The sequence below is a fragment of the Panicum virgatum genome, chromosome 6K (genome assembly GCF_016808335.1).
Source record: "Panicum virgatum strain AP13 chromosome 6K, P.virgatum_v5, whole genome shotgun sequence".
In the NCBI taxonomy this organism is placed as follows: Eukaryota; Viridiplantae; Streptophyta; class Magnoliopsida; order Poales; family Poaceae; genus Panicum; species Panicum virgatum.
Genome location: NC_053141.1, coordinates 31,354,091 through 31,415,038, shown reverse-complemented (window position 1 = coordinate 31,415,038; position 60,948 = coordinate 31,354,091). Strand labels below are relative to the sequence as shown.

The 60,948-nt window shown below is 45.5% G+C and overlaps 5 protein-coding genes and 2 pseudogenes across 7 annotated transcripts; 4 read left to right on the top strand and 3 right to left on the bottom strand.

Annotated features, from left to right (window-relative positions):
* Window positions 1-1,890: 1,890 nt before the first annotated feature.
* On the bottom strand, window positions 1,891-5,079 carry LOC120713391 (putative pentatricopeptide repeat-containing protein At3g25970). The gene is made up of 2 exons (XM_039999369.1): window positions 5,074-5,079; window positions 1,891-4,456 (listed from the first exon to the last, which is right to left on the bottom strand). The coding sequence occupies exons 1-2, from the start codon at window positions 5,077-5,079 to the stop codon at window positions 2,249-2,251; spliced, it is 2,214 nt and encodes a 737-aa protein (XP_039855303.1). The 3' UTR covers window positions 1,891-2,248.
* A 2,534-nt stretch (window positions 5,080-7,613) lies between these two features.
* On the bottom strand, window positions 7,614-9,234 carry LOC120713629. The gene has a single exon (XM_039999556.1). It carries the CDS (start codon window positions 9,092-9,094, stop codon window positions 7,850-7,852), a length of 1,245 nt encoding a protein of 414 aa, XP_039855490.1. The 5' UTR covers window positions 9,095-9,234; the 3' UTR covers window positions 7,614-7,849.
* Window positions 9,235-11,186: 1,952 nt separating this feature from the next.
* LOC120713628 lies at window positions 11,187-16,418 on the top strand (annotated as a pseudogene).
* A 1,447-nt stretch (window positions 16,419-17,865) lies between these two features.
* LOC120713627 lies at window positions 17,866-22,560 on the top strand. 2 transcript variants are annotated; one of them, XM_039999554.1, is made up of 3 exons: window positions 17,866-19,098; window positions 20,157-20,264; window positions 22,234-22,560. In XM_039999554.1, exons 1-3 carry the CDS (start codon window positions 17,958-17,960, stop codon window positions 22,239-22,241), a joined length of 1,257 nt encoding a protein of 418 aa, XP_039855488.1. In that variant the 5' UTR covers window positions 17,866-17,957; the 3' UTR covers window positions 22,242-22,560. The 2 variants fall into 2 exon arrangements, with proteins under 2 accessions (XP_039855488.1, XP_039855489.1); XM_039999555.1 differs by lacking the exon at window positions 20,157-20,264 and having other exon boundaries at window positions 17,871-19,098.
* Window positions 22,561-24,170: 1,610 nt separating this feature from the next.
* Window positions 24,171-27,641, top strand: LOC120713626 (annotated as a pseudogene). The gene is made up of 2 exons (XR_005691223.1): window positions 24,171-25,371; window positions 27,178-27,641. The product of XR_005691223.1 is annotated as an uncharacterized LOC120713626 (transcript).
* Window positions 27,642-36,710: 9,069 nt separating this feature from the next.
* On the bottom strand, window positions 36,711-39,335 carry LOC120713390 (zinc finger CCCH domain-containing protein 33-like). Its single transcript, XM_039999368.1, has 3 exons — window positions 39,151-39,335; window positions 37,659-37,914; window positions 36,711-36,890 (listed from the first exon to the last, which is right to left on the bottom strand). Exons 1-3 carry the CDS (start codon window positions 39,333-39,335, stop codon window positions 36,711-36,713), a joined length of 621 nt encoding a protein of 206 aa, XP_039855302.1.
* A 4,681-nt stretch (window positions 39,336-44,016) lies between these two features.
* LOC120713625 (UDP-glucose 4-epimerase 2) lies at window positions 44,017-51,354 on the top strand. Its single transcript, XM_039999553.1, has 9 exons — window positions 44,017-44,470; window positions 47,438-47,487; window positions 47,618-47,753; window positions 48,520-48,621; window positions 48,710-48,937; window positions 49,958-50,039; window positions 50,417-50,499; window positions 50,606-50,697; window positions 50,788-51,354. Exons 1-9 carry the CDS (start codon window positions 44,243-44,245, stop codon window positions 51,068-51,070), a joined length of 1,284 nt encoding a protein of 427 aa, XP_039855487.1. The 5' UTR covers window positions 44,017-44,242; the 3' UTR covers window positions 51,071-51,354.
* The last annotated feature ends 9,594 nt before the right edge of the window (window positions 51,355-60,948 follow it).

Below are 60,948 nucleotides of genomic sequence, written 5' to 3'. Positions count from 1 at the left end.
TCATGCACATCTTGATCTGATTGTATGACCTATTTTCTTTATTGGATCCGGTTTTTGACTTTGCAATATATGCGGTACAAGTATGCGTCCTCTTCATTCCCAACCCTAAGCTCCACAAAAAGCCTTATTAGAAATAGGAAAGACAGAGGCGATCTAATGCTTTGGTAAGGAATTATACACATTGAGCGATCTGAGAGAGTCATTTGAGGAGCAAAGTTTTATTCTGATTTTAATTTTTTTCAAAAAAAAACCCAAGTTATTTAGCAGAAGAAGTAAAGTTGGTTTGACTCTTCACATTGGCTTAAATTGTTATACATATCATGGAGAGGATTATCGGCTATAAAAGAGCAACATCAGAAAAGCCGAAGTCTCCTATCCATGAAATGATTGAGCAGATTGAGGCACTGGATTTATAGAGTTTCGAAGCATGAGCCATTCCTACTTCGAAACTGGCGGGCCTGTGTTGACACCGGATTTTGACAAATCCGATGTATAATGAATTATGAAACAATTAGCTCTTTGGGTCAATGTGTAAGTTGACAGTCAACAGCAGTTGCCGATGAAGTCGTGACGACGATCGGAGGGAAAGGCTAATAGGAGCTCGCATGCGAGAGTGTTGAGGTCACGTGGGAAGAAAAAAGAAAGCAAACGTGGCCGGATTGTTTTATTAATGATAGAAGACATGGAGGCCGGTGAGTCTGTAGAATAAAGAAGTTACATGATGGATCAGCATGTGCGTGCAAAGAAGTTGAAGTAAACGGAGATACATGGGTACTGCATATGTCATGGAGATTATGTGCATGCGTGCATACATTGGAGAATTATTAGCGTGCCAGCAAGCCTGACGTCATGAAGAAGACCCCTATGTGGAAAGGAGGAGTCCAGCATTAATCGTGCATGCGGATTAATCGTTCCGTGAACGTGGCGGAGGAAGCTTAATTAGCAAGGATTCTACGTAATAGAAGTTAGAGTCCATTTATCTTAGGATTTCCTTTTAATTTAGATTTTGCTTGTCAGGCAAGTTAGTTCATGTTATAAATATGTACCCCATCCATTGTAAAAGATTTATCACACGATCAACAAACAAATTCTACTTTTTACCTGCAATTTACTTTTCGGCGACTTCGCCACTTTTCTTTTCTTTTCTTTTCGGCGAGTTCTTTCGAGTTGATCAAGGACGCATCACATTCGAGCGACTTGATCTGCTGGTAAGTTTTCGTTTACCGAATAAATCTGAGCTTTAGCTTCCGGGCGCATCGCTGTGACTTCGTTCAGATCTATTCAAAAGTTATCGAGTTTATCTAGGCTTTGACTTCCGGGCGTATCGCTGTCGTCTCGTCTAGATTTATTCACCAATTATCGATATCGGCTAGATTTGTAGGTTTTTCTACGCTTTTTGGCCATTATCACACCTAAAAACATATTAGATCAGCTTTAGGTTTTGCAGTAACACTTTTGTTATCTCAAGAGCCGGTTTAGATCTGTTTTTAGTTTATATCATCTGAGTTACACATTCGTAGCTTAGATTTTGTTACACACATAATCGGCTACTTAAAGCCGGTTTTGTCGTCTAGTGCATCGGCTGATCCTGCCGACGCACTCGTTTATTACACGCTTGCATTTAAATATTCTTTTGTCGTGTATTGTATCGACAAAGCTTTGCCGATACGCCTATCTGAGGGATAATCGGAACTCCAGCCGATACACCTTCGAATTTAATGTTTACTCTGTCTCCGTGTCAATCAACAGGTCAGATTGACTGGCACGCTTGGTCTACTTTCCGTGCTTGGTGAACACTTGCCCTTGGATTCCAGTGTGTTGATTTTTTGCGTCAACATATAGTTTTAGTAGCTTTGCTACCCAGTATCAAGAGCCAAGAGAAACAATGGATAATGAAACGTACACAACTAAAATTAGACTCAGGGTTCAAAACCTGTTAATGGAGGCGGATAATCCTTCCATCGTCAAGCTGATGGGAACACAAGATGGCGCTCGGTTTGTCATATCGAGCATTTAGCATGATGTTCAAGGGCTTTGTGGGAGTTTTATTTCTGTCTTTTGCTCATGTAAATAGGGAGCACAATTTGGCAGCACATGTTTGTACCAAACTAGCCTCTTCTGATGACGTTTATGCTGCTCGGATGAGCTACGTTCCTCTTTGATTGGCAGACGTGATCATCAACAATTGTACTCCAACTTCTGAGTAATATAAGCTCTTGTTATTGCCCTCGGAGAAAAAAGTTGTTGATCATGTATCACTGGGTACTGTCACGAGAATCTCATCATCTTCAGAAGAACAAAGCCTCTGTGCCACTCGAAACAACATTCTTAACATCTCATATATTTCATCCATCCTTGGGTGTGACCTATCCTCTGCATTGAAAGAATGCACCTCATTTTTCACCTCAATCCAGCTCCATCCAGGAACTTTGCTTAATCCCCTATTCTTCATTACCTTCTGAACTGTTGCCCTGTCACTCCACATACCAAGACCAGAAAACATGCTGGAGAGAAGAACAAAGGTGGAGTGCTGTCGAGGTTCTTCCACAAGTAAATAGCTTGCCACATCGCTTGCTAGTTCCATATTCCCATGGATCTTGCAAGCACCTAAAAGGGTCATCCAAACCATGGCATCTGGTCGAAATGGCATAGAATCAATAAGCTCTTTTGCTTTGTCAAGCTGCCCAGCCCTCCCATAGAGGTCAACACCACATGCATAGTGCTCCATTCGAAGAGGAATTCCATACCTAGTTTCCATCGTATTGAGAATTTTTGACCCTTCATCGACAAGACCGGCATGGCTGTAGGCGGTAATCAGGCCAACAAAGGTAACATGATCCAGAGGAACCCGAAGTTCCAGCATTTCAATGAAGAGGTTGGTCACAATCTGTGCCTGTCCATGTTGTGCATAACCAAACATGATAGAATTCCAGGGAACTGAGATACTCTTATCTGCCTCTTCAAAAGACTTTCTTGCATCACCAAGCATTCCACTCTTAGCATACATGAAGATCAGTGAGCTTGAAACAAAGTCATTGGAAGAAAAACCAGATTGAATGACTAAACTGTGTATTTGTCTACCTAGCTGAAGTACAGCAAGGTCTGAGCAGGACCGCAGAGCAGCAGAGAATGCAAACTCGTCTGTTCTAATATTCTCTGACTGCATGCATCTGAAGAATCTCAAAGCATCAGCACTCAAACCATGCTGTGAATATCCAGTTAACATAGAGTTCCAGGAGACTGCGTCCTTAAGCACCAGTGAATTAAAGCACTTAAATGCATCTTCCATCATACAGTTCTCAGTGAACCTAGTGTACATGGAAATCAGAGCATTGCAAACATGTGTGACTCCTTCCAACCCAATCTTCATTACCAAACTATGTATTCCCCTCCCTCGGTGATCGCCACGCCAATGCTCTGAACAAACACTTATGATACTTGTGAAGCTATACATGTCAGGCCGGATTCCACTCTCTTGCATCATCCTGACAAAGAATCTCATTGCCTCTTCATTCATCCCATGGTAAGCATAGGCTCCAAGCATAGAATTCCATGATATCAAATCCTTACTCTCAATTCCATCAAAGACCCTTCTAGAGTCTGCAAGGGCCCCACACTGCGAGTACGCAGTGATTGCTGCATTCGACACAACCAAACCCAACGCTGATCCATACTTCACAATCTTCCCGTGCAACTCTTGCATCAAGAAACACCAGCTCGGACCTTCAACTGCAACAAGCAAAGCGGCGAATGTTGCTTCATCTGGGGCCAGCCCCTCCCTCTCCATCTCAAGAAACAGATCCACCGCTTGTACCAGATCCCCAGACTCCGCGTACCCCGCAATGAGCGCGTTCCAAGAAACGTTATTCCGCGCCGGCATTACGTCGAACACGCGGCGAGCATCACGCAAGCGGCCACATTTCGCGTATACATCGACCAACGCGCTAGCGGGGATGACGTTGTCGGCGAGGCCAGACTTGACCGCGAAAGACTGCAGCTGGGCGCCGAGCGCGGGGCAGCGCGCGGCGGCGGCGGAGCGGAGCGCGGAGCCGAGGGCGAAGGTGCTGGCAGCAAGGCCCCGGGCGTGCATGGCCCGGAGCAGGCGCCATGCGTCCGGGTGCGCGCCGGCGGTGACGTGCGCGGCGAGGAGGGAGTTCCAGGAGACCGCGTCGGGGCGCGGGATCTCGTCGAACACCCGGCGCGCGGCGGCGAGGACGGAGCTGTAGCCGGACCCGGGAGGGGAGGCGGCGGAGTAGGCGATGAGGAGCTGGTTCCAGGGCGTCGGGGAGGAGACGCCGGACTTGAGGAGGGCGGCGTGGGACCTGGCGGCGGCGAGGGCGAGGTTTTGGTGGTGGCGGCGGCGCATGCGCAGCGGCGGCGGTAACTGCGACGCGTGCGCGGGCAATTGCAGAGCGCCGCCGAGTCCTGGGGGGAGAGGTTGAACTCCATAATTTGTCTTGAACGATTAACTCCATAATTTGTCTTTGGCACATTGCCAAGCTACTAAAAAAATTTGAAAGTGCGAAATCCATGTCGTGTAAACTGGCCAGAAATGGAGAAACTGTATTTCTCCTGACCTTGGCGTCGTTAGTTTCGCAAATCTCGGGTACAAGCGGATGCTGCTGCAAAATTTGCAGGGTCCGAAATTCCGTTATTTGCAGATGCTGTTGGAATACTTGCGCAGCGTGAAGTAGATGAATCGGTTATGGCGCAGCAAACACATGTTGCACAGTTCTGGGGAAAAGCATCAAGCCTTGTTACAGCAATGGCAAAGCCAAAGAAATACCCAATCAGGCGCCGAGAGATGAGCCTCTACATAGCATTCTTGAACCTTACATTCATTCTTACTGCATCAATCACGCTGACTCAAGTGATGATACAAGAAATTCAACAGAGCGCTCGCAACAGAACGGCACTGGAATCACACTAACTATACAGCACCTTGTGACTCCATCGGCTTGCGATCACCCAACAATTCGACACGTTTTACGGTTGGAGATGGAATCCACTTCCGTTATATGAAGCCGAACGACTGGCAAACGCACCTCCAGAAAGTTGGCGCCAAAAACGGACCAGCATGCCAGGCTCAAAAGATGTGCCGTCACTGAAAGAACTCCATAATCATAATGGATCAAATCTCTGCAGACGATCACAAACTTGCTTTACGAACATGTAAACCAGGCCAGATCATCGCCAGCAAAGGAGGAACAGCCAGCCAAACTAAAACTACACACATCATACCAGTTTGTTGGTTGGCTTTCCTTATCAAATACTACGGCCCTCTTTGGGAGACCTCCGGCTCTGGCTTCTTCACCACCGTGGAGGGCAAAGAGGAAAGCGATGCGGAGGAGCTACTGGGAGGTGGGGGTGCGAGGTAGGGCCAGCGATGGGAGGACGACGACTGGCGGTGAGGAGCGCGAGGTGATCGGCGGCTGCGGGAGCACGGCAGGACATTGCCGGCTGCAGTGGAGTCTGAGGTGGGGGTGGGGGCAGAGGCGGCCGATGGCAGAAGCTTGCTGCAGGCTGGAGGTGGCCGGGACTCGAGCAAGAGGCAAGTAGGCGCACGGGAGGATGAAAGAAGCGAGAAGAAGCGATAAGGAGGAAAGAGATGGAAGGAAAGAAAAATAAAAGGAGAAGGAAAAAGAGAAAATATAAAAGTAGGATATTATGGTTATTTGACTTTTTTATGTATATTAAACTAGAAGAAGTTGTTTTGTCCAATGTTTTTCAAAATAACTTCAGCTTCATCAGAGAAGCTGCTCCAGAGCCAAAGCTAGAGCTACTTTTGGAGGAGACGCAACCTTTGCCACACGGGCTCTACATCTGCAAGAGAAACACAAAATCTAAATGTGATTTCTTTGCATGGTTACTTCTCAGCAAAATTCTGCAAATAAACTAAAAATTAACTGGGAGTGCAATCTGAATTGTAACCTCTATTATGCAGAACTTGAAGCACCCAACTTTTTCATGGAACACAATTTCTGAAGAGCCTGAGAACGTTTGGAAAAATGTGACAATCCACAAACATGCCAGAAGGGGTCTCTGACAAGGTTAAAAAAAATGCAGCAGTTCACAAACATGCCAGAACCTTTCTTGGAGAAGGTTTGAAAAATGGAACAACTCACAAACATGCCAGAAGCTGTCTTCAAGAAGGTTCAAAAGAATATAACAATTCACAAACATGCCATGCCAAAACACCCCATCATCATGTCTCAACAATTGGTTTGATTAGTGTATCAGGCTGACAAACAATAGTTCAGGGAAAAGGTTGCTATGGCAATGGAAAGAAACAGAAGAGGTTTTCAAATGCAAGAGCTGCCTCACCTTCAAGTCACTCAACTTAGCACAGTACATTTTGACCCTTTCAGGAAATAAAAATAAAAAAAATGACTCCTTGCGAAAACAATATAGTTTGGATCCCTCTAGTCAGTGCCAGCTTCATGGGCACCGAATATGAACATGTCGATGCCAAAGTAACAATATATACACCAATGGATCCAATACCATAGTTTCTTTTGGAGAAAAGACATAATGGGTAATCATAATAGTGTTCGGCTGATCTAGTAAATAGTGTTCGGCTGGCAGAATGAATAGTATTATGTGAGAGGAGATAAGCCAAGACAAGCCGAGACAAGCCGAAATTGGACAAGCCGAACAGCCCCAATTGTCATATGCCAAAAAGTAGGGGGGGGGGGCATATTGTGGTTGAGGTTCTAAGCTAGCGGAGGGGGCAAATAATATTACTGTGGTGAGGTGATGGGTAATGAATAGACAACGTGGGGATGGTGGAATGTGAATATATAATCCCTCGGTCCATCAGCCTATGCTGATTTCTGGTAGGCTTGCAATGAGGGATGGTGTGGACAAAATGAGTAAGGCAAAGAAGAGGAGAAAAGGGGCATAATACTCAATGGAGACAATGGCATCAGCATGTCCACAAAGATTTAGCATGCCTTCTGTCGGGGAAGGACAGTGAATCAATAGTCATCCTCATTTTACCCAACCATGATAAACAACAAAGTGACCATAAGCAGAAATTATACCTTGAGCTTATATGTATAACAGGTGGAAAGCTGGACAGGAGAAAACAACTAAATTTCCTTTAAACAAAAGAAAATCATTAATATATGAAAAATAGTAGGCATAAATCTTCAAATATGAGGTAATAAGCCTTTTCTGGCATACAAGAAAGCACAGTGAAGCACAATCATCAGGAGGCACAGCGCCAGTTCTAGGGCATGCTCCAGGTCCCCAGGATGACCAAGCCCTTGGTGTGAACTCCAAGAAGCTGAGTTCTACTTCTACCTTGGTAATCAGGCAGCTTGCAAAAGTATAGCAGCAAAAACTATTCAGCATCAATGCATGAGTACTAGATCTGTGGTTCTGGAGTTGAAACTCCAAACAGTACTGTAGCAATTGCTATTGAAATAATGCTGTTCAGTTATAAGGTATAAGATGCTGCATTGGATCTTATAACTTATTTAGCCTTTGCCGATTAACATGAGCACTTCAGTTTTTGTTCTCCATCTTTACAGGCTGCTTGATTTTGTAGCTATCTAGTTATTATTTGATAATTAATATTGATGTATTTTTTTAATATGTTACAAGTCTACTAACTCAAAGCATAATCTCTTTAGGCTTGAAATGCTTAGTCGTTTACAGAAAGAACGCACAGAAAACAAAAAACATCAAAAGGGATGCAATAAATCAATATTAAATGACAGTTAACAGAAACATAAGTAATTTGTCAACTCCAGTACTGAGCATGAAACCAAGACCAATCGAATAATTGAGGACAAGGAGAAGACAGTGTCTTTGTACCCAGGTAGAGCAAGGCAGAATCATCCTGCTAATTCACAGCACAGCTTGTCCTGGCTCCATAAGCTTCTAGTACTTGAGGTATCACTTCCTGGTATTTATTGACATACCTCTCCACAAATTTCTTCTCCGAAATAGTCAGATGGCCCATCCTTATTCCCTTCTTGAGGACGCCCTTGGACACCAGAATGTCCAGCACCTTGTACCTCGGCAGCAAGCGCTTCTCGTAGCTGAAGGAAAGAACAGTCGGGGATGATGACACGTACTCAGGGTCCCAGCCAAGCTTCTCAGAGAGGAAGCGCATGAGCTGCCTGACCTTGTCGTCGGACACTGACATGCAGTAGGGGTGCTTGGTGAATGCCCGCCTGATCTGCTCCTCAGTCCACCCCAGGCTGAGGTAATTCTCCATCCTGCGGTCCCATTTCGACTGGTAGATTTTGGCGAACACCCCAAAGGCGTAGGGGAATATGCCAGAGTCCGGGCTCACCCCAAAGTCCTTCATGGCAGCCAAGCCCTCGTCAAAGCGGGTGGACCTGTGCACGAGCGCCTTGGGGTGTGTGACAACGAGCTTGACGAGGACCTCCTCCGTGACGCCGTGGTCGCGGAGCGCCTGGAGCTTGGGGAGCAGCATGACCTCGAGGTTATCATAGATGAGCTCGATGGACTGCTTGACGGCGGCGAGCACGTTTTCGTCGGAGCCGAGGAGGTCCCTGAGGAGGCGTTGGTTGGGGCGGAGGCGGCCGTCGAGCCCCGCGGTGAGGAAGCGGTTGGGGCTGGCGAGGACGAAGCGGCGGACCTCGGCGGGCGAGAGGCCGAGCTCGTGGAGGTAGAAGTCGAACCTGGCGCCGATGGTGGTCGAGGCGAGGAGGGCGGGGAAGGCGGCGACGAGGCGCGCGATGGAGGCGGGGGGCATGCCGAGGGTGTCGCGGAGGAGCGCGAGCACGGCGTGCGCGTTCTTGGTGGAGCGGAGGCGCACGCGCTCGGCGGCCTTGGCGGCGTCGGCCTCCGCGAGGCCGCACGAGTGGCGGAGGAAGTGGACCGTGAGGGAGGCCGGGTCGCGTCCCCTTGCCCCGCGCCTCGCGGAGGTGGCGCCGCCGGCTTCCGCGAGGTCGGAGGGGGCGCGGGAGGCCGGGGCCCCGCCGCCTATGAGGCGTTCGACGAAATGCCCGAAAGGTGAGGAGACGGCGGCGGCTGCATCAGTCCGGCCCTCATGCGAGACGCGGCCGAGGAGCTGCCCGAGGAAGGCGCGGGCCTCGGGGAGGCGCCGGCGAAGCATCTGGTGGCAGCGGGTCGGAGGAGGAGGGGTGGTTTGGCCGGTCCTGTGCTCGCCTCCTCGCCCCCTCGCTCCGGCGGCGCGAAGTGGAGTCGCGTCGCGGGTGGTGGGGATTGGATCTTGGCGTGCGGCAGGGAGGCGGCGCGGTGCCTCCTATTCATCTTCTGGAAGATGTGGATGCTACGTAACAAACAGCCCACCACGGCCCATGATGGCTCCGCCCCATCGCCCCGCCAACTATTCAAAGTATGTGTTTTGAATCCTATAGCATGCATGCAGGTAGACCGTGTCCCCAGGGTTTTAAAATCCGAGCGGTGACCGGTAACCGCCGGCCTCCGGTTCCGGTATACCGGTCCGGTTTGGTCGGTTATCGGTCGGAACCGGATAAATTCAAATTTAAATTCAAACTTCCCAGTTCAACCAGTTCGTACCGGTATACCGGCCGGTTTGGCCGGTATACCGGCCTGTTTGGCTGGTAACCGGTCAAATTCAATTTTTTTCTTTTTTGGTTTAAATTCAAATGCTCGCAAAGTATACTAAATAAATATTTGTATAACATATTTTAGTCTAAACGAACCCTCCAACCCTCTTTTTTACTACTTTTACATTGTATTTGTATACTTTTGTATGCATGCTTTTTTTGTTTAACTTCAAATCCCAGCAAACTATAGTAAATGAACGATTTTTTGAGAAAATTTAACACCATTAGATTAGTCGCATCTTGAAGTATTTTTAGAAATTTTTTGAGAATTTTTCATTTTTTTGAATTCAAATTTAAATTTTGAATTTGGACCTGTTTCATACCGGACCAATCCGGAACCGGTCCGGACCGGTTTGACCGGTCAAACCGGACCGGTTACTGACGGTTTGGTGAACCCTGGTCGTAACCAGTTTGTGCGGATGAGGGCCAGGACAAAGGTAGGTAATCTATGTTAGTATTTTGTTTTCTTCTTAAAATAGTATATTCAACATTTATTTAAACTTAGTTCAACAATTCCAATAAAGTGGTTCAACATTTTATGTAAAATGCTGAAATAGTACATAGAAAATGTTGAGTTCGTATATTCAAAATGTTGTTTTTAAAAAGTAATAAAATATATTCATATTGGATCTTATTTTGTTGTATAAAATCTATATAAGTTCATGATTCAAACGGAATTCAAAACGCATTTATAGTTTGGAAGAAAAATAAGATCAAAGTTTCCGGTTCAAAAGAAATCCATCGAGCAACCCTTCAGCAACAGTCATTCATTCAGGTGGCGACACCTGTTTGCTCCTCTTCCGCAAATCAGATATGCGCTGAACTAGCTTTCCCACGAGCTTTAATCTCATCCATTAGTTCTTTCCGTACGGATCTCAAACATTAAAAAATAGATAACAAATATTCTTAGGAATCGCCGTTCCAAAAGGCATGTCCGGCGGCCTTGACGTGCTGAGAACCGGGCCCGCCAAGGGCGAAATATTTGTTGGGCTTTCGTACCAAGCCCTGTTCACTTTCCTGGCCCAGCTACGGAAAAGGCCCAAATGAACTGGCTTCTCCGTCATGCCGGTAGGTAAGTTTCCAAATCCTTATTTGCGAAATACAGCTCGAACGAGATATTTATATATATATATGCACGCACACTCATCTACGGAAAACGCAAATTCTTTTTTTGAAAATAACAGTTTAATAAATGGCTTGGTTATTCTGAAAACTTAAGAGTAGATACGAGTAAGGTGTATAATTTTGATTTGCCATTAAGTATAGTTGACCGTCAACATATGCAGCTTAAAAAGTCCCTGTTTGGTTCCCTTAACATATCATAGCACACGATTCCCGAAAAAAGAATCTCGCATACATGGAGTACTAAACGAAGTTTATTTGCAAAACTTTTTCACGGATGGATGTATCTTTCCACGACGAATCTAATGACAGTAATTAATCGATGATTGGCTACAGTGATGCTACAGAGCTATAGAGTTAGTTTTACAAATTAACTTTATTTATTTAGTACTTCTAATTATTAGTCAAAATTTTTGTACTGCTAGTACTGCTACCAGGGCCAAAATTCACAAAGCGAGGAGGAGCGGAAGATTCTCTGCAAATCCAGGGCACTCTATTCTCAGAAAAGCAGGACCTCATGTCATCCGGTCCCTTCCCTGACGAGGGACGGCGCGTGCGAGCCTGCGAGAGAGGGCGGCGAGATGCCGCGCCGCCGCCCGCGCCCTGCCGCGCCGCCGAATTTGCCGGACGATGACGACCTCCTCTCCGAGATCCTCCTCCGCCTCCCGCCGCAGCCGTCCTCGCTCCCCCGCGTCTCGCTCGTCTGCAAGCGCTGGCGCCGCCTCGTCACCGAACCCCACTTCCGCCGCCGCTTCCGCGCCCGCCACCAGAATCCCCCCCCCCCCTCATTGGGTTCTTCGAGGACTTTATATGCCACAAGTTCTTCAGATCTGTGATGGACCCGCCGGATCTCATTCCAAGCGAGCGCTTCTGTCCCCCGCTCGGCGACTGCAGGGGCGGCTGTGAGCCCAACCAATGGAGAATCTTCGGGTGCCGCCACGGCCGCGTGCTCCTCTACAACTGGGAGCAGAAGGACATCGTTCTGTGGGATCCCCCCACAGGCGACCACCACCGGGTTGCCGTTCCGCCGGAGTTCGATAACGAAGAGAAGACCATCTTGAACGGCGCGGTGCTCTGCGCTGCTGCCGGCGACCGCAGCCACGTGCATGGCGGTTTCGGCTCCTGCCCCTTCAAGGTGGCCATGGTTGGCATCGCCAGCAACCACGCGCAAGTGTTTGCATGCATTTACTCGTCGGAAACAGGAGAATGGAGCGATCTTGTCTTGGCAGCTGTTCCCTTTGAGGTTGATTGTGTTAGTCATACCGGCACCCTTGTCGGCAATGCCCTGTATTGGATGCCTCTTGGTCATGGGTATGTCATTGTTGAGTTTGATTTGGACAGGCATAGTCTAGCTGTGATCGAGTGGCCTTCCGGTGCAGAAGTTTCAGGTAATGGCTGTTCTCGAATAGTATTGACAGAAGATGGCCGTCTTGGCCTCGCCAATTTGTCAAGCCACAGCCTGCAAATGTGGGAGAGGAAGGTCTGTTCTGATGGTGTTGGCAAATGGGCGCTGCAGAAGTCTGATGAGCTATGGAAGATTCTTGGGCAGAGGTCTCGTGTGGAGTTGATATTGGGCTATACTGATGATATTAATGTGATGTTGCTATGGATTGATTTATATATCTACGTGCTTCGACTTGACTCCATGCAGTTCACAAAACTTTGGAAAAGTAATATGATCTCCCGAAATCATCCCTATGCAGGTATCTATGGTTCAGGTAACTCCTTGCTGTTTATATCTCTTTAAAATAAAACTGCAATTGCTCTCAGTATTTGGTTGCCGAAATACCTTTACCGTGCTACTGAAATGTTAGGCTAACAAATTAAACCTAGTTGTCATATTTCTTTTCTTATTTAAGTCCATGAACTATCATTGTGTCACTATTAATTTTATGGTTGAGCCATAGTTGTCTTCAGTGATAGCTAACTGTTTCGACTAATTTATTATATGTTTAGCTGCAACCATGAAAGCATGATCCTTGGCAAGTTTATTCAATGAATTTAGTAGAAAAGTTATTGCATCTTAAATATGTAAGCGAATCTATGTATGTCTAGTGTTACATATCTTTGCAGCAATTATTGGTGTAGCAGATTTATATAGGCGACCAACTTCTCCCGAGTTACACTGGTTAGACTGTTGAAGTCTAGGGGTCAATGAAACCCCCGTCACCAGTATGGGTTCAAACTTCAAAGGCTGGTACAACCTTCTTAAGGTCAAGATCAAGGGATGTCTCTCCCCATGGTCTAGTCTTTTTTTTTTCAAATTAATATGGGAGTAAACAAACTATAATTTAGGAGTATGCTATAAGTGCTGAGATATATGAGCAATTTTTTAAAAAAATATTGTGTATAAATGAATAAAAGAACTTGTCAGAATTTAGCATTGAACCTTTAAAGATGTTTTAACTTCTGCACCAGATTTCACACAGAATTCTCATAAACTGACCACTTTTCAAGTTCTCATAGGATGTACGTGGCATGGACTGTTAGCCTTTCAATTTGCAATTTTATCATTTTTGGCATAAGGATAAGGTTCACAAATGCTTCAGTGCCCACAGTACCCATAGTCCCTTAGCATGTGTCAGAAAACAAAACAGGGTAGGCTCTATACCGATCAAATAGGATTTCAGCAGTCTTTGGGCACCTCAGTTGTCTTTAGAGATGTCTATGCTGTTTTGAATTTCTGGTGTGATTGTTCTCAGAGCAGTAGAGTCATTTGGGGTGAACTCTGGTGCAAATGCACCAAATGTTGAAAATGGTGAAATTCTTTAAAGAAACGTACTTCAAAGTTTCTAAAAAATTCGGGTATGAATTGCATCAGTTAAAGAACTATGGATGTTCCAATTTTTTAAAATATTTCGAAATTTGAAAGTATGATTTTTGTGAATTTGCAGGGTTTGCAAAATCTTCTGCATGTGCACCAGATATACTCCTGAGTCATATAGGTTTATTTTCGCTACTACTTGGTTGATGGAATTACTTTCATATCATGTTCTTTCAGTGGTAGCTAACAATTTAAAACTCAAATTGTATCACTAATTACTGTTCCAGATAGGTAGATATTTTTCCTTTATTGAGTTTAGTATTATCATTCAACTGTGTGTTCCCTTCGGTTCCAGAGATAGCAAATTATTCGGATTAATTTACTTATCACTGTTAGTAAATATAAATCATGGTGCCAAGCCAACTGCCAATATCGATCGCCAATTTAGAAACAAAAAGCGGAAGTAAACTTTATTATTTTCGATCAGTTGCTACATGCATTAAAGTTTGATGGTGAGAGCAAACAAATAAATCTGACGCGGACCATCTGGAAAAATTGATTCCCTGGTTATTAAAACGACGTTTAAACGTCGTGAAAACGACGTTTTCACGAGAAAACGTTCTTGTGAAATCGACGTTTAAATGTTAAAACGTCCGTTTAAACAATAAAACGTACATCGTTTTGTTAAAATCTACCCTCTATTCGTTTCGTCGTTTTATCGTTTTAATAACCTTGATTGATTCTGTATATCGGTTGGTAATTCTGAATGCTTAAAGGTAGCTGTATGTTGCATTCTTTAATTAATATTATTTTCTTCAACATAATAATTTCATCAGGCAGCCATATTGAACATAAATACATCTTAACATTTTACTTTTTGTGAGTAGTACCACTCCCTTTGTTCTTCTACAAATGACCTCTATAAGGCATTTGGTCAAATATTTTAATATGGGCCATGGATATAATGTAAGTAGAGTAATTCATATTGACCACATGAAATCTACAAAATCAGATCTGTAAATTGTAACTGAAGATGCTTCCGTAGTGCCTTATTTTTAGCTATTTTGACTAACATGTAGAAATTAAATTTAAAATCATGTCTTAAGAGTCTGCAAAATATCAAATATATCAATTGGAATGATCTTTCATATTTGCCATAGCTTTATGACACATGGGCCTGGGAGCTAGATGTCATAGACAGATCCTGATGGCATATCTGGGATTGAGAAAATTTTCAATCGCAAATAAGGAAATGTTCTTGTAAAAAAACAGAGGGAATGTTAATTATCTTTTGTCAAGATATTAGTTCTGCCACAGATAATAAATTATTTTGCAACATAGACAAGAATAATGTGGTTTTGTGTTTTATCTTCCTCAAGGAGAACATTTTGTGGATCTATGCACTATTGCACTTCTGTTTATTTTTGTTCCTATTGTGTGTCAGTGTGTGTCATTTGGATAACGTGTTACTCTATTCCATTATGCATATCACAGGATCAGTTTCTCAGAATAATTTCGGATAACTTGTTTTCAGCTTATAATATAGGTAGTTTGAACTTGTTCATCTCAGTTGCTTGGTATTTTTATGAATTTTTCCTTGCATTTTTGGAGAAGCTATGTTTGGATCTTCCTGAGATATTTTGCCAGAAGCCAGAGTTGTGCTCAATTGCTTCTAGGATATCTGTTGACTCTGAATTTTATCTTCATCTGGAGTGTTTAGTGTTAGCTCTGCCTATGTTGCCTCAACATAGCCCGTCCCAAGAGGCTACTCAAATGGAGATGAAACCCAAGTGCCTGAACCATGAATAGTTGCACTTGTTGGGTTTCAGCTCCACCCTAGCTCAACTTGCTTGAGCTCTGTTGTTTCTTTTTCCCTTTTTTTGTGTGCGATACATACCATTTTAGCTTTTACTATTTTTGCAATATTAAAATAGTATGGCTTAAGAAACAGTGGCAGAGTATTTTTTGATACTTTTCTATGTTGGAAATTACATAATTTGGACCTGAAGTATGATTGTGTCTTGATGCTTCTCCTATGACACTTAAAACTTAGTAATAGTTGATTAACTCATAGATTTCTAAACTTGGTATTTCTAGTTTCTACTTGCTATGTGATTGTTATTCTCGTCTGTCTATGATATTCAAAGTCTTGCAGCTGACGGAGGCATTGAAGTATTAAACATTTAATCTGTACTGAAATATAGAGAGAATCTTTAGAACATGTCTTCAAAATTGTTTTTTTTCTTTTCACTTTAATTTTCTGACTTCACCTAGTAATAAGTTCTTAAATGATTCAACTTTGGATGAAGACTTTGATGTGAGGTTTGGTCGATATGCTGACTTCAAAAGGGCCTTCTGATTTTGCTACTTGCTCTGTTCCCTCATCTCTTGAATGTGCTTCTCGATAAGAGAGCTCAGGGGCATATGTCAGATGTTAAACGTGAAATGAGATGCAGTCTCTCCACTAGCCAAAACAGATTTTCATTGAATTTACTATTGCTGTTTGAATACTTATGAAAAATTGTGCATGACTTCGTGTCTCTCTGACCGTGTAAGACCAGCTTGACTGATGGACTTGTTATACCCTGCAGGTATCTAGAGTTTGCCTTTCGTTTGCTAAGGTGCAGAGATGGGTGCTTAGGTGGCTGGATTCAGGCCATTCCATTTTGTATCTGCTGGGGGTGTAGCCTATGGTATGGTTCCTGTTTAAACTGGTCATCTATGTAGCGCGTGCATGTAAGTTTGAATTGAATTTGTAGCAACTAATTGCTCGACGGGTGTTCTTTTGGTGACCTTTGAGCAATTGACGCCGTGACCTGTCTTCTGTCTTAGCATATTTGAGCCAAGGTCCCTTGTTAATTAAAGTACTAAAGTTGATGAGTTGGTGCCCTTGAGTGTACTAAGTATACTTCCATTCATTTACGTGTAATATGTAAGGCGTGTATCCTTTCCTTACTTTATTTTTCCTTTCAAACCTTTTGTATACTTCCATTCATACTTTATTTTTCCTTTCAAACCTTTTGTATACTTCCATTCATTTACGTGTATGCGTAAGGCGTGTATTCTTTCCTTACCCCCCCCCCCCCCCCCCCCCCCCCCCCCCCCTTCGAACCTTTTGTTAGTTCGATCCACTGTCCAGCGGCCCATCCCAGCCCAGCCCATGCAAAACGCCGAACGAAATGGTCTTTTGGCACAACCGCATCCGCCCATTGATCCATGTGAGTGAAATGGGGTTTGCTAAAAAGAAATGTGAGTGAAATGGGGACTGCTGCTCTTCTGAAAAAGAAAAACCCGCTACATTGCACTCCGGTAGCGCATGCAAAATTTCGAAAGCCATGTGAATGTCAAATTCAGTGGGATGCGCAAGTTGTGTGTCTAATTTTTTTTTGAAGCAAGTGACAGGTGCTTTGCCTTTCAATTAAAAAAGAATAGAAAATTTATGTAGAAAGGTTAGCCAGTCCACTCCGGATGACTAACCTATCCAAGTGTTGCGGCACAGCACAATACTGCAACGAGTCAACGTTGCTAAGCTGGTTAGCCAGCAGCTCTGACTTCTCGAAGCAAACCCCAGAAGACCTTCACCGGACGGACTGGCAAAAGGCCAAGGTCACAAAGGTCATCGTTGCCAAGCTCAAATACAACACAATGTGAAGAGCAGCTCCGACTTCCTAGCGAACCAAGGCCCCGCCCCCAGTGACCGCTAGACCACACCTACAGCAACCCCAGGGATGATGTTATCATTGCCGAGCTACATCCTCCCGACGCAGCAGCTCCGACTTCACGTCACAGGATCAGTCCCCGCACGCTAGACAGCCGCCCAGAGGCGAAGGGCGAACACCGAAGACAACAAACATTGAGGCCATGACTACATCTAGATGCGACGCCTTCAACAAGGACATGACGCCGAAAGCGTCGTCGTTGCACGGCCAAGAAAGGAATGGGTTTCACCCCTGAAGCAAGACGTGAGAGCGGGAGGCAGCAAGACGCCCCCAACGGGGAAAACGGCGCCCACGGGCACCGCCATCGTCAAGGTTTTCACCCAAAAGTTATGTGAATTGGATGTCAAATTCAGTGCGATGTGCGAATTGTGTGTCAAATATCAAAACCTCTAGTCAAATACACACGAAATTTACTTTTGTTGAAATAGGTGGGAAAGACTAGACAAAAATTATGGACTCAAAGGCTAATTTGATGAAAATTTCATGGATTCCATATCACATTATTATTAAGTCAGCCATAAACACACCAATACATTAGATATAATGTCTGCTCAAAAAATACATTAGATATAATGAAAAAAAAAACTTACCACTTACCAGTCTTCATCGCAACCACAAGCAAGCATCTGGTCCGGTGACAAAACCTAAAGCTTCCGGCGAGGCTGAAATGGTGAATTTCGCTGTCGTTGTGTCTTCTTGGAAAAAAAAAAACAATTTCGTTACATTCCACTCCACTCCCTTCCCGGACCTGTGAACGCTCGTGCGAGGGAGGGCGGCGAGATGCCGCGGGGGCACCGCCGCCGCCCGAGCCATGCTGCGGCGGCGACTTTGCCGGACGACGACGACCTCCTCTCCGAGATCCTCCTCCGCCTGCCGCCGCAGCCGTCCTCGCTCCCCCGCGCCTCCCTCGTCTGCAAGCGCTGGCGCCGCCTCGTCACCGAACCCCACTTTCGCCGCCGCTTCCGCGCCCGCCACCGGAGTCCCCCCCTCATCGGGTTCTTCGACGTGGTTGTAGGCCACAACTTCTTCAGTTCCGTAATGGATCCGCCGGATCGCATCCCAGGCGAGCGCTTCTGTCCGCCGCTTGGCGACGGCAGGGGCAGCTGTGAGCCCAAACAATGGAGAATCTTCGGCTGCAGCCACGGCCGCGTGCTCCTCTACAACCGGAAGCAGAAGGAGATCGTTCTATGGGATCCCCCCACTGGCGACCACCGCCGGGTTGCCGTTCCGCCCGAGTTTGATAACGAAGATAAGACCATCTGGAACGGCGCAGTGCTCTGCGCTGCTGCCGGCGACCGCAGCCACGTGCACGGCGGTTTCTGCTCCTGCCCATTCAAGGTGGCCATCGTTGGCGTCGCCAGCAATCACACGCAAGTCTTCGCTTGCATTTACTCATCAGAAACAGGAGAATGGAGCGATCTTGTCTTGGCAGCTGTTCCTTTTGGGGTGCTTTGTGTTATTAATCCCGGCGTCCTTGTCGGCAACACCCTGTATTGGATGCTTTTTGGTCTGGAGTTTGCCATTGTTGAGTTTGATTTGGACAGGCATAGTCTAGCTGTGATCGAGGGGCCATCCGGTGCAAAACTTTTAGGGAATTGCTGTTCTCAAGTCGTATTGACAGAAGGTGGTGGTCTTGGCCTCGCCAATTTGTCATGCCACAGCCTGCAAATGTGGGAGAGGAAGGTCTGTTCTGAAGGTGTTGCCAAATGGGTGCTGCGGAAGTCTGATAAGCTATGGAAGATTCTTGGACAGAGGTCTCGTGTGGAGTTGATATTGGGCTATACTGATGATATTAATGTGATGTTGCTATCGATTGATTCCTATATCTACGTGCTTCAACTTGACTCCCTGCAGTTCAGAAAACTTTGGAAAACTCCTAAGATCTCCCGAAATCATCCCTATGCAAGTATCTATGGTTCAGGTAACTCCTTGTTAATATCACTTTATAATAGAACAAAAGCAATTGCTCACAGTACTTGGTTGCTGAAATTCCTCTACCGTGCTACTGAAATGTTAGGCTAACAAATTAAATGTAGTTGTCATATTTCTTTTCTCATTTAAGGTCCATGAACTTACCACTGTTTCACTATTAGTGTTATGATTTAACCATAGTTGTCTTCAATGATAGCTAACTGATTTAACCATTGGCAAGTTTATTCAACGAATTTAGTAGAAAAGTTTATCTCTTTTTAAATATGTACGCGAATCTATGTATGTCCAGCTATGTTGCATATCTTTCCAGCACTTATAAGTGTAACAGATTAATATAGGCGTCCAACTTCTCCTGAATTACACTGGTTAGACCATTGAAGTCCTGGGGTCAATGAAAACCCCATCACCAGTCCAATTTCGAAGGCTGATACAACCTTCTTAAGGGAAAAATCAGGGGATGTGTCTCCCCCTGGTCTAGTCTCTCTTTTTTTCTGATTAATATAGGTGTAAACTGGCAGTAAACAAAATACAATTTAGGAATATGCTGTAAGTGCTGAGATATATGAGCAATTATAAAACATTTATTGTATACAAATGAATAAAATAACTTGTCTGAATTTAGCATTAAACTTCTAAAGATGTTTTAGCTTCTGCACCAGGTTTCACACAGAATTTGCATAAGTGGCCACTTTTGAAGTTCTCATAGGATGTACGTGGTATGAACTGTGTTTCAATTTGCAAATTTATTGTTTTGGGTATTAAGATAAGGTGCACAAATTCTTCAGTTGCCCACAGTACCCATTGTCCATTAGCGTGTGTCAGAAAACAAAACAGGGTAGTCTCTATAACGATCGAATAGGATTTTAGCAGTCTTTGGGCACCTCAGTTTTAGTCTTTAGATCTCTATGCTGTTTTGAATTTCTGGGGTGATTTTTTTCAGAGCAGTAGTCATATGGGGTCAACAAAGTGCATCAATAGAAGAACTATGGATGTTCCAAATTTTAAAATATTTCGAAATTTGAAAGTGCAATTTTTGTGAATTTGCAGGGTTTGCAAAATATGGTGCATATGCACCAGATACACTCCTGAGTCATATGGTTTTTTTTCGCTACTACTTCGTTGATGGGATTACTTTATATCATGTTCTTTTCAGTGGTACCTAACAATTTAAAATTCAAATTGTACTTAATTTCTGTTCCATATTGGTAGATATTTTTCCTTTGTTGATTTAGTATTATCATTCAACTGTGTGTTTCCTTCAGTTTCAGGGGTAGCATATTGTTTGGATTAATTTGCTTATCATTGTTAGTAAGTATAAATCATGGTGCAAATATTGGCAATTTGGAAACAAAAACAGAAGTAAACTTTATCATTTCTTATCAGTAGCTGCATGCATTAAAGTTCGATGTTGAGAGCAAACATCTGACGCGGGCCACCTGAAATAATTGATTCAGTATATTGGTTAGTAAATCTTAATGCTTAAAGGTAGTTGTATGTTGCGTTCTTTCATTTAATATTGTTTTCTTAATCATAATAATTTCATCTGGGAGCCATATTGAACATAAATAGTTAAATACATGCTAACATTTTGCATCTTGTGAATAGTATCACTCCCTCTGTTCTTCTACGAATGACATTTTATAAAGGTTTTGTTCAAATATTTGAATATGGGCCACGGATATAATATAAGTAGAGTAATTTAAATTGGTCACATGAAATCTGCAATATCTGGTCTATAAATTGTAACTGATGATGCTTCTGTAGTGCTTTATTTTTAGCTATTTTCACTAACATATAGAAATTAATTTCAAAATCTTTTCACAAGAGTCTGCAAAATATCAGTAATATAAACTGGATCGATCTTTCACATTTGCCATTGCTTGTGTCAGTGACTCATGGGCACGGGACCTAGATGTCATAGACTGATCCTGATGGCATATCTGGGATTGAGAAAGTTTTCCAATGACAAATAAGGAAATGTTCTTGTAAAAGAAACTGAGGGAATGCTAATTATCTTTTGTCAAGATATTAGTTCTGCCACAGATAATAAATTACTTTGCATCACTGACAAGAATAATGTGGTGTTGTGTTTTATCTTTCCTCAAGGAGAACATTTTGTGGATCTATGAACCTCTGTTTATTTTTGTTCCTGTTGTGTGTGCCATTTGGATAGTGTGTTACTCTATTTCATTATGCATAAAATAGGATCAGTTTCTCTGAATAATTTCAGATAACTTGTTTTCAGCTTATAATATAGGTAGTTTGTACTTGTTCATCTCAGTTGCTTGGTAAATAATTATACTGTTTTGATGAATTTTTCCTTCCATTTTTGGAGTAGCTATGTGTGGATCTTCCTGAGATCTTTTGCCAGAAGCTAGAGTTGTGCTCAATTGCTTCTAGGTTATCTGTTGACTGTGCATGTTATCTTCATCTGGAGCGTTTGGTGTTACTTCTGCCAATGTTGTCTCAACATAGCCAGTCCCAAGAGGCTACTCAAATGGAGATGAAACCCAAGTGCCTGAACCATGAATAGTTGCACTTGTTGGGTTTCAGCTCTACCCTACCTAAACTTTGCTTGAGCTCTATTGTTTCTTTTTTTGTTCTTTTCCTTTTTTCATTTTTTTTGTGTGTGATACATACCTTTTTAGCTTTTACTATTTTTGCAATATTGAAATAGTTTGGTTTAAGAAACAGTGGCAGAGTTTTTTTAATAGTGTTCTATGTTAGAAATTACATAATTTGGACCTGAAGTATGATTGTGTCTTGATGCTTCTCCTATGACTCATAACTTAAACTTAGTAATAGTTGATTAGATCATAGATTTCTAAGTTATGCATATGAACTAGAAACTTGGTATTTGTAGTTTCTGCTTGCTATGTGATTGTCATCCTGGTCTGTCTACGATATTCAAAGGCTTGCACCTGATGGAGGCATTGAAGTACCAAACACTTAATCTGTACTGAAATGTACAGAAAATCTTTAGAACATGTCAACAAAATTGTTTTTTTTTTCTTTTCAGTTTTAATTTCTTACTTCACCTAGTAATAGTAGTTCTGAAAAATTGTGAATGACTGTTTTGTGACTCTGGAAAACAAGCTCGACTGATGGATCTGTCATCCTGCAGGTATCTAGGGTTTGCCTTTGGTTTGCCAAGGTGCAGAGATGGGTGCTTAGGTGTGCAGCCTATGGCGTGGTCCGTGTTGAAACTGGCCATCTATGTAGCTCGTGGATGCATGTTTGAATTGCATTTGTAGTAACTAATGGCTCGACGATGCGAACGCCGGGTGTTCTTTTGGTGACCTTTGAGCTATCTTCTGTCTAGCATATTTGAGCCAAGCTCCCTTGTTAATTAAAGTACTTAAGTTGATGGTTGGTGCTCTTCAGGAGACTAAGTATACTTCTATTCATATACGTTTTTTTTAGATACTTCTATTCATATACGTGCTACCTATGTGTAAAGCGTGTATTCTTTTCTTTTCTTTTCTTTTCTTTTTTTTTTCCTTCTGAAACCTGCTGCAGTATTTCTAGTTTGATCCACTGTCCAGCGGCCCAGGCCATGCAAAACACCGAACGAAATGGGAAATGCCGAAATGGGTTTTGGGGCTTTTGGCACAACCTCATCCATGTGAGTGAAATGGCGAGCGCGTGCCTACCTCTTCTGAAAAACAACGAGAGAAAAACCGCTACACTCCACTCCAGAGTCCAGTCCAGTCTCTGTCAGAAAAAAAAATGCTTGACCCTGTGTTTGTTGGGCTTCGCGAGTTCGACTCTCAAAATTGACTTCGTAAAATTGATACTCTCCTCGTTAACGTCTTAATTTCTTTGACATTTTCATTAGTTTAATGTTTTTTACTTCTTTTTTCCAACTAAAAACTTAAGGAATTGACTAATTTGCCCCTAGAATATATCGGTTGCCTTGATTAGGCAATCACGCGCGGCAGTTCGGCATCTCGTCGTATGCGCCGTCGATCCCGTCCGGCAGCCGGCCAGAGCATCATCGACACCTCCGGCAGCCCGCCGATTGCTGCGTCATCGATCCCGGCTAGCAGCACGCCGTCTGTGTCGTCGTCGATCCCGTGCCGCCGGTCTGCAACTCTGCCATCCACTGCCGCGGCCGCTCGGCAACGACGTAGCCTTCGTCAGAGGCCTTCTTCGGTTATGCTAGTGTGAACTCAATTTCTGTGAGCTTTCAATAAGCTTGCATATGAACTCAATAGTCTCAATGAGAGGACGAGCTGTGCACGGCGTGCGGCAGCTCCCAAGCCATTAACTGTCTCACTGGCAGAGCGCGCGAGAGCCGCGGCCAGCTGTAGGGGCAAATTAGTCAGTTTCTAAGACTTTTTATTGGGAAAAGGAAATATAAATCATTAAAACAATAAAAATGTCAAAGATATCAAGATGTTAACGAGAATAGTAGAGGGAGACATATCTGGTGCAATCACGGAACTGGTGAAATCACCGTGCAATCCGACTAAAAAGGTATTCCAAAAATTCTGAAAAAAATCATAAATGTACATCTCGGTCTACCCCATCTACATATAAAATTTCATGGTCAAATTCAACTTACTCTAGCAGTTACAAAAAACAAATTTGGGCTGCATTTAAACGTTACTGATTGTCAGAAAATTTGTCTTTTTTGTAACTGCAAGTGTAAGGCCATGTTTAGTTCCCTTCAAAATTCCAAAACTTTACAAGATTCCCCATCACATCGAATGTTTCAACGCATGCATGAAGTATTAAATGTAGCTAAATAAAATAACTAATTACACAGTTAGATTGTAATTTGCGAGACGAATCTTTTGAGCCTAGTTAACCCATGACGGGACAATAATTATCAAATACAAACGAAAAGTGCTACAGTGTTTTATACCCAAATCTTTACGCAACTAAACAAGGCCTAAGATGAATTTGATCATGGAAATTTATATGTAGATGGGGTAGACCGAGATGTACATTCATGATTTTTTTTAGAATTTTTTGAAAATCTTTTTAATCGGATTGCACGGTGATTTCACCAGTTTCGTGATTGCACCAGATATCTCTCCATATTAGAGTGTCAAAAATCGAAATTTCTCCGCGTGAGGGGGCCGAGGGCGGCGATGAGATGACGCGGCGCCGCCGCAGCCCCCGCCCCCGCCCTGCCGCGGCGGTGGCTTTGCCGGACGACGACGACATCCTCCTCCGCCTCCCGCCGCAGCCCTCCTCGCTCCCCCGCGCCTCCCTCGTCTGCAAGCGCTGGCGCCGCCTCGTCACCGACCCCCACTTCCGCCGCAGCTTCCGCGCCCGCCACCGGAGCGCCCCCCCCCCCCCCCCCCCCCCCCCTCCTCATCGGCGTCTTCGAGGACCACAAGGGCTACCCCTTCTTCAGGTCCGTCATGGATCCGCCGGATCTCATCCCGCAAGAGCGCTTCCGTCCGCGGATCGGCGATGTCAACAGCGCCGGCTCCCGGCTCCGAGCCCGACAAATGGAACATCTACGGCTGTCGCCACGGTTGCATGCTCCTCCACAACAAGACGCGGAAGGAGATCGTTCTGTGGGATCCCCTCACAGGCGACCGCCGTGTGGCTGCCGTTCCGCCAGAGTTCGACAACGAAGAGAGGGTTATCTGGAACGGCGCGGTTGTCTGCGCTGCTGCCGGCGACCCCAGCCACGTGCACTGCGGTTTCGGCTCCTGCCCCTTCGAGGTGGCCTTGGTAGGCGTTACCAGGAACCACACACAAGTGTTCGTCTGCATTTACTCGTCGGAAATAGGAACATGGAGCGATCTTGTTGCAGCAGCTACTCCCTTTACGGTTTATTGTGTTAGTGATCCGGGCACCCTTGTCGGCAATGCTCTATTTTGGTTTCCTGTTGGTCTAGGGTATGGCATTCTTGAGTTTAATTTGGACAGGCATAGTCTAGATGTGATCGAGTGGCCTTCCAGTATAGCTCTTTCAGGCTCACGTTCCACCTTGCTGGCACAACATGGCGGTCTTGGCCTCGCCATTCTGTCATACCATAGCCTCCAAATGTGGGAGAGGAAGGTCTGCTCTGAAGGTGTTACTGAGTGGGTGCTGCAGAAGACTCATAATCTGTGCAAGATTCATGGGAGGAAGTCTGGGTCAGCGGCAGTATTAGGGTATGCTGAAGATGCTAATGTGATGTTGCTATGGACCATTTATGGTGTTTACATGCTCCAACTTGACTCCCTGCAGTCCAAAAAACTCTGGGAAACTTATATCCTCTACCGACATCACCCGTACGCAAGTATCTATGATTCAGGTAATTCCTTGTTTACATTTCCTTTGAATAATACAATCCAATTGCTTTCAGTAGTTGGTTGCTGCAATACATGTATCGTGCTACTGAAAATATTGGTTGATGACTTAAATCTAGTTGTTGTTGTTTGTTCTCTTTGTTAGATCTATGAACTTATCACTGTATCAGTGTCGCTTCTCATTTATCATTGAACCATAGTTATCTTCAGAGATAGCATACTGTTTTAGCTAATCTCTTCTATGCACAGCCGTAAACCATGAGGAACATGAATAGTGGAAATTTCATTGGATGAATATAGTAGAAAAGTTTATTACTCCCTCCGTTCCAAAATGTAGGTCGTTTTGACTTTTCTAGGTCATATGTTATATAGTTGCATAGCGAACACTATGAATCTAGAAAAACCAAAATGACCCCACATTTTGAAATGGAGGGAGTGTTTTTCAAATATGTGAACTGAAGTATTCACATACCTGTAGGTCTATTATATATCTTCCAACATTTAGGTGTGTAATAGATTAATAGGTGTAAACTGGCAGTAAATGTAATAGAAGTTTTAGACTTTGAATCATATCACATCTAAACATAATAAAAAATGTTGTTTATCTTATTTATTTTGCTATTAATAGCAAGCCTCAAAGTTGGTAGTATATATCATTCTTTATAATTAAATAGTAACTGCTTTATATTTTGTCAAGGACTATAAGTTATGAGATAAGGAAAGGATTTCGAAATATTTAACTTGTGTTTTCTAGGTTACATTTAACTTATGTTAAACGAAACAAAACAATTAAACTTAAGTTAGCATTCAACTTTAGAGAAAGGTTTTGAAACTTCTACAACAGTTTTTTACAATTTTTTTTATCAAGTAGCCACTTTTCGCAGATATGCTCTGACTATTAGTCTTAGATGTGCAAATCCAAAATTTTCTATTATCTTACATGTTATAATTCTCAATGAATCAGTACAATTTGCTTCTGTCATCTGCATGTTACATAACTTTTGGTATTAGGAAAGGCTTCACGCATCCTTCTGTTACCCATATGCTGTTGGCATGTGTCAGGAAATAGGCAGCTTCGTGGGTGTTCTAACAGGATTTCAGCAGTTCTTTGGGCACTTCAGTTTTAGATCTCTTTGATGTTTGGTATTTTTTATGTGGTTGTTTTCAAAGTAGTAGGGTCATGGCCTGCTTGCTAGGGCTATTACTTGGTAGTGAAAACTGCTTACACTGTACCTTGTTTCTAATTATTTACACTAGAATAGAAATTAGTGGTTAAACCATGTCTTAGAGATACTTCTCTCAATGAATTAGTTTGCACCACAGAGAAGAAATTATTGATTTTGGGTTTTTTCCCCTTATGGACAGCATTTTATAAATCAATGAAATTCTAGTTCACCCTTAAGGCCTCAACTACCAGGTAGATGAGCCTACTGTTTGAGGAATTTACATTGCATTTTGGCAGTAGATATTGGCCTTCCATTTGGGGAACCGAAATCTACAATTTTTGCTCACCTGAATGTGTATTTTGTGTTTATCTAGTCTATGTGACATGGTGTCGCGTTTTGTTTATGATTCCAAATTAAGATAGATTTTTTCCCCAATAAATCAACTTCTCATATATGCTGCTGGATAGGATATGGATCCCCATGCAGGTGAGAGAGCTCAGTGGCATATGTGAGATGTTTGTGAAATTGGGATGTACTAGCAGTGAAAACAGTTTCCCTTAGTTGAACTGACATGCTGCGCATGAAAAAAAATGTGAAGATTGTGGCTGTAAAACTAGGCTGACTGATGGAACTGTTGCCTTGCAGGTATCCAGGGTTAGCTGGTTGCAATGGTGTAGAGATGGTTCGCTAGTGTATCCAGTTGCGTTGTGGCTTATGATATGATATATATGGTCCCTGTGGAAATCGACCCTTTACTGTAGCACACACTTAAAAGTGAAGTGAATTTGTAGGAGTTAACTGCTTGGTTTACAAACACCCAGTGCTCTTTCGGTGACCTCCGTAGCAGTTGTTGGCAATTGATGCTCTGAATTTATGCAATGACATTTAGTGGTTAAGTTGCATATGCCTTCTGAGAACATTAAGGCCAAGCTTCATGTTGAAGTTGACAAGTTGGTGCTCTTGACAATCTCTTGATCCTGTCTCCATGAATTTGTTATAAGTGTACTAGGGTAGTATTTTTATTTTGGCTGTTTTCTGTTGAGACCTGTTCAACTTTAATGTTTAATCTGCTGGGGTCAGGCTGAATCTTCCGAGTTCTGTTGTTTCAATGCTAACCGTCTGCTGACACTTCTGGACATTCACCTCTTCTTGACGTGCATACGTAAAAAAACATATGCATTATCCACTAAAAACAGAGTGTATGAGCTCAAAAGATAGCTACCAAGTATGGTTGCTGTCTTGATCCTTCTATAAATTTTAATACTGTTCTCCAATTCATAAAAGTGTTTATAATGTATATATCGGATGTTTGTACTTGCGATGTTTTTCTGCCCATTTTCTTATGATACTTTTAAAGCTTAACTGGAGCTGCTAACGAGCTGAAGTTTTAGCTTGTTTTGTTAATGAGCTGAGCGGTGCCAATTTGTTAGCATAACGAGCCAGATCGAGCCGGGCCTGGCTCGTTATCCAGCCCAGCCTGAGGCTAGTACTTGGTTGATGAATGACTTTATGTCATGCCCTTTTCACTGTTACGTAACCTTTTAAATTCAAATTGTACCGTTTGTTTCTTTATGGTAGATTTGCTTTACTTTGATTTTTTAGTATTACTATCAACTGTATGGTTGCTTTCAGAGGTACCAAATTGTTTGGATTAATTTACTTAACGTTGGCGATTCATATTAAATATGATAACAAGAACAAAGTAAAGCTTATATTTTCCATCTCTGCCTTCATGTATAAAACTTTGATGTTGGCAGCAAACACACCAAAATTTGAAGTTGCATGCATTCATTCATTTTCTTCAACGTAATAATTCCTTCATTTTTGCAGTAGAGATGGTGTAAGGAATATGGCCCCATCTAGACCATTGTTTGTGATTTTGGTGATTGAGTGACAACATAATCAATGGGACTAATAAGTTTGTAAGATCACATTTGTAAGAATTTTTAGGTCCCATGGATATAATCCAATACATCTAATTCATCATCAAGATGCAATGTTCAATCCATCGTCGAGATGCCATGTCCAATCCACCATCAAGAAATCGAGTCCAATCTGTCGCAGAGGTGCCAAAAGATCGCCGTGACGAATTGGACGAAAAGGATGCAAAATCTGCAGCACCAGATAAACCGACGTTGCACCATCGGTGCATCTGATGGTTGTCGGAAGAACCGACGCTAAAGCATCGGTGCAAGTCTGGGCACCAAATGGAATCAAGTGAAAACAGTTCTTAGGCACCGGTTTAACCGACGGGTCATTCAGTGACATCGGTGCAATCAACGTACTATTGTCCAGAGACTGTGTCAAGTGCACAACAGCCAAGCCTTCAGCACCGGTTTAACCGATGCCCCATCAGAGCAAACGTCGGAGTAATGACATCAGCAAGGAATGATCAAGTGCAATGGCTACGAGAAGATCCTGTACCACCGGAAGAACCGACGCTCAAGCATCGGTTTAACCATTGGTCCCAGAAGTTGCTGCACCCGTGTCAGAGAAGCCAACGGCTACTTCAGAGCTCAGTGTGACCGGAAGAACCGATGCCGTAGCACCGAAAGTTCCGACGCCTATGCAGAAAAGTGCCCAACGGCTCCAAACGGCTAGTTCAAGTTTGAGGCATATATATATGTGTTCCCCCGGCCATTTTGGAGTTGCTGGAGACCAGAGAGAGCTCATACACATTGAAGAACACCTCCAAGCCAATCCAAGTGCATATTGATCAAATCCTTAGGCTTAGCACAAGCTTTGTGAGTGTTAGTGCTAGGATTAGCTCTTTAGAGAGTGTGAGAGCAAAGTGTTGTGTCTTGTGGCTGGTTCTAGAGTGAACCAACAAGTATTTCGGTGTGCCGGCCCTTTGGAGCATTTGGTGGCTTGCCGGCACGTCATCGACCCTCCGGCTTGGTGTGGAGCGGCGTCGACAACATTGTGCGGGGGACGGAGACCCCTCCTTCGCGGGCAAGCTCCCTTAGTGGATAGCGGGATCAAGATGACCGTGATTGTGTTCACAGAAGAGACTTGATTGCCGGGAAGCGATACTCTTCGTGAGTGCTTCAACAACGTGGATGTAGGGGCGTCTTTGTGGCAATCCAAACCACGGGATAAATCTTTGTGTCGAGAGTTTTCTTCCTCTCATCCCTCCTATTTAAGCTTCCGTATTTCATATTGCAACTTGTGTGTCTTTACTTTCTTAGTGTAGTATCTTGTTAGGATTGGCTATATGTTACAAAACTCTTTTTAGGATGAGGGTTGCACACTAAAAAAACCATAGTTGCACATCTAGATAGATTATTTTAGTTTAAATTTTTTGTGCAAACTAGTTGGAGCCATAGGTTAAGGTTTTAGAGAGCCTAATTCACTCCCTCTCCCTCTTAAGCTAGAGCACCCAATCACTTTCAGATGGGTTGTCCAATCCTCGGATCTTTTGCCAAAAGCAAACCTGCGGACTTATTCACCTCTTCCTGAAGGGCACCTTGCAGCATCGCTGCAAACTGAGAGCACATTTGGTGGTGTTTTAGCTCCGGGCTCCGCATGTCACTCTGGCACCGGTGAAGCTAAACGGTCATGCCGAAGGAGCCCGGCTACACTGAAGAAGCTGCTTCTGAGCATCTGCGCAGGAGCTGGCCGAGCTGCTTTGGGGCGGCATTGGCGAAGCCGCAGGGCGCAGGAAGTAGCTCCGCGCTTCCAGCTCCGGCTCCGCACGCGCGCTTCTCGGCGAAACCCTCCCAAACACCCCCTGAATCTTGAGAAATGGCCACGCCACGCTCTGCAGGTTCTCAGACGGTCAGGTCTTCGATCCCCAGGAGCGCATCGGGAGACTGGACGAATCTGTCGCATTGATGGAAACTGTCAGAACGAGTAGAATCTTGAACCACCGAATCATTCACCACCCCTTCTGAATCACGGGGTGGTGGCATGGTAACAGGCTATCAGTGTCAGGAGTCTTGGATGCTTCGCTTCATAGGATCCGTCTGTCAGGGGGGACACAAATCACTTTGCCGGCTGTGTGAAGTGAATGGCAGCAGCTGCACTGATTCCAACGACTATTTTCAGACCTTAAACCAAATGCTAAACAAGTACAGACGAAGCTGCCTAATCACAGACGAAGCTGCCTAATCGATCAACATGTGTAAACATCTCCACATGTTGGAGACATTTTTTTATTTTAATCATTTTTAATCTAATATTTTATAAATAACCCATATCGATTTAAATTTTCGAAAACTAGCTCTTTTGGTCGCGCCAAATTACATGGCGTGACTCCCTGAAAGGTCACGCCACATGCTTTGGCGTGACCAAACTGCCACATTGGCACACGCGCGATGCGGCGGATGACGTGGCAAGGCGGAGTCGCGCCACATGCTTTTGGCGCGACTGAGTCGCGCCATGCGCCGTGGCGCGACTCAACCGAATATAGGCCCACTCGCCAGCCGTCATCTTCCTCATGCCCCCTTTCTTATTTCCTCCACTCCCGCACATGAACCGACCTCCATGGCGCTGCCCCTCCCCCTCGTCCTCTAGATCCACTCCATCCTCCTCCCGATTTGAAGAGGAAACGAAGGGAAATCGATCCTTGAAGGTAACTCTTCCATTCTAACCGATTGGTTTTCCTCCATTTCGATGATTTCTTAGGGTTTGAGTTGGCTAGAGTTTATATAGAGTTTGAGTTGAAATGGGTAATTTAGTACGAATCGGGTAGGATTAGTTGTGTTGTGCCGTGCAATTGAGCGATGGTGTCACTTTTGTACCGTGAAAAAATTGTTGCATGTATCAATTTGAATGTGTTATTGGTCTCTTGTATTTGAATGTGTAGATGGATCGATTAGTTTGTTTATTCTCTGGTGGGACGGTCAATGAAAATGGAGAGTTTGCAAGGATGAGGCAACAAGTAGTCAGATTCGATATGACACCATCATTTGATGATATAATAGGTCGAGTGAATTCCTTATTCAAAGTAGAAAATGTGCGAATGGAGTTAAGACTATGTGGTAGGTTTGATGCCGGAAAGGGAAGGTGTCACTATGTGTTGATGCCAATTGGTTGCGAGAATGATTGGTTGTTTTACAAAAAGTTGGTAAGTGGTTCGCAAGTTGGTTGTGCAGAGGTAGTGGTTGATGTGGATACTCGTAGTATGGATGTGCCCAGTCAAGGTGGTGATGAGTACCCCCATTGAGCACCTAACTCAAGAAGCCATATTACCGGATAACGATTCCGATGCCCCGGAGGAAGATGAAAATAGTGGTAATGATCTTTCTCATGACTCAAATGATGATGAAAGTGATGACGAAGTTGGATATGACACATGTCGTGTAAACAATGATTTCGATGAAGGCGGCTTTGAGAATGAGGAGGTCGATGAAGATGACATTTCCCAAAACTCGGAAGAAAATGAGGATGGTGAAGGCGACAATGATATGTTATTTCCAGGAAATCAAGGGACACATCTTGGGCAAACAACACCTCATGCAACTCCATTCGTGGGACCAACACCGATGGCAGATGAAATGTTGGAAGAGGTAGTTAGAGAAGATAGATCGACCCTTTTTGGCATGCGCATACCCCAATTTACTTCAGTTGAGTTGAGGCAGTTGAAGGCTGTGCATGTGGATGTTCCAACAGTCCCTATTTTCCATTCTATTCCGAGGGAGGGCTATTGTGATTCAGGTCTACGTTTTGCTTCTGTTGAGCCCGATAGTGGGGAGCAGTTGATAGAAAAGGGAATGATATTTGATAGCCTTGAGGAACTTAATTTTTTCTTGAGGGACTACTCTGTGAGGCACCATAGACCGTATGATGTGGTGCATTCCTCGGCTAAATTAAGGTACACGGTTCAGTGCCAGCAGGGGTGTCCTTGGAAGGTTTGGTCACGTCATGTCGCTGATGATAGGGTGAAATGGAGGATCACTAATGTTAAACAACCTCACACATGTGGGACATCTGAGGTTTCTCAAGAGCGCTCTCAATGTACCGCATGCTACATCGGAAGACGGATTGCCGCAATGGTTCATGCGGACCCTGATGTATCTGTAGCGGCTATTATTGAAGCTATTCATGGTTTTACAAATTATCGGGTAAAACATGGAAAGGCTTGGAGGGCTAAGCAGGATGCTATAGCAATGTTGTGGGGCGACTGGAAGGAGGCGTATGGAAGGGTACCAAAAATATTAAATGCAATTGCACACTTCAACCCGGGGACAAAGTGGTGCATTCATAGCACAGGCAGGCAAGAGATGCACAAGGGTTCCATGAGGCCCGTAATGAAACGTGCATATTGGTGCTTCCCACAATGTGTAGAGGCATTCAAGCATTGCAAACCTGTTATAAGTGTGGATGGCACGTTTCTTACCGGGAAGTACCGCGGGGCATTGTTGATTGCAACAGGCATGGATGGTGAGGATCGTTTGATCCTGCTAGCATTTTCTTTGGTTGAGGGTGAAAACAACGACAGCTGGTCATGGTTCTTGCATTTGGTTCGTAGAGATGTTGTTGGACATGATCATAAGGTGTGCATTATCTCGGCCCGGCATCAAGGAATTCTTAATGCAGTTGAGGACCACAATGGAAGGCTACCATCCAATTGTGCATAGGTGGTGTATGAGACACTTCGCAGCTAATATATGGCAAAGGCAAAAGAGCAAGAAAGTTATAAAGCAGCTAAAGTTGTTATGCGCATCAAAGACGGAGAAGACATTTGCTATTAGACTCACAAAACTAAAAGGTATGATGAACGAAGAAGCAACCGAGTGGTTAGAGGACCAAATGGAAAACAAGAGTAAGTGGGCTCTTGCCTTTGATGATGGTTGTAGATATGGTATATGTAACACAAATATATCAGAAGTGTTGAACAAAGTTCTTAAAGGGGTACGTGCTATGCCTGTTTCAGCCATTGTGGAGTACACGTTCTGCAAGGTGAATTCATACTTTGTGCATAGATGGGAGAAAGCAAACCAGCAAATAGCTTCTAGGCCAAACCAAGATCTATGGGGAAAAGGTGCCATGAAGCTGCTAACCAAAGCAGGCAAGGCACCAGCAGGCATGTTAGCTGAGTTGTTTGATCCGACCACGTATGTGTATTCAGTTAGGACAGCAACCGCGTTGACCGTTGGAGGAGAGATGACCGGTGGCCGCATCTACAAAGTGGACCTCACGAGCACCACTTGCACATGTTGTGTTCCACAGTTGTTGCACGTACCATGCTCCCATATGATTGCTGCATGCCGCATTAGAGGCATGTCCCACCTTTCATCGGCATACATATCACCGTTATATTCTAAGAGTATTGTATTGAAGACATGGGAATCTAGGTTTGAACCGATTCTTGATCCCTCACATTGGCTTGAGTACAATGGCCCTGAGTATATTCCAGATCATAGCAAGCTGAAAGATAAGGTTGGAAGGAGGAAGAAAAAATGGCTCCGTAATTTGATGGATCAGATTAGTGGTTACGGTGATGATATTTATGGTTATGGTGACTTTAACCAAGGTAGTTCGAAGGTTCGATGTAGCATTTGCCATAAAGAGGGTCACCGAATGGAAAAGCACAAGCAGGGCCCGAAAAATTTGCCCAAGAACAAGAGAAAAAGAGTGTGTAGAAATAACATGTCATTGGTAAGGAAATCGCTATAAAAAATTTGATGTTGTGATTTGAGTCGTACCATATTATTTTATTGTTCATTGCATGCTATTCCTATATTTTCATCTAATGGGTGCATACTAATAATGGAGTATGCAGGATGTTGCGGTCACGCAAACGTAAAATTTGGTACGCACCGTATGCAGGATGTTGCAGTCACGCATTGTCCATATCGGGGAGGCCCTCCTTGACTAGCCACGCCAACGGGAGGAATCCAGCCCGTTTTAGGTATGGTGCGTACCTATCGTCCCACCGCAGAGGCTTGTGAAGGCGGGGGCGTAGAGGCTTCAAAACCTACAAAAATATCAATGAACTTTATAATAAACTAAAATCAAATTAATGACTTGACAAAAATAAAAACGAACACAAGTTCACCTGCGTACGCTCTTCTTGTATCTTGCCACGGTGTCGCTCATCGTAATGCATCTCCAGGAGAGGGTAGCGCGGGTGGTGTGCCATCTACATACAAAAAGTAATATATAATAAGCAATCCCTTTGTTTTGTCAGACTTGTACTATGAACACTGGTTCATGAATGTAGCTGCATGTTGTGATCATGGTTCATGAATGTTTCAAAGGTTCACACTCATGACTCATCCCTGGCCCTTTCAAAGTTCCAAAGCATAGCAATGGCCTAGGGATAAAATAGGTTTAGGCATAGTAGGCTAGACTCATTGAGGGAAAAATGAGCACTGGAAAATTGAGATGGAAAATTGAGAAAAATAAGGTTTAGCCATAGTAGCAACTACCAACATTCTGATAATTTATTAGCAAGTAGTAGGTATAAGCAAGCATGAGCACTGGAAATTTGAGATGGAATAACTAGAATCCTCTTACTCACCTCTGTAATCGAGGGAACCAGGGGCAGATCTGGATCCAGCGGCACGAATGGCCCTGGCGGAGGCGGCAATGGCGGCGGCCGGTGGCGGCTGGTGCTCCGCAATGGCAGTGGTAGGGGGCGGGCCATGCAGGGCCCCGGCGGCCGGTCCGTAGGGGGCGCGCGGTGTAGCGAAAATGGCCTCTCATGCCATATTTCAATATAATGTTTTGGTGATTGATATAGACAACACAACGCTTGGACTAATATAATTGTTAAGATGACCATTCTCAGGCTTTTAGGTTCAAGTGATGACAAAGAGAAGATAGGCGTAGCTAGGCTCGAAGGGCCGCCCCTACGGTGGTTCCGTTAACCGATTAGCGGACGGCGGTCGAGGGGGAGCCGCCCCTCGCGGGTCCAAAGGACAGAGAATTGAAGAGACCGTGAAGAAATCAAGTCAAAACGAACAAGATAGAGACAATTTGCTATCACCGGTTAAACCGACGTTAGGCAAATTGTACTCATCGGTGCATTGGACCCAGAAGCTGAGGCTAGGGTTTTGCGCCGGTTAAACCGATGATGCCTGAAGACAACTCGTCAGTGCAATGACTTGAAGTGAAGACAGACCTAGAGGCACCGGTTAAACCGACGATAAAGAAAAAGTGAGCGTCGGTGCAGTTGTACAGAGACTCCATTTTTCGGGGGGGGGGGGGGGTTCTGAACTTGCACGCACCGGTTAAACCGACGTTGAATTCAAGAGGGTCGGTCGATTGATCAAGTAGCCGTTGGAAGACTGTAACGGCTAGTAGAAGGGAAAGTACACTCACCGGTTAATCCGGTGTTGGCAAAACTGGAGCGTCGGTTTAACCGACGATAAGAATTTTTGTCAGCCTTTCCCAACGGCTCTTTTGGGGTGTGTGGGCTATATATACCCCCAAGGCCGGGTCATTTGAGTTTGCTGGAGTTGCTGAAGCTTACTACACTTGAAGAATATCTCCAACCACCTTAGAGATTCATTGTACGTCATATAGCCTTAAGCACACTTGTAAGAGTGCTTAGTACTTGTTTAGGCTTAGTTCTTGAGAGAACAAGCTTGAGTGAAAGTCTTGCTGCGGCAAACATCTTGTGTACTCGTCGTGTGACCCTCCGACTTGGTGTGGAGAGGCAACGACACTTTGTGCGGGGAAGGAGACCCCTCTTGGTGAGAAGCTCCGATAGTGAAGACGGTGCCGTGGGTGACACTTCGAAAGAGACGGTGGCGGTGACATTGTCTTTGTGACTTGGGGTCACTTAGCCTTTACTTGTCGGGAGCCTTGGTGGCGAACGCAAGATGGTGATCAAGCGAAGAGACTCGGCATCACACTTATTCTTGTTGGACAAGTGGCCGTGGACGTAGGGAGGGACTTAGTGTCCTAACCGAACCACGTTAAATCGTGTGTCTTGGTGTCTTCACGGGAGTTTACATATTCTCCCCCTCACCTCTTTACTTACCGTATTACGTTTCCGCATTTACTCTATCTTGCGTGCCTTTACTTTCCTAGTTAGTTTGATTAGGATTGGCTATAGGTTGCAAGTCTTTTAGGGGTAAGTAAAGAGTAGCATAGATAAACCTTAGTCATAACTAGCATGCGTAGGACGTGTTATGTTTATCTTATGCAAATAGATTGAGCCCTATGATAGAAAGCGATTAGCGACCCTATTCACCCCCCTCTAGGGTCGGACACCCTGGTGATCCTTACACGCGGGTGCAGGACGCCGGGGGCCGGTCGCCAGGCCGCGGGTGGAGGGCGGCTGCAGGGCGGGCGGCAACGCCGGCCGCGGGCAGGGGAGCTTGCTGTAGTGCTCCGGCGGCCGCAGGTGGCGAGCGGCTGGGTGGGTCGCGGTCGGCGGTCGACCGGGTCCCCGGGTGAGGCTCCTGGACACAAGATACAAGATAGGGAAGTGAGGAATTGGACTAGGGTTTCTCGGTGGGCCGAGTCAAAATCGGCTGAGTCGCGCCACGGCGCATGGCGCGACTTAGTCACGCCAAAGCATGTGGCGCGACTCCGCCTTGCCACGTCATCCACCGCATCGCGTGTGTGCCAGCGTGCAGCTTGGTCACGCCAAAGCATGTGGCGTGACCCTTCAGGGAGTCACGACACGTAACTTGGCGCGACCAAAAGGGCTAGTTTTCGAAAATTTAGATCGGTACGGTTATTTATAAAATATTAGATTAAAAAGGATTAAAATAAAAAAATTCTGTTGGAGACTGGGAGCAACATGGAGGTGGCCGGCCGGCCCTGCTCGTGACGGCGACAGGAGCATGGACGGTCAGGCGAGGTGATGAGCAGAGAATCCCCCCTACCCAAGACAAAGGCAAAATTTGCCCTGAGACACCGTTGGAATGCGAGCTTTGCCAAAAGCCACTAAACAATCGCATCTATGCTGAAAGACATCGTTCAACTGGACCCATTTGCTGAAAGACATCAACAACAATATCTTAATTGATTTAATAGCAGAGCAACAATAAATGACAATTCTACCCCCGCTGCCTTATCTTCTCTTCCTCGGTAGAACCATCCCAAGCGCTGCTCGCGAACAGCAGGGCTTCACCTTGAAGCTGTCGTCAGTCTTGAGGTTCGGGAGCGTGAGATTGGGAGGATACTACTTGCTTAGCTCCGGGGCCGGCAGCGGCGAGGCGTACTTCTTGGGCGAGGACGACGGCACACCGCGCGAGACTTGAACAGCACACAGAGCTCCCCGTCCCTCTCTCGGCAGTGGCGTTGGCGTGCGGGAGGAGGTCGCCGGCGCAGAGTCCCGAGAAGGCGAGCGCGTCCGCAGACACGCCCGCGGTGAGGAGGTGCGCCGCCGTGATAGCACCCGCAGCACCGCCCGCCGTGGTGAGGTGGAACGGCGTGGTGCCGTTTGTGGGCGAGGCGTGCGCCGCTTCCACCGGGCTCCTGTAGAGCGCGCGACCATGGCCGGTGTGTGTAGCTCAAGGTGTAGCCGGGCCCCATCGCGGAGAGGTCGAGGCGCGTGAGGAGAGCGGCCACAGGGATGAGGGCCTCGCGGTCGAGGCACACCAGCCACGGGAATCAGAGGAGCGGCTAGAGAATGTTCTGCCGGAGGAGGAAGAGGTGTGTGGGAGAGGATAAGGCAGTGGGGGCACAACAGTCATTTCATGTTGCTATGCAATTAAATTAATTAAGTTATTGCTGGTGGTGTCTCCCAGCCAATTGTGACGACCCGAAAAATTCACCAAATAAATCACGCGTTAATTTTTTTTTTCAAAACTCTTTTCCTATCGTTGAGCTCAAAATCCTCCTAAAACCCAGAACCCTAATTCCCGGAATCGTTCTCTGTCCCGAGCACCTGAATTCCAACACCTGATTTCCTTTCGACGTGTTCATCATTTCTTTTTCGCCGACCGTACCTCGCTCTCTCTCTTTTTCCTCACCGACGTCCCGTCCCGCGTCGCCCAGCGGCCTGTCGTCCACACGCGACCGCCGACCGCATTTAGCGCCGGCTGCACGCGCCTTTGGCTCCCCGGCCGCGCTCGCCTCCCCCTGGCCCGCGCACCCTCTGCCCACGACGTCCGCGTCGCGCCAAGGAGCCCGGCCCCGCCACCAACCCCTCGCCGCAATCGCCGCCGGCGCGCACTCACTCCCCTTTCCCCCTTCCTTTTTTCCCCATTTTATTTCCCTTTTCCCTATTTTTTTTCTTTTCTTTTTCTCCATTTCTTTTCCCCTTCTTTTTCCCTTTTCCATTTTTCTCCTCCCTCTTTCCTTTTTTTTCTTTTCATTCTTTTCTCTCCCCTCTCTCCCTTCCTCCCCTCCTCCTCTGCTCCGCTCCCACGCGCGCCTCCTGGCCGTGCACTCCGCCCTGCCCAGCTGCGCGCGTGCCCTGCCCCGCTCCCCCTCGCGCGCACGCGCACGCTCGGCCGCAGCCCGCTTGGCGCACCGCCCCGGCTGCGCGCGCGTGCACCAGCTCGGCGCCGCCCGCCCGCGCGCCCCGAACGCCCGCTCGCCGCCTGGCCACGCCCGCGCGCCGCCCCGGCCCCAGCTCGTTCGCCCTGCTGTGCGAGCCGCTGTGCGCGCACGCGCGCACCATGCCCCGGCACACCGAGCCGAGCGCGCGCGCCTGCCACGCCGCCTGGCCTGGCCCCTGCTCTGCGCCCGCGCCACGCCTCGGCTCACCGCCGCCGCGCGGCGCCCGGAGCACCGAGCTGACTGCGCCACGCCGCGGACGCCTGCCAGCGCCGGCCTTGCTCCTCGCCACGCTCGCGCGCACGCCGCGACTCCAGCCGTGCCAAGCCGCCGCCCACGCGCACGCCTGCACGCGCCTGCTCCCACCGCACGCTGCGCACCCACGCGGCCGCCATCACCGCCGCGCCGCTCGCCGAGCCGCGTTCCACCCTCGCCGCTCGCGCCGATGCTCTGTGCCGCATAGCACCCCTGGGGCCCTCCACGTGCACGCGCTCCTCCTGCACATCGTGCCACTGCCCGAGCCGTCTTCTCGCCCCTGCCTCGCCGCCTGCGCCGCCGCCGCGTCGCGACGCCGGGCGCCATTAAAGCGCCCCGCGCCGCTCGCCGGCCTCCTCACCGACCCGCACCGCCCCACCGCCTCGCGCGCCCTATAAAGGGGCCCCCAGCGCCGCCCCTCCGCTCCAGAACCGCCTCCGCCGTAGCGCGCCTCCTCCCGAGCCGTAGCAGTGCTGCTGCTCCACCCACCACCGCCTGCTCCCGTGGCTGGCCCGCTCCAACGCCTCCTTGCTCGTGTCCGGAGCCGAGGTAGGACCCTCTTGGCCCCCTCTTGCCCTCCTCCTTCCCCTGGCCACCCCCGAACTCCACAGCAGTGCCACCATGGCCGCCACCGCTCCCCGCCGCCCGCCCTCGCGGCTGGGCCGCCTCGGACTACCCCGGTCCAAGCCACGGCCAAGGATCAACCCTTCGATCCCCCTGCTCCGTTTTCCCCCTCCATCCGTCCGCGATTGGGGCCCAAGCTGCCGGATTGGCCGCCGCCGACGCCCTTGGGCCGCCTCCTCTGTTTCCCGTGGAGGAGGGAGGAAGGGGATGGCAACTTTGCCAAAAACCCCTCCCCCTTTCCTCTATTCTTTAAAGGGACCTTCCACCTTTTTGCCATCTTACAAAAGAAACCCTGCCCTTTATTCTATTTCAAAATAAACCCTTCCCTATATAAAAAAATAATTCTAAATAAACCCTTGACTCTTCCAGAATAGTTCAGATGTTTCCAAAAATTACAACCAGGCCCCTACCTTCTCAAGATTAATTACAACTAGGCCCCTGACCCCTTAACCGACCCCCGAACCTTTACAAAACCTATCATTTCATGTAACAAACGACCTCTGATCAACCCGAAACTTTACCATGCCTCTCATAACCAAGTCTGGGCCATGCCATTAGGAGACCACTTGAAAATATTACTCCGTACCCCATATTTTATGTGTTCCCGATTCGAGCTCAACGATAAACTTTTATTTTCTGTGTGTTGATTGTGTGCTTGTTTGTGTACGCTGTAGACCACGGAGTGAACGAAGGAGAGCCCGTCAACGAGCAGTACTGTGAGCAGGAGAACGAGGACCAGTTCTGCGACCCCGAGCCCGAAGGACAGGACTTCCCCGAAGGCTTCGAAGACGGCAAGTTCAATCCCATCCTTTGATGCATGTTTCTGTCCTAGTTTTTATAAACACAACCCAAAGGCCTGATTTATAAAAATTGCATATGTTTTGCTTGCATGAAAAACACGGTTGGATAGCCACCCCTTGATTTGTGATGACCATTCCTTGACCACCTAGATTAATGTCTGATTTTGCTTGGACGTTAATCGATATTAGAATGCTTAGGACCTTGCTCATAATACGATATATTTTTTTAAAGAAAATGTGTGTGTGTGGGAAGGGATAAAATGTGGATTTTCGAAAGATGAGTATGGACGGGATGGACGGCATTTCTGTGTGAATTGCCGATTGGTGTGCTTATGCCTGTGTGGCAGGGCAAAGAAGGGAGACATCCATCTTGTCGTATCTAAGGACCGAGTTGGTGTGTCATCTCACCTAACTCCACTATCGTGCAAACCACTCGACCGTTGAATGGGCAACGGCGTAGAATAAATCCCACTAGTTGGTGTGATAGCCATCAGTGTGACTTATACCCCGGTTATACCTCAGAGTTGGGTCGATGACCCCTTGGTGAATCCCGTGATGGTTAGTCAGACTTAGCTAAGGTGGGTAATGGCTATGTTGGGATCTACACCGACACGACGGTGTTCGAGTTGTGGTATCCTACTTGTGGGTAAAGTTGCACACCTCTGCAGAGTTAAGAATCTATTCGAATAGTCCGTGCCCACGGTATTGGGCGAGTTACGGTGTGGTCACATAACTAGTGTTTCATTGGGTGGGCTGGTGTGAGTTGTTTTGAAATTATGTCCGGCAGTTGTGCCGTGTGCTACGACGGACGGGGAGTCCGGTAGCAGTTTTAAGATTTGAACTCCGTGCTTCTACAAAAACTGATTTCAAAAGGTTTTCTGTTAAATAAACCCCTGCATAAAATATCGTTTTTCTGCAAATCAAACCGCAACCTTATCCTTGATTTACCTATGCATGTTATTCTGATATAACCCCTCCGTGGGTGAGGTTGGACTTGCTGAGTACAGTTGTACTCACCCCATTCTTACTTTTTACAGAAGAAGACCCAGACTTCGTGCCAGACGACGCTGAGTAGGGTTATCGTTCTACACCCAACCTTGCCTGTGGTACCGGCCTTGTCGAGATGCCTCCGCTGTCGCAATACTCTGAGCCCGTGCTAGACCCCATGTGGTTTGCGGTCTGGTGTTATGTTGTAGCTTGGTTAATTATTATCATTATCTGTATCGAGTATCCTCCAAGGTTTGTACGGTTTTGAACCATCTGATGTAATAAATGTGGCATCAGCCTCCTGGGACTGGTGTTTTGTATCACATTTAAGTCTTTTCTTATGAGGGGACGCTTCACCAATGCACTCGATTGAATGATGTCTTTGAGCATAGATGTGATTTTGTAGTGGTTTGTAGCAAAGTCTACATTCTAATGGTGTCCCTGGACAAATTTGGCCCAAGACAAACTACTCGTATATGGGTGGTGGGGAGGTGTGACAGGCTGCCCACTCCCGAATCCAGCTGAAGTCGCCCTCCACATGTGAGTGGTTTTACTTTTAAGTAGTAGTTTTTTAGTGCTGCTTCCAAAACCTTGAGTCCTTGACCACCTCTTGTGGGACTAGAGAAAGAAATTATTGGAAATATTCCGTGGGATATTCTACGCGCATTGTGTGTGCGTGCATATGTCAAATGGAGGCCGAATATACCAGATCAATAGAAAAGAAAACAAAGGAATGAAGGAAGAGGGTATGGGTGTCACCACTGTTCATTGGGGGACTAGATAGAGGCTCCGGTAGGGATGCAAGTGGGTACCCTTTGATATTTTTGATATTGTTATTTTAGTTCATTTTTTCTCCCAAACTAATTACATAGCATGTCATTTTAGCTCATTTTATCAAATTTTGGGTTAGACCCAATAACCCAAAAAAGTGGGACTTGCATCCCTATGCGCAGGACTCATTTGGTTTTTTAAGTAGTTCTCACATCGAATGTTCGGATGTCAATTGCAATGTTCGGATGCCAACTTAATATAAAATTAATTGCATAAATTGCAATTAGAGCTCCAGACGAATTTATTAAGTATAATTAATGCAATATTAGAGGATGGTTACTGTAGCAATTAATAGTCAAATTATGGACTAATTAGACTTAATATATTCATATCGTGATTAAGTCACGACTTATAAAATTAATTTTGTAATAAATTTATATTTAGTGCTTCTAATTGATGTCTAAACATGTGATGTGACGGGACTTAAACTAAAAAAACCAAACATGGCCTCACTGGGTCCACTGTTGTCCCCAGACCATGTGAATAGAAGCAACAAGCGTCCCTCGTGTCTGCAGGGAGCACGCAGCGCGACACCGAGTGGGAGATGCGTGTATGGCAGGGCCACCGCAGCTCACTATCTCGTGCGTGCCCATGTCAACACTCGAGCGATACGGCCCGCTCGGTGCGGCTTTGGCTCCGGCTCCGCCAACAGCTCTGCAGGAGTCTCACCAAACGCACTGCTTCATGAAGCGCTTCTGCGGAAGATTTTAGGAGAGCTAGAGCCTTTATTTTTTGTGGGTGAAGCAAAAAAAAGAAAAGAAATGTAACTCAGTCCGATCCAGCTCTGGCTTTGCCCGGGTGCCAAGCGCTATCAAATGGACTCTAAATTCTATGGTTAGTGGCACTTGTGGACTCAACCTATAGCAGTAGGATCCCAGATAATTAGGCCTCCTCCAGCGGTTGCAGTTGGCACTGGGGAAAATCGTCAGATGAGAAGCAATAGAAAAAAGAAAAATCAGGTGCATGCAGTTCTTGATTCTCAGCCTGCTCTCTCAGCTCCTCGGCAGTCGAGCCAATGACTAGCGGCGAAACAATGCACTGTTTAACGATTAAAAAATTGTTTTAGCCGGCGATGTCGCCTGCCGTTGGAAGAGGCCTTACGAGCGAGTCTGCTCCGTGGCACTGTAGGGGATCCATCTGCTAACATGCGGATTCGAGTGCAGTGGTGTCCACACGTCAGCGAGAAAGAGTCACTCTGCAATGCCGTGGAGGAACTGCTTCCGGCAATCACAGCTCCACGTCCGTTGCGTCGGTCCTCCAGCTTGGCACCGATGCCGTCGGAGCGGCACGGCACGGCACGGCACGGCACGGCAGAACGAGGTCCGGAGCCCCAGCCCCAAGCAAAGCCAAAGCCAAGGCCAGCTAGCTAGCTACGGACCGAGCTGAGCAGGAGGGAGCGCTCCAGCCTCGTCCAGCGACGCGGAGCGCGACCCGCGCGTGGTGGCCGGCCACGAACCCGCACGGCGCCACCGACAACCAACCTGTCCGCCGGCCGCAGCCCGGCGCCGCGCGGGCCCCGCCCCTCGTCCCCTCCCCCAGCTGCACGCAACGCAATAACCCACGCGTCGCCACCCTCCCTTCTTCCTTGGTCTCTTCGCTCCCAGTCCTCCCCCCCACCGTTCCGAAGCTTCCACGCCTCGCCTCGCCTCTCCAGGCTCCCCCGCGCGCGCTCCGAGGCCAGATCCGCGCCGCCGCTCTGCTCGAGGGCGGCGGAGGCCGGCGCGGGGAGGCGGCAGGCGAGGTAGCTTCCGGCCGGGTAGGCGGGCGGGCTAGCGAGCTAGCTAGCTACCTGAGCTGTGGTTGCGATGGCGGTGGAGAAGACGGCGCCGGGCGCGGCCGCGGCCGCGGGGGCGGGGAGGACCGTGCTGGTCACTGGCGGGGCGGGCTACATCGGCAGCCACGCCGTGCTGCAGCTCCTCCTCGCGGGCTTCCGCGCCGTCGTCGTCGACAACCTCAACAACTCCTCCGAGCTCGCCGTCCGCCGCGTCGCCGCGCTCGCCGGGGACCACTCCCGCAACCTATCCTTCCACAAGGTGAGTCAGGACCCACTGCCGCCGCCGCTGCTCGTCTCCCCGTTTTGGATCTCCACCCCCGTGCCGCGCAATGTGGCCCCGCCTAGATCGATCTCCGCGGCGTCCTCGAGGGGCTGAATTGCTCGTGGCACATGGGATGCACTCCTCGTATTTTTCGTTTTGGGGATTACCTCTGAGTGACAACGCTGCGGTGCTAACTTGGCAACCGTCTTTTGTGCTGGTTTTGTGTCGTGTCATTTGGGCATGCCACATTCCGATTTCCATGGCTTTTGGTATTCCAGTCTAGCTCTAGTCACTGCTGGGCTTATTTGGGGAATCGGTCGAGACGCTGTCACATTTGCCGTACATAGACAAAAATTTGGTTTCGCATGGATTACTGACGATTGGAATTTCATTTGGTGCTAGACAAAATTTGGTTTCGCATGGATTACTGACTATTGGAATTTCATTTGGTGCTACATTGTAATATTGTTTTCCCATAACGACGTTTTGGTGGCTTTGCTAGGGGACCTCGCATTTGGATCTGCATTCTCAGTTTTTTTTTCTTTTGTATTGTTGATGTGCTTTTCTTGATATATATGGTAAGGTCGTTTTCAATTTACCTTTTCTTAGAGCCCGCCAGTTATTGATGCTGGTTATTGATACTTGGTGATGTGAAAATGTTATTAATTATTGATAGAAAGCAGTTTTATTTCATGAAGTTCTTGAACTTGTCCGATTGCCTGATGTTTCAGACCAAAATCGGTGAGATTTCTGTTCAAAGGCATTTATTAGCTGCAATTGATCAGTTGAATCCGACTGTGTGTGGTGTGTTCCTGTAAACCATTGATGACCGGTTTCATTCTATTTGGGTTCTTTTAGCTCCAGCTGTCAAACTTTGCAGTTGAATTCAGCTGGGTGGTTGAAGAGCAATGATTCACCTTTGCAAATGTCCAGTTGGGCACTGCATGTTAGCTTGAATTATTTGACCAACTCATTTAATTGCTCCTTGCCTGCATTGTTAGGTTTGTACAATTGGCACTAGATTGAGGGTGGGTTGCGGTTGATTTGCCGTCCACATTGGGACGATGGTAGTGGTTGGCTAATTTAAACAAGATGACAGCTAGCCATTTACTACTTGTTTCTCTTTTCTTAAAATAAATAAACTATGTTGTTTGTTGTTTGGCTGACGTTAGTATTTGAGTAGTCCCCTATATTGATGCATTAAGTTTTTTTTCCCTGGAGCATTCATGTAATATATTTTACCAATTCACTTTTAAGAAAGAAATGTTTGACTTGATTTCTGGCAATAAGCAATAATAAGTTATTGTATTTTCTAGTTCCTGTTGCTATTCGTGTACATATATTATGATAATGCTAAATAAGTAAAATGCTAAATAAGTAAAATGTGGAAGGAGGCTGTGCTGCTGGGGTCACCAACACAATTCAGACCTAAACAACTAAAAAGAGGGGTGCACGAGAGATTTGAAGTATTCGAACTTATGACTTATTGGTGGACTTGGTTGCGTTAAGCTTCCATCATGGCTGCTGAAGATCTGGGTTAATAGAAGAACCAGAGCTTTAGCAGACAACCTAAAGTAAACTTTGTGAATATTAGTGTAAAATTAGTGATTCTATATTCTTAATAAGGAACAAGAGTAATGTGAATTCAATTCTAACTAAATGACACTAGCAGAGACTTGCTCCTTATTTCTTGTAGTGGTTTTTTACTTTAATGTCATGAACTTTCTTTTGATGCTTTGGAACACTTTCCATATTTTACTACTTTGTTCTATTCCCCATATCCTGGCAGTTGGTATTGGGTGCAATGTGAAAACTGGAACCTTGATGATTTGGTGTATTTGCTGTCCTGTAAAACTTCATCTGTTCACCAGTTTATGCTTGGAGCTTTGGAAAAAGTCTACATCACCCCCTCACCTATAGGTGGTGGACTACATAACCCCCCAAACTATGAAACGGTCTATATCACTCCCTGAACTTTCCAAAACTGGTCAAATTACCCCCTAAAGCAGTTTTAAAAAATCGTAATAAATCACAAAAAATCATAAAATGAAAAATCCAATTGTGTTAGACTCCAAATGAGTAGATCTACACAGTGAACATATAATATGGTATGCTTTAGTATATTTTTTTGCTGTAGCTTTAAATCTATGCTTTTCTTCATAACTGTAAAAAATGTACTAAAGCATACCATATTATATGTTCATAGTGTAGATCTACTCATTTGGAGTCCAACACAATTGAATTTTTCATTTTATGATTTTTCTGTGATTTACTATGATTTTTCGAAACTGCTTTAGGGGGTAATTTGATCGGTTTTGAAAAGTTCAGGAGGTGATATAGACCGTTTCATAGGTTGGGGGGTTATGTATTCTACCCCCATAGGTTGGGGGGTGATATAGATTTTTTCCATTTATTTTTTATGTACCAAGTATTTTTGTCCATCAGACTTTTAGTAATTCTATTACTGTGGTTGCATAGTGAGCATTTCATGGCGCATTTGGTGCTTTAGTGAATTTTTTGCAGCCCCGTGAATTAGTCATTAAATAGAACTCAGATTGCTTGGAGGACGAGGAACATACTTCGACTTGCTTCCAGAGCAATGTCTACTTTTATGTTTTGTTTGTTACAAGTAGGGTGTCCCTACCTATCCAGAGAAGAGTATGCTTGATTACTTGAAAAATATCACCCCTGTTGTTATCTATTAACCTAATAATGAGTAAGGGTTAGGAGTATATTTGCTTATTCACGCTTTTGCTACACCATTTTAGCTCTGATGCAGTCTAGCAACTGCATGAGTATTTAGCTGCTTTGATCAATTTTTATACAGGCAGAGCCTCCACTCTTCTGATCTAGTTTTCTTGTTGCTACAGGATGGCATTTGGTGTTTTACCGTTTTGCTACGTAAAAATTTCACTGACATGAATGCGACATTCCAACAGTTACTACCTTTTTTTGATTCTACAGATCGATCTCCGTGACAAGGGAGCACTGGAAATGGTTTTTGCTTCAACAAGGTACAATTTCCACCTTTTCAGCTGTTCGGCTGTACTGACTCTGTTCCATTTTCAAATCATTATCAATTCCTTTCTTTTTTGCAAATTTCTATCCAGCATGTTCTTTATTGTTAGACAATTTGCTCTTCAGATTTGATGCTGTCGTCCACTTCGCTGGGCTAAAAGCTGTGGGTGAAAGTGTACAGAAGCCATTGCTATATTATGACAACAATGTCATTGGGACAGTAAATCTTCTAGAAGTTATGTCTGCTCACGGTTGCAAGAAGGTATTTACCATTTTGCACATTATATTTCTGCTGGAACCACCATTTTAAATTGCTCTCTTTTTTCTGAATTTGTCTGCAGATGTATGCTAGGTTTTTACTTTGATTTAAATGTAGATTACTTATTAGGTCATTTTTATTTACTTTTATTTTAATTCTGTTGTAACCTATGCATTGAAGAGTACTACTTAAGCTTGTATGTGATTTTCACATGCTTGGGTTGGATGATTGTTTTTTAATTATCATGCCAATAAATTAGATATTCCATTATGCAGGCTTGCAGTTGCTGATGCACCTTAGTAGCTCATATTATTACTGAGGTGTGCTCTGTGCTGTGCCCAACTGTAGTTACTCTGAATATTTTTCTTTTTTGCGGGTAGTTACTCTGAATATGAGGTGGCCAGATGCCAGTGCGGGCGCTTCTTTGCACTCATTGGGCATAAGTTTCTTTATTCAAGTGAACATCACAGTTATTTCCCATTGTGCAATAAAATCTGTTGGCGTTTCTAGCATTACTACTTTTCTTGTTTGTCGCTATTCTAATCTATTCATCAAATTCATCACTGGATGTGGAATGTTATCAATTAATAATGACCTTACTTGCACCATCTTATCTATTGCAATTAATTGATTGTATTAACTGTATATTTGCACCTTTTTGTTTTAAAATCCATTTGATCATTAAGGCTTTGGACCGACAAATTGATTTTTCATCAGTCTCTGACACTGACATGCTGCATCTCCTTTCTTTTGTTTTAAAATGTTTTAGTTGGTGTTCTCATCATCAGCTGCAGTTTATGGATCACCCAAGAACTCACCCTGCACAGAAGAGTTTCCTCTGACTCCAAACAATCCATACGGCAAAACGAAGGTCTGCTGCCCTTTTTTCTTTCAATGTGAAATCCTGCTAAAGTTTGTGAGCTCTTAAGTTGACTGAAAAAAAAATCTAATAATTCCAGCTTGTTGTTGAGGATATTTGCCGTGACATCTACCGTTCAGATCCTGAATGGAAGATCATTTTACTAAGGTACTTCAATCCGGTTGGTGCACATCCTAGTGGATACCTTGGTGAAGACCCATGTGGAATTCCCAACAATCTTATGCCCTACGTTCAGCAAGTTGCTGTTGGAAGGAGGCCAGCTCTGACAGTTTTAGGAAATGACTATGCAACAAGAGATGGGACTGGGGTAATTAGATTGCATATGACATGCTCAATTACTTTTTTTTGCATGCCATTCAATTTGATTAATAAGTTGTATTTCACGATTGGTATTCTTACCTTATTTTGCTAATGCCTAGTTTTATAGATGTGCACCAGATAAACTGCCTTTATTTTTGTTTAGGGTATGTGCTGCTGCCAATGAAGCTTGAAATTTTATATTGGAGAAAGCATTGATCAGCTGTGGCAGCTGATTGCAGCTGTGTGCCTATCTTTCTAATTGTAGTTTCTAACAAAACTTTACTCAACTTTTGTCTTAACTTATTAATCTCTAATAAATTTACAACAACTAACAAAGAGTCATAAGACCTGAGGGAAGTCACACCTTCCTTACAAACTTGACTAGATCTCGGTTCATACAACTTGCTCCTAGTGGCTTGACCCACTTTTGGCTGAACTTGATCTTCAACAGACAGAATGATGATTTCTCATACCTTTTCCTTCATATATCATTGCATAGTTTTCACCTTTTTCTTTGCCTTCTTAGATACCCTGCTGTTTATATCTTTGTATATTTTTCTCTGCACTTTGTGGAATTGTTCTCCCACTTGTTTCGTATATATAATAAACTAGAGTTGGGTTTTTTTCTGCTACTGTATTTCCCTTAAAATGGAACGAAGATTCCTTCCTTTGACGTTCCCTTCTATCATCTCTACTATGTGCCATACCACTTGAATTCTGAAACAATATGTATCCTACAACTTTCACTTGAATTCCGGAATAATATATAAACTAAAAATTTTCCCTTAGAAATAGCCTGGTTAAAATTTTGGAAGATGTTCTAACAATATAACATACAATATTCATGTGCTTCTTACTTCAGTCAATCCAAATTACTTCTTTTTTCTTCTTCTTTTTTACATTTGTCTAGAGTTAATGATTTTAGAATAAGTTATTTAGGTATGTCATTGTGACAACTGTAGTTTGCATTCAATATAGAATCATCACACTAGTAATCAGACTATTGTTTCTTTTGCTTCTTTTGCAGGTCCGAGATTACATCCATGTGGTTGACCTTGCTGATGGACATATTGCTGCATTGCAGAAGCTTTTTGAGAACTCTAGCATAGGTTAACTCCCGAAATTAAATAATTGTTGAATTTCTTTCCATCATTGCTTGCATATTTATTCTTACGTGGTAACACTTTTGTCCGCTGTATTTTCTTTAAACAAACATTTTTTTGTTTCCCTAGGCTTGTCAAACACAAAGTACACTTGCACATGGCACATCAATACATACTGTTTGGATAGAGTTTTTTTTTTTACAAAACACAGGAGGAATGCCCATTTTATGTAACTTGCCTTTGTTCACTAAACCCACTTTTGGGATACATGGATGTCGACGGCTCTGTGCATAATTTCTATTTGCTTCTTGGGCACGGGGTCATTGAGTTATTTGGTTTTTTGTACCTTTGAATCTTATTTTCAAATTTGAGTCTACTTGCAGGGTGTGAAGCATACAACCTTGGAACTGGAAGAGGTACATCGGTGCTGGAGATTGTTAAAGCATTCGAGAAGGCTTCTGGGAAGGTATGCCAGATTAAACAATATAGGTGTTGTGTGATTATTGCCACCTTGCAATGGAGCTTATACTGCCTTGATAAGCTTATAAGTACATATTTTTGCTCATCTGTAGAAAATTCCTCTGATTTTTGGTGCAAGACGCCCTGGTGATGCAGAGATACTGTTTTCAGTGACTGCTAAAGCAGAAAGGGAGCTTAACTGGAAGTAAGTCAATCGACAATATATGGCGTATCATTAGGACAAAAATGGGTTTATTGTGTTTATGTGATTGACATTGTCTGTTTTTTCCTCTAGAGCGAAATACGGCATTGATGAAATGTGTCGCGACCAGTGGAACTGGGCTAGCAAGAACCCCTATGGTTATGGATCTCCTGATTCCACCAAGCAGAATGGCCACCAAAAAAATGGATCTGTTGATTCCCCCAGGCAGAATGGTCACCACACAAATGGGTCAGTTGGCTCACCCAGGCGGAACGGACACTCTGGGCATGGGTCAGCTGACTCACCCAGGCGGAACAGCCACTATGCGTATGGATCATCTGACTCCAGGCAGAATGGCAATGGCCGCCTGCAATGAGCCGAGTCAGTCTGGCCTGTGAGCCCCCTGTACATTCTGTATCGCGAACCCACCATCCGAGATTGATGTGTATCAATCGGTTGGCATACAGTATAGAGTCGATGGCAGCAGAATTCCAGTTTGTTGTGGGTAAACCTATTATTTCCTACGTTGGTATTTATTCTTTCCTTCTTTCAAACGTGTAGGAATGTGGTCATAGTGTATCGGCTGATTCTATTCGTTGCTGCTAATTGAGCTGCACTGCGCTTTATGAAGTTTGATTGCTTACTGTTTAACGGGAAAAATGCAGCTGAGACAAACAGCTGTGTAGGGTTATTCTTATTATTTTTGTATCTGTGATACGTGTGATTTTTTTTTGACGCCTCTCATTTGGGTACAGTTGTAGTATCTGGTCATACATGTACATGCACACCCACCTTACACACGCACACCTCACTCACCATTATACACTACAAAATGTCCTACAATTACACTCAGAATCGAAGACCGTGTTCTTCTCGAAATCACCGGATGACTCCGTAGGCAACGGGCACGTCGCACTCCTTTTGTGGCTCCACGCGTGAGAGGCTACAGATTTAAACAAGGGAACACTGTTCCCGGGTGCGAACCCGCGCCGAGCAGCGCTCGAACGCGGGCGGCAGGCACTCCACCGAGCAGCCTTGCCAACGCGCTATGCGAACTAGCCTTTGTCGTTGCCACAGGATGAATACCTTTTGCACCCCAAATCAGATCCTTTTTTTCTCATGTGAATGTACTTCCTCCGTCCGGAATGCAACTCTCCTGAGGAGTCAAACAATTTTAAATTTGACAGAAATTATACAAAATAGTATTAATATTTATATTATAAAATAAATATCATCAGATTAATAATGTAATATATTTTTATACTAGATCTATTAGGAGATATAAATGTTAATAATTTTTTTATAAATTTTGTTAAATTTTGTCAGAAATGAAGATTTTCTTTGCAAATTTTTCTGATTGTGAACATTAGACTCTGGGTTCATTTTGGTAAAAGTTTGAATTTTTTCGGTGAAGGCAAAACAGCCAAAACCATCCCTGATATATGAGGCTAGGCTCAATTTGGTCCCTAAACTATGAAAGCGTCCAATTTAGTCCCTGATACATGAAGCTAGCTGTCAAGGCACCTATCGGCTACTAGGTAGCCGACATCTTACGTGGATGCCTGCGTAGCAGTGTCGAGGTCAACTTGACCGTAGTCACCGGCTATAATCGGCACCGAGAGGTCCTGGCAGCTCTGCAACAGCTGGTAGGATCCATTCAGTCTAACTGGGCTGTCGGGTCATAGGAACGCCGACCCAAATAGGCCTGTTAGCTCTTAGCTAGCCGACGGGCACCTATCGGCTATCCAAAAGCCGACAGGTCTATGTCGGCTAGCTAAGAGCGGACAGGCCCCCCGGCCCCTCTACTTCTCTCCCTATATATATGCGTCACCAGCACATTGCTACTATCTTCACCATGAGAATTTGGGTCGAGCAGTAATGTCTAGAGGAGGATTATCTAGCGGAAAGAGTTTCGGCATTGGGAGAGGAAAGGAAGGGACCTCCGATAGTATGGGAGGGGTCTATTGGTCCTGAATATTTTTCGAAAGCATTGTTTGAGTTTCCATTTAAGAGCAAAAGAGATTTCACCAATGAAAAACCTCTTAGAGGATACGATAACCGCAAAGAGGAGTGGCCAAAATGCATGCATAATAAGGACTGCTTAGTGCAGATGTGCGGTAGTGGAACGGATGGAGGTCGTCGTTTGAAGTCGTCGTTTCTTCAAATGCCCTCGAGCATGGATAATTAGTATGAATACTGGTCTGTTCAATACGTTTGTCTTGCTTTCTGTCGTAACTTACATGATATTTCTATTTTAGTCTTCCGATGTCTTCCGATGCTTCCGAGAACTGTTAGGTGGGTTGATCCGCCTCGAATTGATCCGCATCAGGAGTACATTGAATACTTGCAGACGCGTATCTTTGGTCTTGAAAGGGAAGTGAGCCATGCGAATACGGTCGACGAAGACGACGAGTAAAGCAACAGTGCCAGTTCACCGAAGGGACTGTGCAATATTCCATATTGCAACTACCCCTGTCACAAGAACAAGGGGGCCGCCACCGCCACCACCACATGCAATGGGCCGATATTATGGAGAAAGTTCAACGCAATTTGCTAAGTGGGGCCACTACTAGGAGTGGCTTATCCTGCTACATCCATGTGTTTGTTGCTGCATTTAATTACCTAAGGCATATTAGGTTTAGTCCAGGCTCATTTTCCTTGTTCAGTAGAGGTCCTCACATGCCAAATCATGTGTTATGCATGTTAAATTTGTAATGCACTGCTTTGTTAATCATTGTACCAATTCATGTATAGTCTAATTTGTCCAGTACGCCTGCACGACATGGACAGGTCGCATCCGTATGAAAAGACTATACTCTGCAAAGGGTTCGGGTGTGAGAGTAATAATGCATGCCGCAGTGCAATGTCTTTTCCCAGCAATATCTAACTTGTAATAAGTGGTCTGCACTCTATCATGTGAAGGGCTAGTAAGTGTTGTATGTTGTTTGGCCCCATCTTTTATTGTTCGTATATAGCATCGAATGCTGGCATACTTCTCATCAAGGAAAAACTCAGGAATGTGAGTCATGGAGGAGTTATTTTCACATGGAAAGCTGTGTTAGTCTGAAAAGGCTATACCATGGAAAGGCGAGCCATCGAGCTGTCACATCGGTCTAAAAGGTTGTACCGTGGAAGGGCGAACCATCAGGATGTCAAGACTGTGCTATGGAAGGGTGTGCCATCGAGTTATCATGTCTTCCTAAAAAGGCTTCAACTAGCCTAGAAGTACATGATAATGTTGATTCATTCATTAAATTCCCGCCTCGTATTACAAATTACAAATGCTGGTTAGGTCATGAAAACCTCGCAGCGGGCCATTGCATAGCTACTACTATGGTACATCGCTCATGCCTATTCTCTAAACGGCAATTTAAAACAACAAATTGTAGTGGCATGTGCATGGAACACGGTAATCTCGTGCTCGAACTAGACCTAACATGCCTTAGGTAATGTGAAATGCCAGGATTACTTGGTGATACATCACTGAGTGCACTGGGGATACTTGCCCATTTTGATTGCCTCGGGCCCCGCCTCCTTCCACTAGTGGAAATCGTAGCTTCGGTGATGAACGAGTTTCATCACTATAAAGCCCAAATTTGTCACGAAGGAAGCTACGTGATGAATTAATGATGAATTTCAATTCATTATAGAAGTTACATCAAGTCTGCTCTACCGTGACGAATGGCCCATAAACGTCACAGAACTGTTTCTTCCTGTGACAAAGGAACTTTCATCACCGAACCATTTCCGCTTCTGCGGCGTGTTGCAAAAACGTCACCGGACGTCCGAATCCACGTGTCCCCATCCATGCTGGCAGGTAATGTGACTTGCCGTCAACGTCATTAGGTGACGTGCTGGCAAAATGTTTCGCCGGTGGACTGACACGCGGCGAGCTAGCAAAAGACTAGGTGTCCACACGTCAGAAGCTTCCAGTTCGACCACGTGTCGCCTCCAGACCGTGACACGTGACATCTTCCAGTTTGTCCATGTGTGTTGAGTATTTTAATGATACAGATTAATCCGCAAGCGCACGGATACCGTCGTAGATTTCACCCGTGAGTATTCAAGGGTATCGTATCCACAGAGAATGTGTGTGCACTAACTCCTAACTCAGTCGGTCCAAGGACACACCAAGATAGGTGGCAAGACTAGAGAGGATTCCTGCGGTAGCACTAAAGATGAGTTAAAGATCGATCTCTCGGGTAAGACTCGCTTCGGGCACCGGCTTACCTCTGAAATGGTCAGGAGACTCCGGCCAACGGCTCTACGCTATATCCGAACGTGGAGGACTACTAAGGACCAACAGTGCTGTCACCACCTACGGCCTACCTCACAGACCGTGGGATATAAGGCAAATGAAGGTAAACCTTAGCATAGACACCACGCCTACGCTACTGATTACTACTGCAGTCTAACTATGTCTGATATCCCGTACCAAACTACAACACTCCATACAAATACGGAGCGACGAACCCGCAAGTAAGAGAACTGATCTCACCCACACGAAAATACTATGCAATACAAGAATCATAAATACTAACTTTCTCATACCAGAGGAAGCCAACATCTGTAGAGGTACAAGTTGGAGACGAGCGCCGACAGGCCGGCGCCCCTCTAAACTCTCACCCTCCTGCTACTCTAAGCACTAGCCTAGGCAGCGCCTCGCCTTTGCAATGGAGCTCTACATCTCTTGTGTGGTGTGTTCAATGGGGGGCTCTCCTCCTCCTTATGTAGCCTCTCCAAAGGTGGATCCGCGATTAGACTCGTGAGGTGGTACTATGCACGTCCGGGATAGATGTAGGGGACCTGTGGGAGACTGCTGGAGAAACTTGGGCCCGATTGAGCCCAGTAAGGGGTCGGGCGACCCAAGGGGTCGGCCGAGCCCAAATGGCACTCCCCTGGGCCTTCCTTCCTCTGGACAGCTGATAGGTGGGCCCTGGTCTTGATCCTTGGGTGCATCTTGCTTGTCGTGCCCATTTCCTATGGTTTGTGGGCCCTTCTTGTAAATGTAACGCAGGACTGGATCATCTGTGCATTTCTTCTGCGTTCACTTGTGTTTTCCTTTGCATTTCAACTGTGGGTGCTTGCAGACCATGATTCACCAAAACTCATGGAACTTGATTAGATATAAGCCCTACAACTAAGTTGGTGACGAAATGTAATGAAATGCTGCAGGAGTTGACGGCTGATTTTAGGACTTAACAGCCGTCAACAACGTGCAACATTTTTGTTAGGGTGCATGCCCCAATAAGGTAGTGACATGTGGCATACACATGTCCCTTTTCTGAGCGGCCCCATGTCACCTCCATGTTCTGACATGTGTTGTCTGCATACTTAGTGCACCTAAGCTAGGGTTAGGGTTAACCCTTGGGAGCGCCCCCTTTTGCTTTTATAGACCCTGGGCACCCCCTAGGTGGGCTCCTCTTGGGCCCCACCTTGGGCGCCCTCTTTTGGGCCTGAGAGGCCCATTAGTGCACCTAAGCCCAGTCTAATTCGGATCTCATCCTTATCAGGCTTCTTTCCCTTAAGTGTGTGACCCTAAGGGCTCACATGCGAATAGACATGGCCCGAGTACTCTTACTCGGCCCAATAGTAGACAGCGGCCTCTAGCAAGACATGTCAACTCCTATACGCACGCAAAGATCATAGGGTCAGTTGGATCCATGCCACTACAATTTCACGAAGTTGGATTTTATGTTGAAATCCATGCCATTGAGTGGCATGATTTTCAACGTGAATCGAATTTTCCCAAGATCATATCAGACGAGCCGTCACAATGTCATATACATGTTGTTCCTTTTGCCTCACGATATTTGGTCTTGCTCTAAGCTGACCTCTCTTTCTCGATGCAGTGATTCAGATCCTTGGTTAACACTTAACCTCAGCATGGCCATGCACTTCTTGATCTGACTCACTCGAGGGGCCTAGAGATATCTCTCTTAGATAGAGAAGGGCAAATCCCATCTCGTCTGACCATGTGTCATAGCATGCTTCTTGGCAAACCCGAAAACCACCTTTATAACTACCCAGCTACGGAGTAGCGTTTGATGGCTCCTAAGTAAGTCAGTTCACATCTTGAGTACATGCGACAATCTCAGGTTTAAGGACACAACATACATATTGTGTAATGAGAAATCACCATCTCTCATGTTGGGTCAGTTCAGACTCGTGTCCTACATGAGTCCACATTATTAGTTTGATATCTCTATGTCCATGACCTGTGAAACATAGTCATCAGCTAATACATGTGCTAGTCTAATATTCATGTGTGTCTTTGCATGAACTCCGACTAGGAACATCTTTAGAATAACCATACAAGTAAAGAGTTTCACAAACAATTCACATAATCGTTAATCAATACAAGTTGACTTTCATGGATATTCAATGAACACTTTATTAATCATGAATACAATGAAATATGATCATCTCTATGATTGCCTCTAGGGCATATTTCCTACAGTCTCCCACTTGCACTAGAGTCAATCTAGAGTGTATCTTATACCCATTGCTCTTGTGTGCGCCTCATGTTTGGGTTGCGGAAGAGGTTTTGTCAATGGATCTAAAACATTTAAATCCGTGTGTATTTTGCTTATCTTGATCTCACCCCGATCGATGAACTCTTGAATGAGATGAAATCGCCGCATAACGTGTTTGCTCTTCTGGTGATTCCTTGGCTCCTTGGCCTGTGCAATGGCTCCACTGTTGTCACAGTAGAGATCCAGTGGGCCAGAGGCATTAGGGAACACACCAAGCTCAATAAGAAACTTCCTTATCCAAACACCTTCCTTCGCAGCTTCTGAAGCTGTGATGTACTCGGCTTCTGTCGTAGAATCGGCCACCGTCTCTAAATCCTAAACCCTAAACCCTAAACCCTAAACCCTAAACCCTAAACTCTTCCAGCTAACAGAACCACCATTTATTGTGAACACGTAACCTGATTGGGACTTTGAATCATCTTTGTCAGTTTGAAATCTAGCGTCGGTGTAACCCGTTACAACGAGCTCTTCCTCACCTCCATAGATCAAAAACACATTCTTAGTTCTTCTTAAGTACTTAAGAATGTTCTTCACAGCTGTCCAGTGACTCTCACCCGGATCAGACTGGTATCTGCTTGTAACGCTTAGAGTATAAGAAACATCTGGACAGGTACTTATCGTTGCATACATAATAGATCCAATTGCCGAAGCATATGGAACTTTGCTCATGCGATCCCGCTCATCAGTTGTCGTAGGACACTGAGTCTTGATGAGATGTATGCCATGTGACATAGGCAAGAACCCTTTCTTTGCCTCTTCCATGTTGAACTGTTTCAATACTTTGTCAGTATAAGTATTTTGGCTTAATCCTATAAGCCTTTTTGATCTATCTCTATAGATCTTGATGCCCAGAATGTATGCTGCTTCGCCTAAATCCTTCATCGAAAAACTATTTTTCAGTGAAGTTTTTACAGACTCAAGCATAGGAATGTCATTTCCAATCAGCAATATGTCATCCACATATAGGATTAGAAATGCAACAGAGCTCCCACTTTCCTTCTTATAAACACAAGCTTCTTCTTCATTTTTAATGAAGCCAAACCCTTTGACTACTTCATCAAAATGAATGTTCCAACTCCGAGATGCTTACTTCAATCCATAAATGGATTTCCGAAGCTTGCATATTTTTCCAGCATTGGTCGGATCGACAAAACCCTCGGGCTGCATCATATACATGTCCTCGGTCAGATTTTCATTCAGAAAAGCTGTCTTGACATCCATCTGCTATATTTCATAATCGAAATATATAGCAACAGCTAGAATAATCCGAACAGATTTAAGCATCGCTACGGGCGAGAACGTCTCATCGTAGTCAACTCCTTGAACTTGTCGAAAACCTTTTTGTCGGTGTCCTGACCCGGCGGTCCGGATCCCAACTAGTAAATGCTGCGTGTTTCCTCGTCCCAGATGTTGATGCAAGAGGCAACACAATAATGCACGTGTTTATCCTAGTTCCGGCCACGGGGCCGTATGTCCAGCAAGGGGGTGTGAGAGGGCACTGTATTATCTTGCACCGGTGGTACCTGTAGTAGGGTGATACAGGCGTGGTGAGAGAGGGAGGGAAGCTCCCAGGTCTCTGCTAGAGGAGAAGTCGATTGAGGCGAGTGCCAGTATCTAGTGCCGAGCGTCGTGTTCGCGTGATGATGATTGCGACGTCCGAGGTGACGACCCCCCTTAAAGGAAGCCCGTCTCCTCCTTTTATAGTCACAAGGAGGGGCGGTGTACATGAGTAGGGGATCGTGGAAGTCGTCGTTTTCCTCCGAATCGCGAGGGTGCAGTGGTCGAATACTGTAGGAAGTACAATGTGGGGCATGGCGTCGGGCGTGGCAGTTGTCCTGGATATCGTCCTTGGTCTTGCGGAGATCGCGTCGGCGTCCTGCCAGCCCCGGCAGGCGACGTGGTCATTGCTGTGGGGTGTACATTCCTCCAGATGTGGCGTGGTGGCGCTTCGTGGGCCCTGCAAGTCAGGGTCTTGCATATATATGTGCACCAGCGGTGATGAGGTGCGTTGCGGTCCCAGACCCCTCTGGACGTAGTGCTGGCGTGTGCACTAAGGATGTCCGGGGGTCACATGGAGGTCCGGGCCTTCGGCTGCTAGTGCTGAGTGTCCCTCCTTGAGGGGCACGTGGCGACGCCGGACCCCTTCCCGAGCGGGAGGTGGGCCCGGGGCCATACGTGTGGTGAGGTGGAGTCCGGACAGCCGGAGTTGGCAGAATAGTAACGGAAACTGTGCCGAGCACATCTCGTCCTGCGTTGCAGGTTCCCACAGTGCCGCCACAGTGTACGAGATGGCGGAGCGGTGGCCGGAGTTGGCGGACGGGACTCCGGTCACAGCCACTGTGGGAAATGGCGGCCTGACGCCGTCTGTCCTGGGCGTTGTGGAGGAGTGGTTGGCATTCAATGCCTCTGTACGACGGGCGGGTGAGCGGCAGGGATGTTTGTCTTCTTCGTCAAGGGGTGGCCTCGAGCGAGGCGGAGATGATTCGCCCTGCTCGAGGGTAGGTTCGCTACCCTCGAGCGAGGCGGAGATGTTTTGCCCGCTCGAGGGTAGATTCGCTACCCTCGAGCGAGGCGGAGACGCGGGGCGCAGTTGAGGGCCCCGATGGGAGCCCTCGAGCGAGGCGGAGATCGCCTCGTGGGTCCGAGGGGGTCACAGATGGGCCGCATGCTGGGCTTCTTTGAGTTCTTTCCCTCCTTCCAGATTGGAAAGAGGCCGTGGGCCTTCGTGGGCTCAGTTGCCTAACATGTGTTTGCGTTTTTTAGGGTGATCTTAGTACCCCGATTAGGGTGCCCCTAATCGTGGTACCCGACACTTTTGCAACAAGTCGAGCTTTATGGATGTGAACATTTCCATCCATATCCTTCTTCTTCTTATAGATCCATTTGCACTCTATGGTTTTTACACCATCAGGTGGGTCAATCAAGTTCCAAACTTGATTTTCTTTCATGGATTCTATTTCGGATTTCATGGCTTCTTGCCATTTCACGGAGTCAGGGTCTACCATCGCTTCTGCATAAGTCGCAGGCTCATCACTGTCCAACAATAGTAATTCCCGCGCTTGGCGGAGTCTTGCCGACTTTTGTGGTTGTGACGGTGCTTCCTTTGCCATAGGCGTCTCAACTTGTTCAGCTACATTAGCGTCACTTGTAGAGTCAGAACCTATTGGCTCATCTCGAACTTCTTCGAGTTGCACCGTTCTTCCACTTTTTTCTCCTTTGAGAAACTCTCTCTCTAGGAAAACTCCGTTCCGTGCGACAAACACTCTGCCCTCAGATCGATTGTAGAAGTAGTACCCTAAAGTTTCCTTTGGGTATCCCACGAAAATGCACTTATCCGATTTAGGTGCAAGCTTGTCAGACTGCAGACGTTTGACAAATGCTTCACAGCCCCAAATTTTCAGAAAAGACAAATGGGACTCTTTCCAGTCCATATCTCATATTGTGTCTTAACTACGGATTTAGACGGTACCCTGTTTAATGTGAAAGCTGCTGTTTCTAGAGTGTAACCCCAAAACGATAACGGTAGGTCCGATTGGCTCATTATTGATCGAACCATGTCCAACAGAGTTCGATTACGTCGCTCAGACACACCGTTTCTCTAAGGTGTTCCAGGCAGCGTAAGTTGTGGAACAATTCCGCAATTCTTTAGATGACTGCTAAACTCGTGGCTCAGATATTCGCCTCCACGATCAGATCGTAAAGCTTTAATTTTCTTGCC

Coding starts and splice junctions, on each gene's coding strand:
- LOC120713629 (XM_039999556.1), bottom strand. CDS start 9,094: ATGCTTCGCCGGCGCCTCCCCGAGGCCCGCGCCTTCCTCGGGCAGCTC.
- LOC120713627 (XM_039999554.1), top strand. CDS start 17,958: ATGCCGCGGGGGCACCGCCGCCGCCCGAGCCATGCTGCGGCGGCGACT. Junction 19,099..20,156: donor TGCAAGTATCTATGGTTCAG/GTAACTCCTTGT, acceptor GTGAATTTGCAG/GGTTTGCAAAATATGGTGCA.
- LOC120713390 (XM_039999368.1), bottom strand. CDS start 39,335: ATGGCGGCCGCGTGGGTGCGCAGCGTGCGGTGGGAGCAGGCGCGTGCA. Junction 37,915..39,150: donor CCGGGCGCCGCGCGGCGGCG/GTGAGCCGAGGC, acceptor CGCGCTCTACAG/GAGCCCGGTGGAAGCGGCGC. Junction 36,891..37,658: donor CCGTCGTCCTCGCCCAAGAA/GTACGCCTCGCC, acceptor TCTTGTGTCCAG/GAGCCTCACCCGGGGACCCG.
- LOC120713625 (XM_039999553.1), top strand. CDS start 44,243: ATGGCGGTGGAGAAGACGGCGCCGGGCGCGGCCGCGGCCGCGGGGGCG. Junction 47,754..48,519: donor CTGCTCACGGTTGCAAGAAG/GTATTTACCATT, acceptor AAAATGTTTTAG/TTGGTGTTCTCATCATCAGC. Junction 48,938..49,957: donor CAACAAGAGATGGGACTGGG/GTAATTAGATTG, acceptor CTTCTTTTGCAG/GTCCGAGATTACATCCATGT.